The sequence below is a fragment of the Saccostrea echinata genome, unplaced genomic scaffold, assembly GCF_033153115.1.
Source record: "Saccostrea echinata isolate AGI-Se365-2 ecotype Australia unplaced genomic scaffold, CSIRO_AGI_Sech_v1 ptg000016l, whole genome shotgun sequence".
In the NCBI taxonomy this organism is placed as follows: Eukaryota; Metazoa; Mollusca; class Bivalvia; order Ostreida; family Ostreidae; genus Saccostrea; species Saccostrea echinata.
The window spans coordinates 27,395,980-27,468,068 of NW_026889765.1; the positions used below are offsets into that span (position 1 = coordinate 27,395,980).

Genomic DNA, 72,089 nt, shown 5'->3' on the forward strand with positions numbered 1-72,089 from the left:
GTCGCCTCTGTAAGCGAAGGTTAAAATGCACTTTTCTGATCACCTGTTATCCGTTGTCAGGCTTTCCCTCTGCCTGTCCTTCTTTTAACGTTTTACCCGGCTTCTTCTCTAGAACAACTGAATTTCTTCTGAACTTGCTTAAAACATCTTTGAGTGAAAGGAATTTTAGTTTGTTTAAATACAGGACCATGCTCTCTAGAAAGAAGAGATAATCGAGAAAAGGAAATAAAGGTTGCAGTCTTCTTTTCAAGAACCACTAGACCAGAGAAGATGATGTTATATGGGAATATACAGGGATTTTTTTAAAAGAGTTAAAAGAGTAGAAGGGCCACTTCAAATCATATTGGTATGCAATGACCCCGAGGGTAAGATTGGGATACAATTGGGAATCAAAGTTTTACAATTGAATTGGTACATGTAGGAACCATTCGTCGCCCGCGTGGCGCAGTGGTTCGAGCGTTTGCGCTCGAGAGTCGCGGAATAAAGAGTTGATCCTTACGTCGCGGGTTCGAATCCCACTGTGGGACGTGGAGACCGGTCCTTCGGATAAGACCGTATAAACCGAGGTACCGTGTCGAAATAGATGCTGACACGAAAAAGATTCCTCACAGTTCAATGGCCCTAAGTGTCGATTTTAGGTCAAAATTTGCAGCTCTCCATCGGCAAGTGGTGGCGTCTCCATATGAGTGAAAAAATCTCGAGAGACGTTAAACAACAAACAAAAAAACAAGGAACCGTTATTTTCAAGGATAGCAGGGTACACCCATTCATATTCATCTGTAAACATGCTCAATTTTTGTAAATTCATTTTGTAATGTTTATATTACATAATTCATGTCTACAGAAAATTTTTCTTTGACAAATCTTCCTCCCCGGAAAAGCAGGGCTATAAAAGACATTTTAATAATAAAGAGTCGAGTATTTGGACTATGTTTGGGCTTCAACTATGGTCATATGTTTTTATAGGAAAAAATAAGAACCGAGGTAACATCATTAACCGACATGATTATGTGCTTAAGAACATTATTCAATTACATAATTATCCTTAAGCTATTTTAACTTCGTAGGTATAACTTTTAGTAAAATTGATATCAGTAAAAGTGCTTGTCAATAAATGACCTTGCTGCAATCGCGTATAGTTCCCAGTATTATTTTTTTTTTGGTGAACTTGTATCTTTCAACAGGTTTGCATAAATCGATTGCATGTTAATGATTTTTAAGGTTCCAATAACATTACCACCGTAAAATATACTGATTATTTAGTCATTTCGTCGAAATGTTTACCTAGGTTATGCTTTATTTATTCTTCAGGGCAACATTACGTACCAAGAAAGCTAAAAGCCAAAAATGTACCAACTGATGTATTTGTAAAGTTCAGAAAAATTTTGATTGAACGTTTGGACCCTCAAGAAATCATTGCGCATCTGCATGTGCGAAATGTGCTAAACTTTGTAGATGTAGAAAACATAATGGCAAAACAAGAATCACAGGGTAGATCATATGCTACAATTCTTCTTCTGGATCGCGTCCGATACCACAATCGGAATTGGTACGAAGAATTCCTAGATGTGTTATGCACGGCGGGCTTTTCATATATCGTTCAAGAAATGGATATCGAGTTTTATGAGGGTAAATGTATATTTTACTTATTTATATGAAGACACTTGGAGGGGTTATACGGAAATAACCCAATATGCATATTATCAGGACCTATTGACACACGTATTTCCATTACTCCTCCAAGTATCTTAATTTACTGGCATCGTACATAAAGATTATGTTGTGTTATATTAATAAAATATTGAACTTTGGACATCTTTAGTTCTCAATATTAAAATATTTTTAGAATGGCGACCTGTAGAAGAACCATTGAAGAGTCCAGATATTTTGCGTGAATCTACAGCGTTGAATCTGAAGAATGTTGTTTCCTATGTTACAACCCAAAGTTCCAAAACCAGTCATGACAGATCATTTTCTTCTGTTGCTGACTTGAAATCAAGTATGTATAAAATAAACAATACGTGATTCTTGTATTAGAGGAAAGTCATTTTATTAATGTATTACTTTTTTTAATACATTATACTGTATATTTTGTCTTAAAAAGTCAATTTCAATCTTTCTTCTGTTAATTTGAAGCCTTGAGAATCTTTAGCCATGATCTGGGTTAAAGGCCCCTCATTCATACCTAACCAGATAATGAGTTGTGGTTGAGATAATTAACCATGTCAAGAGTAAAAAGATCTTTTGATATTTGACAAATATATACATGAACATGTATTTAAAACTTCTCATAAAGTTTGTTAATTGATGTCAAATCGTGGTCTGGAGACATACTTCAGCTTAGGAATTTCAATGATTTTTAAAGAGAGGACCTTTTTGTATCCTTTCAGCAACTTCATTACAATATTTGATGTACTAGAAGAGAACTTAATTTGGTTAAAGTACAAGGATTGTCCTTAAACAATCCGTAGACTTAGCTTATATATTTCAAGAAATTTACATATTTTTTATAAGGGTCTCTGGATGTATGTTGTTGGTTGATAAATAACGAGGTTTTAACATGAATACTTGAAAAATATTCGAGGTAATAAGAACTTTAGTGTTACCTTTCCCTACCACACGAAGCAATATCCGACGTCAAAAAGATAAACGTCACCGGTTCATACAAAATCTTATTCTTAAATTCGTCAACTAATTTAGAACAAAATAGATACATGTATCATGTATCCAAGAATAAAAAAATCTAAAACCTAAACTTCTGAGCTTTTTGGGGAGGGGGGGGGGTCTGTTTTTCTGTTGCACTGTCACTTAAACAACAATTTTCTTTAAGTCGGTATCTTTTTAGCGTCACATGCACATCTCTTTACATAAATATTTCAACAAGTCCGATGTGCATAAAAACGTGATAAAATTAATATAAATAAAAACATCTACGAAAAAATTGGTGGAAAGGTATTAAATTGATGTTAAGGTAATATTAGGATTTTTTTTATTCATATTCTAATTAGAAAATATTTTTTAAAAATTTTAGATATATATCGATTTTTGAAATTAAATTCCTTGTACTGCGCCGCCTTTGTACAAAATCAATGAAATATGTATCATTTAAATAGTGTTCATCCGTATAATTACTCATCATAAGTCAATAAATTTATTAGTAATTATTGGATTAATTAAATTCTAAAGTTTCATTAATTCATGACACCTTGTTCCCAGAGAACTATGTTTGTCTATGAAATTTGGGGACAACTCTTGTTTAGTGTTAATTTGACATATTTCCCATATTTTGTAGAGCGTCATAATTCAGTAAAAACACAGAAAGGCCAGGAAATACCGAGGAACATATTTTTCGAATATACAGTGTTTGGAAATTGATGGAAAATGATGACAAAATGAGTATTAGTACCGGCGTATTGCTTTGACATACCGGTATTCATGTATACTCACTCTTTTCTCGATGTCATCTATGTACAGTTATGAACAATGTAATACGTATACTTTTTAAGTTCTTTACGTCATAAGAAGTGACCTTTTTGTCACATGAACAAACATCGAAATAAATCCTGAATATTGTTCCCAAAAATTAACTTCTTCATCTCCTGTGTATTCTTGAAAGTCCTTCAATAGAATTTCAAAGCGAACAGGCAGCCAGAAAAATAAATGTCAAAGCTAAAACAATTAACAAACAAAATAAGGAAGGTTCTTCTTGTCAATAAAAAACAAAAGTTTGGGCAACCAGCCAAACACATTTTTAATTATATATTTTTAATCGTCAATTTATGAGCCTTAGCATGGTTGCGTACATATTTTCTATCACTTAATCAATTATTGAATCAAGATTAAAACGAAGGGGATTTATTATATCTAAAGGTAGAGGTACAAATGTCAATCAAGATTTTAATTCTTTGTTTCACAACTTCTATTAGATCACGTTTTTTACAAGTAATACCTTCGTTAAGTGTTGAGTACAACATGCAGCAGGCAACAATAGTCCCTACAATTTACTCTTGACTTTTAGAAAAAAAGTCGGGAAAGCATTCTGCGTATTAGTCAACGTATAATTTATTAATGTTTCGTATGCAGCACAGAAGCGTGCGTTACAGTTTGCCGGAAAAATGAGCCTACGTTAATACATTCCTATAAATATTACATAAACATATACCATGTTTACCTTAAATTGCTTCATACGTATTTTAGGACATAGATGTACATAAAATACTGGTAAATAAAATATTGGTTTCGAATTTTCGTCTATACCCTGTTACACGAATCTATAGGTCAGTAAATCTAATCAGTTTTACGTTGCACTCTTTTCGGGAATAAACAGTGTCTTCTGTTATAAATAAATCTGCTTAGCCTTGGGTCACTGGTCCTTAGGATTTCGAGTTTTTGTCAAGTCAATTTCTGGAAATAGTATACTCCATGCTGTGATAATATTTAACATTGTTTAAAAAAAAAACAAACATCTGAGAGTATTGCATTAGCAATACTAGTCCCCTACCAGCAAGTGTAATCTTGTTCCCGTTAAGAAATGAAAATGCCATAATTCCGTCAAAAATCAATGAACGAAATGCAAAATTGATCTATAACTCATCAAGGTAAAGACACATACCAAAAATCAGCTCAATATCTGCAAGCGTTTAGAAAAAAAATTGCGGAAAACCCTGAAAAATTGAAGGTCGTAATTCCGTCAAAAATTATTTCTTTTCAAGTAAACAGGGTTCATGTGGATATCAGATTGTTGTCATTGAAGAATTCTAAAATTTGAATTCCATTTCCATATTAAATGCTATTTTGTATGTGTTTTTGTCTCTCTTTGAACAATAAGATTTGTTAAACAGTGTATCAGAGCTACCAGTAAACAGTGGTAAGAATTCTAAAAAAAAAAATTCTCTATTGCCGTTATTAAGTCAAATATATATATAAATATAATGATACCAGCTACTCTAATTAAAATTTCAAAAGTAAACAAATATTTCATTGTTATTATTTAGACCGTGAATTAATAATTGTTACAGACATAGGATATCATATCCAACAGTATTACTTCATAATTGTGATTTTTCATTTAGGTTCATGGTAGGCAATAAAACATACCATCGTACAAATGAAGGGGTGTAAACACCTTTTTTTTCCAAAAAAAAAAATATATTGAAACTTGAGGCAAGAATAAGTTATATGTCAATTTACGAGTTTTATCGATACAGAAGAAGTAGGTAATTGGACTCTGTATAATTTCAACACTACATCGTGTACCACGTCTAACAACAAAGAGAGATACAGTGACGTGATGATATATATGTATATACATGTAAATATGCATGTATCTATGTGTCAAGAAAAATAAAAATGGCTTACAGCAACGAACCTAATTGTCATGTATAGAAAAATTAAGTTTAAAAAAACATAGGGCTAAGACACAAATTTCATATTAAAACTCAATCGATGTTTGAGAATAAATAATTAATTCATCCATAATTCACTTTGCAAAATTTTGATCGACATTTCAAGTTCCAATGACTGTTTTACTATTAATGTGCATTCGAAGTCATGTTTATTAAACATATTTAGCATCAATTTTTCAGAACAGCACTGAACACTAACATAAAATATTTGAACAGTTTGGACCGACTGGCCTAGATATACTATTGGTAAATAATTTATTTAGATTATATTGATGATGAGAGAAATACAGTTCTTGGCCTTTCATTAACATTTCTCAATAATTAATACATTTATCAAAAATAGTATAAAATTATATTTAAGAAAACAACATCAGGTTAGGAATTTACTTAATTGATCCTCTTCAGGCATTACTGCACAGAATACTCCTGTGACAGGTTTCTCTGGTCTGGTGTTGGTGTTCCAGCCGTCGTCTATCTTTTTCACTTTTGGTCCTCATCCATGTTCATTTTGAATTTCCAGGTTTTCTCTTTCAAGTTGATGTCCATTTCATAGCTCTTCTCGTTATGCTGTCACCACCTTCTAAGAACATGATCCAAAAATTCTCAGTATCACTTTGTGATTTCTAAATTAAAATCCATTACACCTGTGATTTCTGCCATTTCCTTGTTACTAATCCCATATATCCATTAAATATTTTCATTATCCACCATAAGCATCAGTCAACAAATATGCGAAGATTTCTACCTCTCTAAAATCAGGATCTCAGCAGCATATAAAAAGAACAGATTTTACACAGATTAATCTTAGTTCTTCTTGAATTTTTCTTGATTTTCAGATGTTTTTGGAATAATGCTTTACTTTGATTATTCAGAGTTTTCTTTGAATGTCTGACAATAAAGTGGAACTTGCCTAATATAAAATACAATGAAAAAAAATTGTCTCCTGAAAAAAAAAAATAGAAAAATGTAAATCGTTCTTTGTGAAAAGAAATTTGCAGAATAAAACTGTAAATTTAAAAGTTGTCGATGAATTTATAATTACTTACTTTAAATGTCATCATGTTTTATGTGTATTCCGTTCAGAATCACTTATGTAAGAGTGTGATCAATATTTCTCACGTATATTAGAAGCACTCCAAAGGTCAGAAGGAGCTTGTTGAACATATAGGAGATAATATAAAAATAAATTAATGAAAAAAAGTCATACAATGAATAAATGGTTTTAGGGAGAGTTTCGGATGAAAAGTAACCAAGTAAAAAAATTTTTTCTCCTCACGATTTAGAAAGTTTAATTCATTTTAAGTATGGAAAGTGTCATGTATACATTTTCTTACTTAATCAGTGCAATTTTTCCATCAATTTCCAACATGACTGTTGTCCAACTAAATCAATATTATTTGACAGCGTTTTGATTAACGAAAGACGTGCTTATGAACCTAAGGGTCACACAAGATACAAACACTGTATTACACAGCAGATCAATTTGCATTAAACCGATTAAAATATACATTTGATGTTTAATCACACATTTATAATGGCTTCTTCTTTAGGACATTCAAACTGAACGTTATACTTGAAATACAGAGTTCTTGCTAGGATTTTGACAAAGTGGGTTATTGATGTTATTGAAGCTGATTTTGCTAGTATTGAAGAGACACAGTAACATATCATATAAATCGTGCCTCTGAATTAAATATTTATTATACATATATTGAGATCATTTAAAGCTTTTACACGACTCCATACTTAATGCGATTAATATACAACCATAATAATACCGTTTTGAGTGAGAGTGTGTGTGTGAAGGGGGATAATAGTTTTGTACCTAATATGTACATGATCTTCTAAAATCTATTCATTTAACAAAGATAAACAAGGGGGATCTTCTCCCATTTTCTGATAATATCAAGTAAAATTCTAAATAGAATGATTCCGCATGATTGTCGAAAGCTAAAAGTACATCTTTTAATAACTGTATTCAAATTACAATCCTAAAGCATCTCTTTTGTGCAAGATTTATATATCTAAAAAATTAGAGGAAAAAGACTAAAAAAAATCCTCGACGTCTACAAAATAATAAGTCCGTAGTCATTAGACAATTTTTCATTATCAAAGAATCTATAAGTGTCACATTCCATAACGATGTATAAAGCAGAAATAAATAAATAAATACACTGTCGATAAATACACTACATGAAAAAATAAATACCCGGAAGAAAGAAACTGATATGCAGAGTTTGATTTTTTAAAATAGTTTTTATGTACATGAAAAGATCGGTACAAGAATTCATAAATATTTTTCCCGAGATGAAATATGATGGTATTTAGCGGAAATAAAATCGACTTTCGATCTAATCACTCATTCCATAAATAAAAATGTATGTAAGCGAAATTGATATTATGCAGTACTGTCGTCCTCATGTTCATTTACATCACACATACTAGTATAACGCATATGTGAGAGTCCGTTGTAAAGATTTTGAAATTTTAGTGAAAGGCAAACCGAATGAAAAATTTCTTTCAAATGGGATGGTTTTCTTGAGATTATCATGTTAGATAACCAATCTTTTGTTGAGATATTCACACAAAGCGGAGATACTGTCAAAAGTGAAGACAATGAACAATGATCAGTCTCAAAAATCCAATAGACAATAAAACGGAGGAGAGGGTAAAAACAGGAACCCCTAAGAACTAGAGGTTGGATAATGTAATCAGGAGGAAAAAACATCTCCTCTATACCCAATCTGAGCCCTCTGTATCAAACAGGTACTATCACGTTGTAAATTTTGCATTTACCTCCCCCTAGTAAATTTCAAATTTACAAAGTAATTTAGGCATCGTCAAAATCTTATTATACTATAAAACATTTTTGTTATTTGTCCTCACAAGCATTGTTAAAACTTAATTCTCAACCAAAAGACTGTTACTATTCTCTGCAGAAAAATCTAAAAATAATCTAAGTTCCTGGAACAGCGCCAATTTTGTGCACTTGAAGATTTTACAACATGTATTGGGAGGTGATCGAGAGTGTAGATATTTTTTGTTCTTTCTCTTTTCTTTTACCTATAAAATATCTAACAATAGTAATGAACAAGAGTGTAGAAATTACTTGGATCTCACATATGTGAATAAACCTAAACAGAAAACAGAAGAAGATGTGCCGGGTATTTCCTTTCAACTCATAACGAAGAAACCGCTATTTGCAGAGAGGCATCAACAAGGTAAAATAGTACTTAGAAACAACCTGGGGTTATTTATCCCGTGTGTACAGCATTTTACTTTTAAATAAATGCTTAAAATGAAAAGGGTGAAGATAAAAAAAAAATTGATCAATTTCAAAATAATTTTTAAACAATACAATCTGTGAAGATGGTATAAACACTGAACCCTGAAAAATCCAGAAGTGGGACTTAATTGCACAAAGAACAATATTCAAAGCTATACAGCACTTTTTTGTTTGAATAAGTCTGTTCTCAAGTAAACTTGCTAAAATGTTACATATCTCAAACATGATGTTTATACATTTATTGTCTTTATGAGGGTTGAATGTAATCTATAAACCAATCTTTATATACAGAATGGATCATATCCCCCGTCTATCAGAGGTCCTGTATGTTGGTCTGTGTCGGAAGATAGGGACACCGACAGAAGTGGCCATCAGGAGGGACGTCAAGGACATGGAGGAGATGATAATGAAACCTTTTTATAATAATAAAGGCTGTGTTGTAATGGATAGTGGTAGTTATAGAGAGGGATTTAGATTTACATCATCTGATAGGGATACAATGTTCTGGTGGTGTAAATATAAATTAATAGCTGCCATCTCTCAAGCTGAAGTTTACAGTTCATCAAAACATGATATCATATTAATCGAAGATTCAGACACACCACCAGGATTTGTCAGACTGCAGCTTCTGACATCCCCACGGAACGATTTCGTGATATTGTGTCTTGCTTCCTTTAATGGCGGAGCTTATATATCTAGTTCTTTGTGGACAGAAAGACATTTTCAGGTCTTTTCGAATGTCAAACGTAACCAAAGACAGAATTTTACCATTCATGGTCCTTGCACCAGCGGTTTCTATGGTCCTATTGAATTCGATCATGCTATTTGTTTTTCCACTTTATTCTGGCCAAATACATTCAATGTTTGGATTGACAGATGTCTGAGATATATTTGGCCGTCTGCACCTGTGATGGAAACAATTCTAAGAAATGGATGTCACTGTGTGCCGATTGGAAGTAAAATTGAATCGACTTCTAACGAATTAGAATGGAGATTATCGTTTTCTCAAGCCGAACAACAATTAGTGTGTACCATGAATCATACACAATTTTTATGTTATGGACTTCTGAAAATATTTTCAAAGGAAGTTATCAATGACAGGAGGGAACCATTACTGTGCTCATATTACATGAAGACCACGATGTTCTGGATGATGCAACTTGGACATTTAAGATGGTGCCCGAATAATTTATTGGATTGCTTCTGGAAGTGTTTTAAATATCTTATTCTCTGCGTTTATCGTGGAATGTTTTCTAATTTTTTTATTCCACAGAACAATATGTTCATAAACAAAGTAGTTGACGCACGAGAATCTCTTTTACAACAGTTTTATCAGTATTACAGAATGGGTGTATCCTGTCTTCTGCTTAGTCCGACGCTTAGGTCAATTCTGGAACTAGCTCTCAGTAGCCCGATATTTGTATTATCCTCTGATGTGGGAGAAATGATAGATATTGCAACGATAGATATGTGTTGCAAGTTTGAACTATCTGAAATAACGTATCCTATTGAACATATATCGCATTCCTATCTCTTCTTGAAATCAGTTGATACCTTATCACGGCTGTCACTCTCGCAAAATCAATCATTTACCTTACATTATTGTGCTGCTGACATTCTCGTTCGATCAGCTTTCACAATTGCAAACAGTTCTTCATGTTCCAAACATAAAAGTATTTACATTTTAGATAGAATGGTTTGTAACATATTGAAACTTGCATCAAGGTAAGGGCCTGTGTCTTGTTTACTGTATCTTGCATTGTATTACTACAGATTAGGGAGATATGATAAGGCACTATATATCACTGTTCTCACTAAACAAAGAATGTCACAGTCCGTTAATATGTATAGAGATACTATTGACAGGCAGAGATACAATGAAACTTTAAGTCATTTATCAAAAACAAGAAGGATGAAGATGGCTTGGGTGAATAATGTGCTTTTATTTGAAAATATTCCCTGTATTACAGAATTATGTTTAGAACAAAAAGCAAGCCAACACAATGGAGAGTCATATTTATATTTATCACCTTTTGTTACAGTAGAGATGTTGTCAGTATTATCTCACTATAGACTACGTAATAAATATCAGTGTTTACAGTCACTGACAGACCTACACACACTGCTGCTCTATGATGATGGGACATATGTTTCCTTACATTTCCGAGACATATCCTGGCAGATACTAGGAATCTGTCAGCACATGGTGGGAGACTTACACGGGGCTTTACAGTCTTATGAAGAATCGCTTAGACAGGAGCCATTTCACAGAATACAGGAAGCTACAAATATTAGAATACGAAGTGTTAAACAATATTTACATGAACACAGAAATTTAAACATGTGAGCAAAGTATATAAATTTAGGGCACCGTGTAATTCATGGATTGGAGTTATGGAGTGGAGTTTGGAGTCAAATTTTGGAGTCTGATTTTTTTAGCTTGAGTTTTGCTATCAAGTACCAGCTAGTGCAGTGTTCAATGTGAACTCCTGTGGCTAAATCTACGCACGCAATCTTGTTGAATCACCTTTAAATCTGCTCAAAAACAGACAAATAAATCTATACTTATAAAAGAGATTGTATCAGCAGGGCTCTAATTGGCGACTAATTTAGTCGCCATGGCGCTAAAAAATTTTGATTTGCGCCTAATTGTTTTCTGTAAGTCTGGAAATTGGCGACCATTTCAAATTGATTTGGGGATCGTCAAATTCCGGAACTATAAATATTTTTCTATATTTTTTTCTAAAGAGGAGAAAAGAAGTCTTAAAGTTATGTAAGGGTATATTGACTAATGTCAGTTTTCGAATTGGCGCCTTAGAAAAATTTGCCTGGTGACAAAAAATTTGCATTGGCGACTAAATTGTTTTGATTAGGAGCTAGATGGCGCCTAAATTTTAGAGGTCACTTAGAGGCCTGATAGGTCATATTTGAAATATTTGATATTATGGTCCAGGAGTTGAGATAAAATAAATATTCATTTAAAATGTTGATTGTTTGCAATTGAACAAGTCATGTGAAGATCACATTATTTATTAATTAATTCTCAGGATTGATATTATACATTTTTTTGACATGTTAATCTTCTGGTCAAATTCTTCAAGTTACTCTTTTTCCTAAAAAATGGATTACCCATAATTATTGTACTTTAATAACATGCTGATGTGAATAAATGCGTCTGTTCTAATCACAAAACACTGCCTGCATGCTCTTGTATGAATAAATCTTGATAGATTCTGATAAACTGAGTATGTTGGACATAGTGGCTGCATCAAACTTCCGCAAATTCTTTCAAATTGGGTCACGGGTATTGGTCAATTAGTGTATTTTCTAAAACAGTGACAGTTTATTCCATGTTTTAATCAAATTTGACTGTTACATAAATAATGGCCACCATTGCTTTCAACACATAATTAGAAGGTGATAAAACTCCCTGAACTAGATTTTATCTTTTTGTGACATCTTTGATACGTCTGCTAAAACTTTTATAGGTTTTTGACCACACAGTGGAACAATATACGTTAATAAATTGTTACAAGGTTGTTTGATTTTTAACATTTGTTCATAGTTACTTCCATGGTGTATATGTAGTTCCATGTAATCCATGTTAGAATAAGATTATTCAACGACTTTTCTCTCTATGTAATTATTACAAATAACTTCAGATTTGCAACCTTCAACTGAATTTTCTTAAAATGTGACTTTTAAAAAGATTATCAATAATTCACATACATTTACTTAAATAATTAAATATTTTGATACTGTGAAATGCATACACTTTATTGATGACTCACAATTGTATCAATTAAGAAGTTAATGGAAAGAATGGAAACGAATGCACTGTGATGGCAGTTATGGGATGATAATATTTATATAAACTCCTTAAGCATGCAATGATCTTAATACATGCATGCTGTTCTGTGGAGAATTAAGTTAATTCAACACTAGGTCACATAAACCAAAATTAAATGGTCCTCATTCACAGTTTAATCTGCATCTCTGAAACTGGGTGTGAGGATTCTGGCTATTCTCTATGAACCAATGTAATCTTACAGAGCTTTTCCTAACAGTTAGAAAAATAACAGTTTATTCAATATTTAATAAAGATAAACTGCTATAAAAACAATTAACAGTCTGCTTTCCTTTGAAGTGTGACAGTCTAAGTGCTCATTTTGTTGTTTCTGAGGGTGAGGGAGCGACGAACAAAGGAAAAAAAAACAGAGAGATTAGTAGGGCAATCGTTATGTTTCTTTTAATGCAAGGATGTAAGGGAGTGAATGTACCTATTAGCACACCATATAATAGTGGTATAAAGTGTGTAATTTTAAAACTAATTATCATTTTTAGCTAACCTCAACGTCGGCGTTGGTGTCGATGTCCCAAGTTAAAGTTTTTGGAGCAGATTTTTTTTCCAAGTACTTCTATGCCCTACATTAATCAGAGATGCATTGAAGATGCTTTTAGTATGTTACATTGTAACAGTCAAGGTTTCAGATGCTGCAATTTCAGCTAAAGAATTGCCAAGTTAATGTTTTTGGAGTAGGTTAAGATTTTTGGAGCAGGTAAAAGTTTTTGGAGCAGGTCTCATTTCAAAATAACTATACAGCTTATATTGATGTAATTTGAATGTATGATACATCTAAGGATGTACACTACCAGGCTTGCTTTGAATGCTGGATCTGACCTACCTTTTCCAGAAAAGTTTTCAGGTTAAAGTTTTTGAAACAGGTCCATTCCCAAGCAACTATTAGACCTACCTGGACCAATATTGCATGGATAATGCATCTGGGGATGAACACAATCAGACTTGCTTCAGATTCTGGATCTGACCTACATTTTCCTAATGTATGACCAGAATAATTTGTTTAGAGCAGGTCCTATCCAAGTAGCTTTAAGACCTAACTGAACCAAACTTCCATGTATGATGCATCTAGGGATGCACACTACTAGATTATTAGTTTAGTGTGGGACTTTGATTTACTTAAAGACAACATTCGTTGAGGTGAGTTCTGTAATCTCTGATTACCTATGTTTTTTAAATAAGTTCACATCAGAAATGCGTGATCACACGTACATATGCTAGCAAACTTGTATCAACTCCGGAAATTGTAAATATCCATTAAGTGTATAAAAGTATTTTACGAATGAAGTCAAGAGGTATTCGCTCTCATTAGATAGGATTTTGATTTTTTGATAATAAAAAACAAGAGGCCCAAGGGCCTTAACGGTCTCCTGAGGATAATCCCTTGAAGTATGAAGTACAACAAACTGATAGATGGAATGATGTTGCCCAAAAACAAAACAAATATTATGATCAGGGATCAACCAAAAAAAAAAAAAGTATAGTACTCTGTAATAAATCTTAAATTAGATCTATTTACTTAACTATACCTGCCCCAATTTGTCACTATTATTTTGAGCACTATTGGTAAACCCATCTAATTCCCTCTTACATTGGCCTCTTTTGGTCTATGAAGAACATTTAATAAAGAAAAATAAAAGATAGTTTTGTCTCATTTTAATTTGTCTATAATTAAAAAGTCTAACCATTAAGAATAATGAAAGTACTTTTTATATTATGTATTAGAAAATTCCTTGTATAAATCTCTTATTAAATTTGACCTCTCAAATTACATTATTCACAATGATTAATTATCACAGGTAAATAATAAAGGGGAATAACTGCTAGAATATAAATTAACAGAGCCTTGCCCAGCATCAGTACACTTGGAATAGTGGTCTACTTGACCCCTGACTCCATGGCAACCAATTGCAAAATTTAGGAGGAGGCACCCTTGCTCACCATAATTATGCAGTTAGTTTATCTGCTAAATATTCAGGAGCAGAAGAAACGAATTTCAAAGAATTTATGCATTGTCACCAGATAATTAACAGAGCCCCTCGCCTCTCAATACCAAATCTTCTGACCCAGGGGTCACAAAATTCACAATTTTAAAAGAGTCACCTTCCTCATTATAACCATATACTTAATTTTTTCTACTAAGTATCCAGGAGAAGAGAAGAAGATATTCAGAGAATTTTTTTTTACATTTTTTTGTATAAAGAAATAGAGTCCGAAGACTAAAACCAATGACCAGAGGCCAAGAAATTAAAAAAATGGAAGAGGTACCCTTGCTCATTATAAAACTCTATTCCAAAGAATGAAACTAGGAACACTAGGCTTATATCATCTGTGGATACTGCATTAAACAGCTTTTACAATAGGCATGTATTGTGAATGGGGATACCATCTGAACATCATTTATCATATTTTAAAAAAAAATAACCAAAAAATTCATCCATGTTTTGACATATAATTGTGTCATCAAGATTTTTACTTAAAAATTCTTTTTTATTTCCTTCAGATGAGTCTATCTTCTACGCGATAATTTATTTCGAGATATTTCGTCGAAGTTATATTACAATTTAATCATTTTAATCTATTTTGTTCGTGTCTAATCTTGAAAACAAACAATGTAGGTTGATATCAAATGTCAATCTATTACTTGAAAATTATTTGACATATGAATATAAAAATGTATTTTCTTTTATTAATGTATCAATCCATACAATTTTAAGGTAGGATGTAAGGATATGAATTTTATTTCATTTATTTTTTTAATTTCAAGATGTTGACATCTTTTTGGAGAGAAGTGAGTCAATGTGTAGGAAAATATGAATTTGTCATAGATCAGTACATTGTAGAGCAATATTCCTTTTTAATGATCAGTACACTGTAGACAATTTATATCATAAGTATTTTTTTCATGGATGGAGTTTTATATATTCCTGGTTTTTTTAATTCTCACGACACAAGGAGACACACACACCGGAAGTTGTAAGGACATGTTACAGGGCTACCTTACAGGACAACTCTCGTCTGCTCTAGGAACATATCAGGTAGAAACTTTAAGGCGGGAATTCAAAAGCTTCACTGATGTCATTGAGAAATCAATGAAAAACCTCAAAGAGCAGGTGAATGCTAGCATGCAGGAAGATGGTATGAGAAAAAACATATCTAATATGTGATTTTTTGTAATTCTTAACAATAAAATATAATTATTTATTGTAACTTCGAAAAATGAAATGTTTTTGATAGGGATAGGAAGCAGTAGCATTGTACACACAAGATGGGGAAAGAAGGCTTGTCCATCAAACGCAGATTTAGTTTATTCTGGTAATTTATTTCTACATTAAAAAAAGTGTATTAAATAGTATTTTTATTTTATCCATTTGACGTAAGGTTTTAAGGTAATATTTTCTTCAGAGCTTGAGTGTTGTTGACATGGAAGGTTATGTCCTATGTACATGTTTGCCACAGATAGCTAACATTGCAAATTGTCTGAAATAAGTTATTGTTAATTTCCATATCTAAACAACAAACTAAATTATGTAGGATTCGTTGGAGGATCGTATCATTCTCATAAAGAGGAGCTGTAGATCCTCTTTGCTTACCAAAGGATCCAGAATGGGGGGTCTACAAAGATGGAAATGATGACGAAAGGGCTTTCGTATACGGAGCAGAATATGAAACGAATACATTCACGGGTTACTTTAATTCTTTACATGATAATGATGTACCGTGTGCAGTTTGCCTTCTTCAAAATAGATCCGTTGTCAAAATATTTCCTGGTGAGTACATGTGCTTTTGTTGTTCATTCAAATATATATAATTTGAATCTCAGATATAAAAAAAAATCTTATTGTACTTAAAATGTAATATTCTGTTTAGCAAGAAAAACCTGTTATAAAGGCTGGAACCTCGAGTACCAGGGTTACTTAATGGCTGGAAAATATATTCATGCAGCTGGAACAAAATACACGTGTGTAGACAAAAGTCCAGATACCTTGCATGGCGGCCATGCTGGTAAAGATGGCTTCCTATTTTATTTTGTAGAAGGTCGTTGTGGTTCATTGGAATGTCCACCATATATTCAAGGAAGAGAACTAGTTTGTGCTGTCTGTTCGAAAAAGTGAAGAATAAACTCTTTTCAATGGAAATTGTTATTTCCTTTTACTTGTAATTATATCACTTGACACTCATTTATTGAGTTAAGTATCAGGGAATTAGTGAACTTTATATTTGTATGTCTTTGCAGAAAGAATTCAATTAATATTCCTTTATTATGCAGTATATATTGCGCTGTGTTCAATATACGACAATTTTATATAAAAGGGTTTCTCTTTAAGCGTAAATCTTTACGTTCACTTGTAAATTACTGTAATTTTACACACTATAATGACACCATTACTATTGTTGCGAATTTCTCCGATTATTATGTACAATTTTTTTAATAGATAATAATATTATAAAAACTGGTTTTAAAACTTTACTTTGGTCCGATTTATAGAAAAAAACATCTAACTCAAAACATTATCTTTTGGTCCAGCAAGTTTCCTTTTAACTAATTTGGGTATGCTGAGTATGCTAACCTTCATCAAAATTGTGTTAGAGAAGTCAAAATGGCGATTCAAAATGGCGGATGTTTAAGTTTTCTTCTTATCTCTTAATGTCGGTCAATTAGGAAAAAGAATATGTGGATATCTTACTGAGAGTGTAACTATAATATCGGCAATAGAACAAAATCACTTTAATTCATAGAATCTAGCCGTTTAAACATTTACCTTAAATTTTCTTTGATTTTTTTCCAACTTTTTTAACGTTCTCCTTTTTCAGAGTTTTACATTTGCAAACATTCGTACACTGCAGATTTGTATGCTTTCCTCCACATCTCACTATTTTACAACTGATGGTGCATCTGCAACTTATAAAATTTAGGTAAAATCTCTGCAATATGGCCCAGCCATAAGTTTGCAGGAAACAACTACGTACATTCATCCTATCTCATCAGAGTGACTTAGGTACGTGGGCCTACCACTATTTGTCTTTATACTACTGCTTGGCATTGTCCTCGCTTTTTATGCATATGAAAGGAATTGGAGGCATTATTCCTAAATATTTTTCGAAGCATGCTAGTGGACACCGTGTCTTTGTTACACAACTTAAAGACTCAAGCTTTTTAAAGCTCATGGTTGTGTCTGTGCACCTTCATGGAAGATTTCATTTATATGTACTACATCAAGTCAAGTGAAGTGTATTAAATAAATGTTTCCGAAGCTGTGGAAAAGACAATTTATCGCCAAAACAATATAAACAGGAATACCTGCAGGCTCTAGAAAGGTTCCAGCCGCCATCTACAGCGCAGCACAGTTAAGGCTGCAGTAAGGAGGCGGGGCCTTATTTATACGGGAAATGCTTACTATGACATCACACAAAAAATATAAGTTCTTCAAATTCCCACAAAATGAAATGATTTGCTATTTTAAACTGTTGAATAGCTTTAAACTACATCAATTCTAATTAGTGCATGCATTATTGTCGTTGATTTAATCACACACAGTAATATATAAACAATTCACTGATCGCAATGCACTTGTCAATGTGACGTCATATTGTAAAATTTGACGCAGTTTTTATGCAGTGAGAGGCGGATCAAGTTATATTTATACAATGAAAAATGTATTTTGTAATTAAATAAAATATAAATTGTAGATATATAAGAGGCCATTAACTTGGATGCGTTGTCTGTTTTATGATTTTATTCATATACTTCCCGTACATTCCCTAGACAAGCGATACTGCCGTATATTTGTATGCAGATTCATTGAAGTGTAATAGAAAGGTCGTAATAAATCGATATATTGCAAGGGCATACCGTTAATGAATTATGACAAGCTTTTACACATAAACTCAAGAAGTATGAAGATATTTGAAAAGTGCTGCGAACCTGTTGAAATCTTGCAAATGAGTTAATTATATCTATATTTAATGTACTTGACCAGCAAAATATTCAACATACGGTCTAACAAATGTAATTTTAGCAATTAGATAGTAGAATCTATAGAGGTTCGCAGCACTTTTCACAAACTACAAAGAGTGTTGAAAATAATCAAATGTTAAACTTAGATTTTTAACTTCGTTATGCCCTTGCAATATTAGAATTTATAGATGACCTCAATACTTCAGGTATATTTGCTAAAATCACGTGACTGCCACATCACGTGACAAGTCTAAACAAGAAATCTAATCGTCCTCAGCTAAAGTTTTCATCCAATTTCAATTTGTCCGATAATAGTAAAGTCCTAAAAAGAAATTCCGATCCTTGTAAACAATGTATTTTCTATCTAAAAAATTTGCCGATATTTCCATTTGGCACCTTAACTGTACTGCGAGGTGTTTATTTCTGGAAAGAATGAGCAAATAGATATCGATATACGATATGCTTGTATGGCAACAGCTAGATTTTCAAGCGGATACTTAAGAAAAAATATTCTGCTTGAATAATAGAATCTGCTTCTTCACTTGTCCCCTTTAATACACTACCTTCCATAAATAAGTATCCACCAACCAAAAACAGTTTTTATTGATTTATTTTTCTACACCAGGCTCATATTTGAAGTAAATTTAAGTAATTTTCATATATTTTAATATTATATGAATAAAATATGATTAAATATCAATAAAAACGTAAGATTTTTTCACTTTTTAAAAATAAATTTACTTAAAGGAATTTCATTGCATAAATAACATATCAATTTATCATTTCAAATTAGGAATATCAGTACTTTGTGTATCCCCCTCTAGCGCGTATGACAGCCTTTATTCGATTGGGCATGCTTCGAATAAGTTGCTGACATCTTCTTACTGGAATACGACTCCATTCAATACCTAGGGCTTGTTCCAAATCCCTGAGATTATGGCATCTTTGGCCTCTCAACAAATTTTCTACTGGGTTGAGGTCTGGGCTTTGTGGTGGTCATTCAAGGCAACGCATGTTTTGCTCAGCTTTCCATTTCTTTACTGCATTTGCCCTGTGACATGGAGCGCCGTCATCTTGGAAAAAAATAATTATCACCATATCCAAGAAGATGTGCAGAAGGGATTGCCGAGTTACTGAGGATGTCCAAATATCCATCTTTGTTGAGGTTACCTCTGAGAGGAGTTAAGAATCCAGTTTCCCTGTAGGACATGGCTTCTTAGACAGTAACACCACCCCCCACCAAACTTTACTGTTGGTAAAATACAGTTGTTTCTGTATGCCTCATGAGACCTCCTTCTGACGAACACACGGCCATCATTTTGAAAAAGGGTAAATCTTGATTCATCAGTCCAAAGTACTGCTGACCAGTCAACCCAAGTCAAATTCACATGAGCCAGTGCAAATTGCAACCTATTCCTGCGATGAACAGCTGTGAGAAGAAGTTTTTTTAAAGCCACATGCGCTAAAAGACCAGCTTCCTTCAGTCTCCGTCATACTGTGGTGTTGGACGCCTTGACTCCATTCTGCAACCACTCAGTCCTTAGCTGTGGAACAGTTTCTCTTCTGTTCTGCAGAGATTGTCTCACAAGGATTCTGTCTTCTCAGACTGTTTATACCCGGGGTCGCCCTGGTCGTGCAGCATCTGCATTGGATCCAGTTGTTTGTCGTCTCTCGATTGTTTTCCGAATCGTCTTTCTGTGAAAGGAAAGGAAATTAACTAAGTTTATTTTTATCTTTTAAGCAATATGTTGAAGAAAAAAATTCAAATTCAAACAAAACTGATCACTTACCTTGTAGTTCCAAGTCTTCTGGCAATCTCCGATATCGTGTTTCCTTGTTCATGCAGCAGGTTGCAGAGAATCCTTTCTTCTAACGTTAGCCGCCCCATCTCAATTTTTATTTTTTTGTACCAATCATATGTAATTTTTCATGTCTTAAAATGTTGCTGGTTATAAAAATTCTTTATTTTTATGTTTATTTTTCTTTTAAATACTCAAAATAGGCAAGTAAAATATCCTGGCAGATACTAGGAATTTGTCAGCATGTTGTTGGAGACTTACACGGGGCTTTACAGTCTTATCAGGAGTCTCTTACACAGGAACCACACAACAAAATAAAAGAAGCTACAGTTTTTAGAATAGGATGTGTTAAACAACAATTACGGAGAAATGTAAACATGTAAATATATGTTTCACAATGTTTCCATGGTAATTCAAACAATTATAGACCAGGAGGGGCACTTATTTGGCATCTGTAATGGGCACAGGATGAAACTCTATTGCCTTGTTAATTTTACCTGCAAAGTAACAACTGTATTACTCTTTTTAATTTCAAAATCTTAATAAAGTTGTAAGTTAACTTGATGTCATAATACGCCTTTAAATTAAAGTAGACTGGATATCTTTATATGTGCTTATATTTTGAGAACAAATTTTAGGTATACGTCTTTGAAAAGCTAGAAACTTGTAAAGCAATATATACTATATCTACATCCAGTGAATTTTTTCATTTTTTCATGAAAACCACTTCCTTTAATAATTCCGTTAATGCTGAACTAATTAGAACCCGTTTTTTATGAACGATTTCTTAAGCAATGGGCTCTTCCAACAATGTACCATGACTTAAGAGATCAATAATACAGCATGTTACGTGCTTAAATTTAACCTACTTTGTATGATTAATTGTACAGACATAAATATTAAAAAAAGAATGTCTTTCTTTGTTTTAATGTGAGATTAAACTACTGAGGGAGAATTTTTTTCTTTTGCAAAAATGGATATGTGTGGCATGACGGAAATATTCGGGCTCCCTTTTTCTTTTGAACAGCTATGGAATTGTTGCCTCATCTTGAAGTCTATTGAAAACCTTTCAACTTATCCCTCTCACCATGCCAATCCTTAACACTTCAGTATAGTACAGCTGAATCTTTTGTTTGTCTAGCCTTCACATTAGCTCATGTTGCACACATAAAAAATATCTACAGATTAGATAGAATGTTTTGTAATATGCTGAAATTAGCAGGAAGATTAGGCTCTGTGTCTTATTTACTTGATCTAGCATTATACTATTACAGAACGGGGCGATATGATAAAACAATACATGTCACAAATCTCACTAAACGAAGACTGTGGCAGGCCTCAAATATGTACATAACTGTTGATAGGCAGAGGTACAATGAAACTGTAGGTAATCTCTGTTTGTCTAGCAGGATGAAAATCGCCTGTGTAAGCCATGTACGTTTATTTGATATTCCATGTATTGAGGAAGTATGTTTGGAACAAAATGTGAGTCAACAAAATGGAGTTCCAATTTTATATTTATCACCGTTTCTTATGGTAGAAATGTTATTATTGTTATCTCACTATAGACTAAGTTATAGATCGCAGTATTTAGAGTCACTGACAGATCTACATTCACTGCTGCTTGATGATAATGGGACATATGTTTCCTTAGATTCCAGAAACATATCCTGGCAGATACTAGAAATCTGTCAGCAAGTTGTTGGAGACTTACACGGGGCTTTACAGTCTTATCAGGAGTCACTCAGACAGGAACAATATTACAATATACAAGAAGCTACACACATTAGAATAGGATTTGTTAAACAACAATTACGAAGAAATATGCAAACATAGCCATATAAATTTTATAATGCATTTAACATTGTGCTCTGAAGATTTCAACAGTGAAAAGTATGAATACTTAATGGTCTGTTGTTAAAAATTCGAAATGAATCTACAAGACGAAAAACGTTAAACAACAATTACACAGAATAATATAGGCAGAGTCATAACTTAAATGTTAGATAAAGATATTAAAATTTGTGTAGACCAGGAAGTGGCTCTGAATTGACAATTTCTTTGCAAGGGAGACGTGCTGATGTGTGGAGACAATATTGATAAAAGATATTTTACCGGTCCGTCCATAAAACATTTACTTTCAGTCTCGCACTTTATGTAGGATTGAGAATTATTGTGCCGCTGATGAACGTTAAAATACTTTGGGAAAAAAATCGTATTTTAATTTTTTTTTCATGGAGTTCAATAAAATCCAACGCAGAACATGATGTTAGTATATCTTTTATGTATTTATACTTCATCATGTTACGATTATCGTTTCAATTACATACTTAGCAATATATACAGATATTTTGCATAAGTGATATGCCTGATGTTACAAAAGCTTCCAGGGCTGATACGGATCCAGCAGGGCTGATATGGATCATCTGTAGGGCTGATATGGATTTACAGGACTGATACATAGAGAATATTACATACTAAAATCCATATCATAGGTCATATCAGCCCGAGGACCGAAGGCCCGAGGGCTGATATGGGGCCAGAGGGCTGATATGACATATGATGGATTTCAGTAAGAATTATTCTATTTATCATATATTTAAAATACTTAATATGCGAGTTCACATAAAATCATTGAAGAATGTTTCGTGCATGTTTATGACCTTTTTCTTTAAAATCTAATAAAGCAAATTTTAGGTCTTTGAAAACAAATTAAGTCCACAGACGTTAGTAAAGAATAATTTTAAATGTATATTTAAGTTAATTAACTTTTAAAACTTTAAACAAACGTTACTTCCGGTTTTATATGGATTTTTGCCCGCCGGTCCGATACGTGATATGGATTTTCGGACCGGTCCTTGATATGGGGTATTGTGACGTCACCCGTATCGCACAGTGCAGAATCGATGTATTTACTACTAAGTACATGTATATGATAAAGACTTATATCAAACCCTTTGAAGATAAAATAGTAATTGTAAAAATACAACTACTTTTGGGGGTCAGATTTTTCTTAATTTTAAATTAATATTATTTGGTATACTAAAGCTAGTCAATGATTATTTATTTAATTGTATTTGCTGAAGTAGATGTGTGCTGAATTTTATAACTAAGTTTGTAATAAACACAAAAATATCTTTTTCCTTATAACATCTTGTACCAGCCGACGAACAACTTAGACCCTATGGCTGATATTGATGTCTCGGGCTGATACAGGATGTGATATGAATAAGGGTATGTATTATTCTCTATATACAAGATACTGATAGTATCATTAAATCCGCTATATTTATCTTTTTGTGTTATGTGTGACGTCACTTGTGATCTTCGTTGAAGGATGTGGTGTCGCATAAAGGAGGAAGAACAAGAGAGAGAGAGAGAGAGAGAGAGAGAGAGAGAGAGAGAGAGAGAGCTCCAGGGGCTCGTTTTACAAAAAGTCGTAAATCGTAAGTCCTAAGTCTTAAATTTTCCGATCGTACGACATATCGTAGGACCGTTTTACGAAACGTGTCGTAATCGCATGTCGTAACTCCTAAATCGTAACTTTCCTCGCAAGTCATAACGGAACTCTCTAGCGTGTAAAGGTATGAAAATACCTTGGATACCGCGCGAACCAAGACGCGATGACGCGCAGACGATTTATTTCCCAAATGGCTAGAAAAGAAAATTGGCGACAAGAAGAGATCTCTGCCCTTGTTGATTGCGTGGCAGATCGCATTGATATAATAAAAGGAAAATTTTCCCCATTTCTGACGACAGACAAAAAGGCTAAAGCCTGGGATGAAGTGTTGGAGAGGTATATGTTATATTATTTGGAATTGATGTTAAAGAGATACTATAGTTGATCTCATGCCCAAATAGATCAAAAGAACTTTGTATTGTTCTATCAGAAATTAAAAGAAAAAAAATTGCCCCCCTCCCCATGTAATTATTTATATATATATATATATATATATTAAAAATAAATCCTTCTTTTTAACGTTATATGTTATAAGTGTAATGTCATGGTAGTCTTTACCAAAATTGAACTTGATAATTGTACGAATAGACATATTGAAATTTGTTATGATTTGAAATATTTTATTTATATCATTTTTAAAAAATATTCTTGAATATTTTAATTTGGGGAGGGGGGGGGGGCTTAAGAAAAGATATACATATTTGCATTAAATAACATCATACTGACCTATGAATATTTCCTCGAGATATTAAACATGACAGTAAATAAAATTCACTCTGTAAGTGTTTCAATAATGATTTTTTTAAAAGATACTTTTTGGTTTTCGGCTGTATAGCCGTCGGCATTATTTTGGAATTTATAATATTACGATAAATATATCGACCAATAGAATCGGGGAATCTCCCTTCACACAAAATGGTGGTTTGCATCAAATTGGGATCGGGTCGCGCTTTTGAAGATAAGAATACGATATATTTATAGAAGTCTTGTAAAACTGAAATTGGTCTGAAATGCGTGCAATTTTTTGCATCTATGATATAGCGATTTATGATGCCCCCGAAGATTTAGATCTTTTTTGGATCGCTGGATGAATTATCGAATCATGCAAATAGACACCTGACAGGTCTGGTACAATCACTAGATTTAGCTACGTAGCTTGAATTACCTACATAGCTTTATTTACCTACCTGAAGTAGCTTTATTTAGCTACTAATTCAAACTTATTTCTTAAAATTAGCATTTTTCCCAGAAAGTGCAGAAAATTGCACTTAGATGCAGTGATATTTAAATTTTCAACTTTGAACTCATTTGAAAACAATTCATGAAAAATCACTCTTGGAGATGTGTCTTTTTCTGCGCAATTGCAATCAAAGTTCTAAAAGTTTTGGGGCTATATACAACAGTTAATTTGTGATCTAACAGTTACTTCTTGAGTGACATAAAGAAAACCAGTTTTGGTTAACATTAACACAATGTGAAGTAATCATACTTATCCACGCCTCATCGCACACAAGGTTGTGCAGTTACTCAAACAATGGAAATACATTATCTTCCTTAAAAGTGTTCAAACGCAGCAATGTTAAAACTATCCCTGCTTTAGATTGCTTTTTAAATAATACCTAGAATAAATATTAGTAGACAGTTACTTGCGACTTTTTGTCTTTAAAAATAAAAAGCAAAATTGGGAAAAGTTGCCTTGAAATAGCTAAATAAAGCTACCCGAGGTAAGTAAATAAAGCTATGGTAGGTAATTTTAGCTACGTAGGTAAATGTACTGATTGTACTGGACCTGGCTGATAGAGGCAAGTGTTTAGCGTGGTATCATTGATCATATTTAAAGCGTGCTCTTTGTTACTCTCTTTCAGTGTAAATGCCTGCAGCTTTACGCAGCGAGATGTGAAAAGCATTAAAAAGAAGTGGATAGACATTCAAAGCAAAACCAGAAAAAGAGAGGCAGAGAGGAGAAGAGACCAGAAGAAAACTGGGGGAGGTCCACCACCAGCAGACTTAAAACCATGGGAAGATAAGGTATAAATTGTAATGGGGACATACCCCCCTGACAACCAGCTGAATCATCTGTATCCATACAATCCTCTCATTTCCAGTTCTCGGGTTCATGGAAAATTCCAGATTTAATAGATGTACCAAACAATAATTCTATCTTACCACATGTAAACAAACAACAAGGCTGCTAGGCCTATGTATCAGTTTTTATTTCCCCTCACTTCCGGTACTTCCGTTACTACGGTTGTATTATTGAGCCGCAAATTTGAACTAATAAAAAGCAACAAAATTTTACACCCATAGTTAATTAATGATTTTAAAATTAAATTATAAGGAATGACTCTAATTCTTGGCCAAATTATTCAAGTATAACCTGGTTTGGGTCAGTTTACGCTGTTTTATAATCCGCTTTGCGGATTAAAAAGCGTAAACTGACCCAAACCAGGTTATACTTGAATAATTTGGCCAAGAATTAGAGTCATTCCTAAAATAATTTTTGCCAATCAAATTAGTAAACTGTTTAACTTTAGATGAAATTCAGATAATAAATCAAAAAGTTCCTCTCTTTAGTGAATTTGCTACATTAAATTAGAAACTGCTTTATATTTTTGATTTGAATTTAGTGTACAATTTTTACATATTCTTTCTGTTCTAGATATAACATGTAAGTATTGTTTGAATTAACAAAGGTGTACATGAAACCTGTCACTGCTCATTAGCCTTTTTGTAGATAATTTCTGTCCTGGATGATAGCATGGTGGTTGGGATAGAAGGTGGTTTTGACACTAGTGAATGTGGAAATAATGAATTTCCTAGAGCCACATCTCATGGTAAACTGTGGTTTCATGATTTTCTTTAAAATGAATTGAACAAACAAATGCATTAATACACATTACTTAAAGCTGAACACCATTTGTAAAAGGAACTTGTCTGCCATATTCAATTGTTAACTTGCTATATCTGAGGGCCCCCATTTTACATTTTAAAACACATTTTAATTTGAAAATTTATAAAGGAATAATATACCTTTATGTCATTAAGAGTTATCTCTCTTATCAGAGTATCTATGAACCTTAACTTAATAATAAAAAATTATTTGTTCAAATTCTGATAATGCTTTGGGTTTATACTGGAACTTTTCCCAAAGCATTTCAAACTAGCTCCTTTACATTGTACAAATTATAAATGGATTTGTCACATCAATGATTAAGAGTTGATAAGCTTGATATGATGTCTAAAATGTTTGTAGATGTCTCCAACTACATATCTGCACATGCCTCCAAAACCAAGGAACTAGTTCCAGAGACTATTCCTCCCTCATTTGCTGGAGGTAAGCCAACTAAAGATTTTAGATACTGTTATTATACCTCTATTGTTATTATTCTGTATAAAATTAATACCATAAAACTGTCTATTTCCCTGAGAAGATACAATTTCCCTCATCTGAGGACTACTCCCTGAAAAATCGGAGCTACTCCCTGGGACTACTCCCTCATGAATATTTATTAATTATTTTAACCAATTAAAATGAACAGTGGGCAGAGCGTTCAAGGAATCTCGAGTCTGTGACATAATGTTGTTAGCAATGTAACTATGACGTCAAAACTTTTCGACATGCGATGTCATGTATTTGTGATTATTTAAATGCCTCTTTGTTGTTTTAAAAATGTTTGAGTCTCTAGTTTAATAAATCTCCCATGATTGTTTCGGTATGATAAAACAGTTATGGAATGGGTACTCGGGAAATAGCAAATTTATGGTTCACCTCGGCAGGAAACTATTTCCTTCGGCGGCTTCGCCGCCTCGAGAAATAGTTTCCTCCCTTGGGGAACCATAAATTTGCTTTTTCCCGAGTACCCATTCCATAACTGTATATTATTCCATTCTGTGTGTGTATCATAACTATTCACATGTAATTTAACCAACTGCTCAGGCTGTGATCAAAACAGCACTGTGATATTCAATAGGTAACAAACATGAAAAACAAACAATATATATAAAAGTTTAAAAATATTTCTTTGATGGTTTATTGATTGAAGAAGAGCATATCTGTCCATCTGCAAATGAAACTAGTCCCTGGAATAGGTATCAAAATGACCTTGTAAAATGGTGTAGTCCTGAAAAAAACAGAATAATATTTATCATATTGATATGTGAAATATTCAATCAGTACAAAAATTATAAATTTAAACCATTTATTTCTTAAAGATACTAGTATGCCTCCTGACTGCTCCACAAAGTCAAGAAAAAGGAAGATCACTATGGAGACAGCAGGTACATACATATACATCAGGTGACACATTTTTAGCTCTTCTGAGCCAAAGGCTGAAAAAGCTAATGCTATGGCCATTTTGTGTGGTGTGTGTAAACCTTTTAGATTTTGAACCATATCTCAAGAACCCTTTGGCCAATTTCTATCAAATTTGTCACAGAGAATCCTTAGCCCAAGGGCTCTCGTTATACCAAAACTAGGGATATGACCTTTAATCAAGGGGAGATAATTAGAAAAATAAAAACAAAGTACTGGTTTGCTAAAAATCTTCTTCTCAAGAACTGCTGGGCAGATTATCACCAAACTTACACAAAAGGATGAGGATATGTTGTAGATTAAAAATTGTTCAAATAATAAAAGACTTGAAATCACCGAACTTTGTCAGTAGAGGCATTTTGGGGTCTCAGAGTATGTTTTCCAAAAAGTAGGTCACTGTGACCTACTCTTGAAATCTCATGGCTATATCTGAATATTTAAGATGATAAGTGGCTTTGAATCATCACACTTTGTCAGTTGATTCATCTTGTGTTCTCAGAGTCTTTTAACCAAAATATAGGTCATGATGATCTACTTTTGGAAATTTACGGCTTTATCTAAATATATAGGATACTTAGAAGTTCAAATAGAAGGTTGTATAATTTATCTGAAGAGCGAGTCAAGGCCCTTTGGCCTCTTGTTCCGTCAATCCATAAGTAGATCAATTAATTATTTGGGAATTTAAAATGTAACTGTTCATTTTTAAGTTTGAAATTGAATAACTTTTCTTCACAAAAGTTTGGAATTATACAACAGAAATTGAAATGCTCCAGATGTATAATGTAATATAGATTAAAGAATTAAACTATTATACAAATTAAATGGGAACATTTGTAATTTTATTTCTTAGATAACCCCAAGGCAGATAATTTGCTTAAGATTCAGAAAGAGAAACTGGAGCTGAAGAAAGAGCTACTTGAGATAGAAAAGAAGAAGTTAGATGTGCTGAAGGAGATTTGTTTTGAATTAAAAAGAAAAAAACTGTTGCTGCTCATATTCTTTTCAAACTCTTGATCCCTTAGTTGAGCTGGAACCAGTATCTTGTTCAGTGTCACCTACTATCAAAGGTCTTGTTGTTTAAGACATTTAATTAAATGAAATGGGCATAAATCCTTTGTGAAAATTTGTTTATTTATTATCATATCCTATAATTATTTTTACATTTCTTTCAATAGTTATCATGGGCCTGTTTTACAAAAGAACTTGCGACTAAGACCAAAATTTATTTCTGTGTATAACTTCCTAATTTACATTGTATTGAATATGGTTTTAATCTTTTTAAAGGGAATGTAGTAAGATAATTTTACGTCAGCAATTTTAAACAGAATCATTAATTTTGCAAATTTTTACAATGAACTAAAGTTTTTAGCTCACCTGAGCTGAAAGCTCAAGTGAGCTTTTCTGATCACCCGTTGTCCGTCGTCCGTCTGTCCGTCCATCTGTCCGTCTATAAACTTTTCACATTTTCAACTTCTTCTCAAGAACCACTGGTCCAATTTTAACCAAACTTGGTACAAAGTATCCTTGGGCAAAGGGGTGTTTAAATTGTTAAAATAAAGGGCGAAGTCCCCTTACAAGGGGAGATAATCAACAAAAGACAAAAATAGGGTGGGGTCATTAAAAAATCTTCTTCTCAAGAACCACTGGACCAAAAAAGCTGAAACTTATGTGGAAGCATCCCGGGGTAGTGTAGATTTTAAATTGTTCAAATCATGACCCCCGGGGGAAGGGCGGGGCCACAAAAGGTATTACAAGAGGGAGAAATCTGGTAAAAAAGAGCATGGCCAAAGTTACTCAGGTGAGCGATGTGGCCCATGGGCCTCTAGTTGGTAGTTTTTTTGTAAAATGGGCCTGATATGTTTAACAGACAAAATAAAATGGCATGATTACAATTATATTTGAAACCTTTATAAACCTTGACTTGCAAGTTCATTAAACTTACTATGTTAAAAGCATTGAACCAGCCTCTTTCTGATCTGTTGAGCAGCACCGTTTGCTTGGATATTGTTGATCTCCTCCTCACCTTGGGCCCGAATATCAAAGTCCACCTCTGGCATTGGCAGTCTGTCCTTGATGCACTTGTTGTGCAGCTTAAAGCATGCTACAACAGTCTTTATAGCCTTTTGAGTGGAAAAAGGTAATACACCTCCAGTTGGATGTAAGCATCTGAAAGAAATAAAGGATTTAATATAAGCATTATTTCTTTACAGTATTAAAGAAGATGTTTAATGACATCAGAGAAATGAATTTCAGGAACATTGTCGTTTCACTTCAACTCACCGAAATCTTGACTTGAGCACACCAAATGCCCTCTCCACCACAACACGAGTTCTGCAGTGAGTGCTGTTGTAGTTCACTTCCTTTTGATTACTAGGGATATTTATTGGTGTCATCAAATAAGACTTCAGGGGATAGCCTAGAATGCAGTTACATGTATGTAGTGATTTACTGATAAGTTCATGTGTAGAATGCTCAGTATATTTATATTGCATTTAATTTTACCCAATTCATACCTGAATCACCTAGAAGCCATCCGTTGCACCCTTGACCCAAGATGTAGTTTAAGTTTGAATTTTCAAACACAAAGCTGTCATGAACAGCACCAGGCCACTTGCAAACCAAATCTGTGAATCTTAAAGAAGATGGACCAGTAAGAAGGAGAAAATACCCATTGGTTTAATCATAATATAAAATTTCAAATTCATTTTTTTCTTTTTGAATCTTTTTCAAATGTTTTTCAGCTTGTACTATGGAAAATAATATGGGTCATTGTTCTTTTGATTTAGTTTATTGAAATCATACCTAAGGGAGGCATCAGAAACAGCCTGGACATTTAGAGCATGGAATCCTTTCCTACAGATGTAGCTTGGTTCATTTTCGGTAGGAGCCTGAATTTTGATCTAAGTGCCATCTACTGTGCCTAGCACGTTTGGGAATCTGGCCTTTGAAAAAAAATTTGTCTTTGTTCTTCGTACATCTTCATCAGATGAAGGAAATGAGATATTCTGCATGCGGTGGCAGAGGGACGTCAAAACTCTGTCCATGGAAACACATACACTCGATTTAGAAATTCCATGCAGGTCCCCACACTCTGAATAGAATATTCCCTTTGTGAGGCATCTTATTGTAGCTAGAACCTGTCAATAAAATAGCAAATTGTTGACCTCCATAACTTGTCATTCATTACTGACATTACTTAACACAAATTCTATATTATTAATTTTTTCCCCATTTTAGCGAAAGTGATGGGACATTAAATCTCATTCAGCAGTCTGTCAGTCATAAAAACTTTAACCTTGGTCATAACTTTTGAATGAGAAGAGATAGGGCTATCATACTTCGCATGTACATTACCTGTGACAAGACCTTATTTTATTCAACGCAGAAGTCACTATGTAAAAAGTATAAATGTAAAATTAATGTGGTGTATATATAGGATCTCCCATGATTTGTAGTTGGATATGATTTTTATCCAACGAGTTGTGTGTTTTTTTATCCCCGAGCCTTGGTGAGGGGATAAAAACACACAACGAGTTAGATAAAAGTCATATCCAACTACAAATCATGGGAGATTCTTTTTATCCCATGTTTAATACTTCACAAACAATGTTTTACACTGTTTTATATAGGAACTCCACTTTATTTTACTTCATCACGCTAATGCAAATACCATTGTGACGTCACAACTGCACTTAACTGTGGGATATGAAAAAAATATTCAATGAGTCATATCCACGGGATAAAGGGGTAAACATGGGATAAAAGTTATATATATAGTTACATGTATTATGATAATCTTGGATCACATGTAAATTGTTGGGTGATGCACAAAATAGATTGTTCAGTGGAATAACAAACATTAAGAAGAAAGAGTTCATGTATTTTCTAAACGAGTATTCAAAATTACAAACATCTCTGAAACATATTTTACTTGATCTACAAAAACTAATACCTATGAAAGTTTATGAAAACAAAGAAAGTTTTGTATAGTATTTCAGTACACTGATTTTAATGCACATTTTGGAGCTAAGAAATGGCTCAACATCCAGGGGTAATTCTTGTAAGGAAACTCTCTCTCTCTTTCTCTCTGTATATCTTGGTTTAACACTGCCTATAGTAAATTCATTTGATTTTAATTTTGAATTGTGAAGACTATGATTTCTCCAAGATTTTTGATTATTTCTTCTTTTAGGATATTTTAAACATCTCAACAGTCAGAGGGGTTTTTGGTTTGCTGTACTCCCCACAAAGAAGCAGACCAAACCCCACAATGCAAAGATGGAATCCACTATTATGAAATTCTCACACTTTTACCTAAACGCATGTATGTGAAGGGCAGTTTTAGGCTAAATCTGTTGTCCACTCCGTGAAGTATACATGTATTTAAAATAATTATAGAGACATAAAATTATAAGATCTTTTCTTTAAAATTTTTATATGAAGATCAGCAATCATACAATATTTTCCTCAGTTTGCTTGTTTAAAAATTGATACTTTTCTTAATTCATGTACTAACAAGGCATACTCAGGTGAGCTATGTAGAAAATGAGCCTCTTGTTTTGATAGATATTTACAGTTGTTTAAAATTTTGCGATGATGGAGTGAAAAGATAATTTTAGGCGACATTGAGGACATTAATATACTTATAGATAAGTCTGTAAGTATAAAAGAAAAAAAATATTTTCAGGTTGGTTCTTATTATAATTTTATTGGATATTATTTACAACAGAATGTATCAAATCGTGACCGTGTGTACCTTTTTTTTTAAATGTATTAAAACTGGTAACCAGTGGTAAATATTAAGAAAAGTCTCGGAGTGTAATTTGACACGCACCTGCCACTTGTAAATTGTTTGATCCGTGCCTTTGTGGCATTCACACAAAATTATGACGAAATAACCAGGAAGTGACGCACGTTCTGTGTAGTGTAATGAATGAATGGACAATAAAATGCAGACAGTAAATAAGGTACGTACTTGTATTTCTGCGGGAACAGCATGACTTCTTCTTGTTGGTCTTTCTACATCACCCCGCACTAAATCTGTGATTTCATAGAGGTATTGCCTCGGCAATCTGTACCGCTCCATTAACTCGGCATCGGACAAATAGTCCATGGGGTTGTTTCTGTCTCTAAACACCCTCAAACCTCTCTTTTTGTGCATTTTGTTAATAACATCAAGAACAAGAAAGGCAGCCATGATGAATATTTTTATTTACCATAGTAACAACGACTTACAGAACAACTTTGAGACGAAACTTAGGACTTGCGACAACCTCTTGGTGGTCGTAGACTTACGACCGAATTTCGTCGTAACTCGCAAGTCTCAAATCTTTGTAAAACGGTCGTATGTCGTAAGGTCGGTCGTACGACCAAATCTATGACTTACGACCTTTTGTAAAACGGGCCCCAGATGCGCTTTCTAATTCGGCCATGATTCTATGGAAGTGCCTGAAGACCTATTTATTCCACTATATGTGAGCTAAGAGTTCGCTGATTAATCCGCGATTCCTCTGACATTTAACCTCCCTTTTATATTGTGACGTGCGCTAATGTCACAACATAAAAGGGGAGGGGTAAGTCGGGGGAAATTTCTATTTTTAGTAACCATGGCAACACCGTTCATCGAAATCAAAAACAGATACACAGAATCATGTATCTTAGTGTAGTCTACTTGTGTGCAAAGTTATATTGAATTCGGACCAAAACTGTAGGAGGAGTAGCATTTTGAAAAATTGTTTACAGACAGACAGACGGACAACTAATTATCGCATAAGCTTTTCTGGTCTCTGACCAGTAGAGCTAAAAAGAGATATAAACAATAAGAAACCGAACCAACTAATGCAAGAAACTATATCTGCAAATAGAAAAAGTCTTCTCATAAAACCAAAGGAAAATGATATAAACACTGTTCCTAATGTATCTAAAGACGATTACATACAGTAAAATACGTGATCGGATTTTAAGATCAAAATTAAACCCAAAGGAAATTTAAATATAAAAAGATTGATTGATGAGTGCATAAGGTGGACATCTGATAAGATTGGCCTTACAACGTATCCAGGAGGCGAATCCAGAAATTTTGGATGGGGGCGGGGAGTTGAAAAATATTTTCTGAGGCTGGGGTCTAGAGGCTGCCTTGAGGTCTCTAATATGTCTAGGTGCTGTCCAGGGGGAGAAGCCCCAGGAAACTCCTCAATTTTAGAGAAATAAGAGTAATGTGTTGTCTAATAATAAGCCCCCATTGCAAATATGTTCAGGAAATTTTAGCAGGAAAAAATAAAGTGTATTTTTAATTCGATCTTAGCGATCAAAAATTACCATTTTTACCTATAAATAAAACCATTCTTCTTCATTTCCGAGATTAATGAGATTTTTTCTTTAAAAAAAAAAGAGCCATGTTAAGTATCTTTATATGTCCAAAAAATTTTTGCTATCAAGTAGTCAATAATAAATTTGTAATGTGGATGTCGCCGACTGGGAAAACAATTTCTTTCATAATAATGATGGTTGAAATTAAGTGTAAGCCACTTCACGATGATAACCAAGGGTATCAAAGCTGATATTTTTTGAATTTATCTATTTCAACGTCTTTTGATGGGCACATTTTAAATATAATTATATTTTCTCCTTAATTCTTTCCTTTTATTTATGAATAATTATATCTTAGTGCACATGTAACCTAATCTTTGGAAGTTTAGGGGGCTGCTAACTCCTCCAGTGGTTACTACCAAAATACTACACACTAATAATACCTCCAAAACACTCTTAGTAATTATTAGTTGTGATATGTAAGCAATTGATCAAGTGTTGGGTTATTATAAGTTTAAGACTTATCTCTTTGTTAGGATGCCGTTGTTTTACACTACGTTCTTTTTTTCATTTTGTAGTTTTCGGACGTTTTCACCTTTGAATTAACTGTCACATGCATCTTCCGGTAAAGTTAATAATTTTGTGATTTATTGTTTGCTGGGTATCCAAAAGCAAGTGCTTTTTTTAAATTTTAATTGTAAGATTTTGTATGTACAATTATTACAGTGACAGTTGTTTAATATGCTGCTATGAATTTTATTTTCTGTACATGTTCAGCACTTATGAATTTTACATGACATGCGTTTTATTTTTTTCGCGAAAGGATCACATATTTTTTACTTGTATAAATTAAAAGAAATATCCCTGTATAAGAAGTAAAATTGAAGGCCATATATTTTTATTCAAGAGGCTGATATCGGACATCGCAGATTAGCCGAAGATCTGTGACAAGTTATATAAAGACTTTGAATTGAGTGCAGATCTATTTGTATTGTGTACTTTGTACTTAAATAATAAAATAATAAAAAAATTGAAACAATTAAATCTTTTTGACTAGTATTATTTTTAGTAAGTCTTCAGGGAGCTAAAAATTGATTATGTGTATTCGGCACAGGTTACAATCATTCTTAAAAATACCTATTAACGAGATTTTTTTAGCGGGGTCCTTGCTTTTGCTTATTTTAGCGGTTTGGTAGTAACCCGCTAGAATTTTAATCGCTTAATTTGTAACCTAAAAGTACTGAACACAAGAAGGATAACTTTGGTCAGTCTGTTATCAATATATCTTTCCTCTGGTTTTAATCAATGTCTTGCATATATCGGAACTGAAATGTACAAACATACAAGTGCTAAAAACTCAACTGGAAGATAAATGTCCTCGCTTCTACATGGAACATTGTGTCCGCCAAACGTATTTCCACAAAAATTATTGGCATGCCTTTGAGAAAGCTAAAATTGGCAAATTTTACAACTGCTAAAGAAATCCTGTATACGGTATCAGGGATGTTTTGTTAATTTTCCTCTTGGTGATATTCTAGTTATTTTTTATTTCAAAATTTTTAGCATTGTGAAGTTGTTAGTATAAATGTCTTCAGATTACCCTATGAAATATAAAGGTACATGTACGCGTATTTGGCGATTTTATTCGGATGATGTTCATTGTTAATATATTTGAAAGCTGCAATATTTGGCTTTTTTAAATATATATCAGTTGCAAATCCAAAGGGGGAGGGGGGCAAAGACTCCTGCACCATAAAATCAAATAGTCGAGTTAAAACTTAAGCTAGTAAACTTGTAAATATTGCAACCATGCATTGTAAGTTGTCTTTAAGAGATTCGATCTTGAGCTTTTGAGCAGGTTTTCGTTTAGCGATATAATTATTAGATCATATTTACCATTATAATAATACACTGCTAAGTTGAACCCCTGATGAATCGGGCCTTAGATCAAGTACCCATTATAAAGCCACCGAAACACTCTTCACTTTTTCACTCTATCAAGAATTATGTATCAATATGGAAAAAAATGTCACAAAGTCTGATTTAGAGTGTCAGGTCCCTATAGATTTCATGGACGAGTTTTGCTGTTTGATGTCCTTTTCTTCGCACCTAAATTTGGAATTCAACCTGTTAAAAATTATTTTTCTGTCAAAATAAAGCACATCTTACCAAAAGAGATTATGCTCGTAAGATCATATAAAAGATGTATCAATAATAACCAGGAATATATGGATTTGCTTTATCTGACTACGTAATTATACAGTTTTATTACTAATTTAAATCACATGACATGGTATAGTATTTTTGTTTGAAACTGGGTCTTCTGAAAACTTTTATTGTTAATATTTATCGTTTTTATGTGAAGAAATTATTCATAAATAAAATTGAAATTATTAAAACACTCAGTGTTATCCGATTGAGCTGCATGGTTCTTTGGTCAAAAAGTATTGTAGGGCATCCAGTCTTTTGTGGTATGTAGTAGAAAATAGCTTTGAAATACATCATGATTTGTGCATAATAAAATGTCGATTTTCTGATGACCTTCTCACTTGTGTTGTTTTATGTTTTGAATAAATTAAAATAATCAGTTAATAGCCCATGAGGTACATTAGAACTACAGTTGCGGGAGTATATGTAAAAAAGGGAAAAAAGGTTGGGTTGGAAAAAAACTGGAAATAATAGGTCAATCACATTTTCTCGGGTCGTTCCGGGAAGCTCGGAAAAACACCTCGAATGTATTTACATCACCGGATGTAAAATTTTTATACAAAATGGAGTCGCTTCCAGTCATAGAGTATTGGATAGACAGGATTGATTGTCCATTCTGAACTATATTTGAGGTGGTATCATTTAATGTAATGAAGTTTAGCGCCAGACATTAATGTGTCCCTACATTTTTTTAAAATGTTTATGATAAGAGAGGTTGTTATGGGCGCCTACGTTACATATTCGAGGTTGTTTTTCTGAACTTGTCGTAAAAGGCTAAGAAGTTGCGATTGACAATAGGTAACATTAAAACAAGGGTCTCTGGGGGTTGAATTAAATGTAGCTAACATAGATTAAGTTCCAATGCATTTTAAAGAAAAATGTGTCACTAAGAGCGTGATTATTTATTTTGAAAAATAGCTCTTTCTCAAGATTGTTTAATTCTAAATAAAACTGAAATAAATTCCTCATGTAAAAGAAAGGAAAAAGGTTCTCCACAAGGGGTTTTTCCATGGCGGCCCGCAATGGTTAAATTTATGTGCGTCATGGTTAAACGAGTGGCGCCATTGTCAAAATCAGCGGCCGCAACGATTCAATTTTTATTGCAATTCAGTATTGATACCTACTTTTAAATGACTTGATTAGTTAATTGAGTTTATACTACGACTGGCATGTACCTCCCTATTGGGAGAAAGCGGACTGTGCTAAACAAACACGACGGCCGTTGATCAGCGAATATAATAAGCGTGACAATTGAGAGTCAATCAGCTGATGATCATTATCATGAGTGTTAATTTTCGTGTACACATATAATTTGGGTGAATTCCAACGTGTTCACTATAAAAGAAAAGATTTACAAAAAAAGACAAAGCTGTCAGTAATGATGCCCAACGTAATAATCGACAAGCATCTGAATCAAGCTACTGTGGTCAGAAAGAATTCAAAGTTACCACCCGTTTTTATGAAATGTCGCGTGGCGCTATTTTTAGTACTGGGGTACGGGGAGCAGTCCGCGAAAAATGCAGTAGGAAAAAAGTTTAAAGTTTAGTAAAATTTTGTAAAAGTAAAAACTACAAGGTCAAGTTCAAAGTTCAAATATGTGAATACACAAAGAAAAATCTTTTCATAAGAAATGCACTTGTGAAATTAAAAGAAGCCCTAGCACCACATTTCGAAAGTTATGTCCAATGTTTAAGTTTTTCAAACGTCTGTCAAATTCATAGGTCAATTTCAGAAAGGTCATGTCACAAGGAGTTCACATATGAAATATAGCTTCCAGTTATTACGAAAGTATGACCATGGTTAAAGTTTGGTAACATTTTGCCAAAAGTAGGTCAAATTCAAGGTAAAGATTAAAAAATGTTGCCCCCAAAAAGGTCTTGTCATTGGGAATACAAATACGTGAAATTTAGAAAGCCTTAGTGGCAACCATTCAAAGTTAAGGTTGGCAGAGAAACAGATGCTGGTGAAAAATAACAGACAACAGACAAACAGACGAACGAACAGACGAAAGAGACTGAAGAATACCAAATTTTCGAGACATCTTATTTTCGCGAGATAGGTGCATGTTTGGTATATATACGAGGGTTGTCCCAAAATTCCGTAAACTGAGTTCATATCTATTGCAGAAATCAACGTATCTTAGTATAATTTTGTGGGTGTATAAAGTGTGTTTATAGCTGATAAATTACGAAGTTTTAACATCATTACTTGAAAAACGTACGTTTAATTAGAATTTTAATGTTACCTTGCCCTACCACCCGGCGCAGTCTTCGACGTCAAAAAATACGTAAACGTCACGCGGGTACCTTAAAGCAGTACACAGATCATATTTCGGCGAATTTAGACTTTTTTCGTAAAATTTAACATTGATAAATCGGAAAAGCCATAGATAAAACATTTACTATTATTATCCATTGTATAGAAGTCATTGAGTCTTAGGCTAAAAGAAGCACCCCACTACGACGTCATCACGTGATGTCTATAAATAGAAAAAATTGCCTTAATGAAAAAGTGAAAAGTTCAACACTACCCCGGGAATAATTCATTTCTTTTTGTGAAAATGATTATGTAAAAACATCACTGGACCATGAAAAGTGCTGCTAGAATCCTACTCTCCAAACACAGAAAAAAATATTCCAAAGTTTCGCATGAAACCTTACCAGAATTATACATTTTATACATACGATCAAGGAATTGTCATCAATTTATGTTAACCACACGATTCTAGCAGCACTTTCCAAGTACTATAGAATATAAGCTTTCGATACATACGAAAATTATGTTTCACAGTATGCGGCGTAGTGTTGAACTTTTGCATCTTTGTTGTTATAGAGTGTCTAAGCAGTGCAAATAAACGTTATAAAATTCTTATTAATGAAGGCATATGTGTTAAAACTGGAATAAAGATAGTTAATTATATCATTTGAGAAACTATCATTTTTATCCCAGAAAATTTTGACAAGAAATTTCTTTTTTGCGAGATTTTACATGTTATATACCGATTTTTATAGCAAATTTTGAGATTGCGCCGCCTCTTTACATCAAACATTGAATTATTTCATTTAATTAGGATAAATCTTTGTAATTACGCAATGTTTTACATTAAAAATATTAGTTGTTAGTAGTTTTAGTTATTTTGAAAGTTTCTTTAATGTATGACACTGGGTTACTACAAAACGACGCTGGGACAACCCTCGTAAGTGAGACAAAATTTTCACAACTCTAGGTCACTGTTTTATGTAATCTTTACTCCTAAAAATATGCGCGAGAATGAATATTTCGCGAGTATACCGCCTTGCGTAATTAAGCGAAAATAAAATAGTCGCGAATAAAAAGTGATTTAAAAAGTGATTTAAATTTTATGGTCCATGAATCTTCGATTACAGTAGCATAAAATGGGAAGTGAGAAATTATGAAAGGTGGCTAATATATGCCTGGAAGATAAAGAAAGCTGGTTGGCTTTATCACATAAATCGTAAGAACATTGATTTTGATTTTAATTTTTTACAATATTTATATTTACTGGTCCCAGGTGACAGAGCAGGTAACAACATAATTTTTGTTTGTAAGGTTAATTTTTTCAATTGCATTTTAGAAGTACTTGGATTTAGTTCTACAAGTGGTAATCCAAATTATATCAACAGGTCCCTTTAGTTAGCTTTCTAAGGACAAGTTTCTTCATAATCATACATCAGTTTTAAATATCTTTAATATTCTAAAAATTCCATTTATTATACCTATACTTGATTCCATAACTCCACAATAATCCTTCCAAGCAAAAATACATAGCATATTCTAGTGAATGTTCTAGCAAGTGTCTTTCTTTGCTCCTCATGAAAATATAGCAGCAACAGCAGTGAAGGAGAAACTCCAGGAGTTCTGTTCAACAACATATTCGAGAAATGGTATAAATCATGATCAAATGTTTATACTCAAAAAGTCCAAGGAAATTTTACAATCTATAAAATCACAAAATCCAATTCACTCCCCATTCACAGCCACTGAATACTCTCGATCATCGTCCGACAGTTTATTAAGTCGGTATTTGGTCGGTGGACATTTAGGATTTTGCAAAATGTCGGCCGATGGTCAAAATCAAACAAAATTCAAATATTTAAACTTTTTAAGTCATCGGTGATCCTAGGAAATGATGTGAATGCTCCGAGTCGCCCGATAACAATTTAGCCCGATCATGTTTTTTTTTCAGCCGAAGATACCAGAAAAGTTTTATCGCACGACCATCGGCTAAAATGTGACTCAGGTATAAATTTTACCTACTAGTAAATTAATAAAATCAAAAGTACGACTTTTCAATTCTTACGCAGCTATGTTAAGGCTTCCCGAAGCTTTAAAATGCGCTCAAAACATAATATGTCATTGCGAGGTCGGTTTTGGTTTTAATTTATAAGTATTGAATTTCCAATTTATATAGAGGGTTTCCTCGGCTATATATTAACATATTTGTTATGATATCACTTGACTTTGTTGATCACGTGACGGTCATTTATAATTTTTTGAAGTGTTTCATATAAATCGCTTCGGCGCAGCTGATTAACACAATAATTATTAACATTTTGTTATATAAATTAACTCATCGTATCCTTGTGTATCAGAAATGTGTTTGGGAAAAGTCATAGTATTGCTTAGATACAAAATATTGCCTGAGAAATTCAACTTACCTACAAATTCGAGGGTGTTTTCCACACAATATCGTAATCTGTATCAAAACAAAGCCAACACACATTTGTCCCAAGCAAGATTCAGTTAGAGAACAACCTCTTACAGATTTCCACAAAAATTCTCAGATTAATCCTCATTAATCACCTGCGCCAGACTCTTTTATACACACAAAATAAATTCTACCTCCAACCACTGGTATAAAACAGAGTACATTTCAAAAGTATATTTTTCATAAGCATTTTGAACATGCTGAATTTCAATCAAGGGTAGGTAGGCGGTGTATTTTTAAAACATTCGGACATATAAGACTTAAAAAAACCTTTAACGACCTGTGAATTTTGCAATAGCTATCTAACACTTTACATGTAGTTTGAAATAAAGTGTAAAGTTCATGACACTCTCCCCGTCTTAACACCTCAAGTTTGCAGTGACTTGACGTCATTTTCTATTATGACGTCATATTTTGGTAGTTCAGAGATGTGAAGGCACAGAGTGCACTTTGATATTCTACGGGAAGCCTTAACCTACCTGCATAATTCCAATCACTACGATAAATGAAAGACCAGACTTTTTGATATCAAAGACAACTGTTTCTCAATAAAAATGGGCCCCATAAATTTATTCACCGTTACATTGGTCATCTTTAAACTATTTTTGTTTAAAACTTATTCTGACTCTAAACACATGTACTCCAAGGTTGATATTAAAAAGATGCCTGGGTTTATCATTGACATTATCTATATAGTTTTTGGAGACCAGGTCTTCCAACAATTTGTTGGAATTCCCATGTTTTAATTGTCCCCCTTTATAAGCAGACCTGTTTTATATACATACTGTATACCGAGAAATTTTCACCCTCTTTTTATTTTCGCCCTTTTCGCCCTACTCATAAGCGGGCGAAATTAAAACGGGGCTAATTCAAAGAACATAGTATAATTTCTTAAACAGAACTGTTACTGGACAAATTTAAAACGGGGCAAATTGTTTGCAAGTGTAAAAGGGTGAAAATAACGGGGGGGGGGATAACCCTGTAAATAGTATGAATTAGGATTTATTCAAATCCTCTTGCTGTGGCCTTCAATTCGACATTTAGATATATCGAATACGTTCTATCACTTAGTAACCTTGATTCGATATATCTTATTGAACTCGAAATTAAAGACACCATAGTGACTGATAAGTCTGTTTCATATTTGGATGTTTAATAAGAGAAATACAATGATGGCAAACTGACAACTAAACATTTTTATCGCCTACTACCTTTATTTATGCAGCAATATACTATTATCATCTGCATATTGAGTTTATGTCTCCCATTTGATTTTGTACGCAAGATCATGTTCTACGTTTAAACAATTTGTACGAGGCCTAAAATGGGGAGAGATTTACAAATATGTTGATGATAAATCAATATCATGAGTCTCGATCAAAATCAATTTTGGTAAATTATATGATCGATAGAATGATCTTGTAAGCAGATACAATCTATCGTCAAGTCGAACGTTGACTGATTTTTTCATCCAAATCATTATATAAGAATATCAACAGTCTCGTTTAAAGTCAACATTTTCGCAAATTCTATGGTTGATACAATAACCTTGTCAGCAAATACAATCTACATGTATCATTAAATCAAATGATGACTGACTTTTTCATACAAATTGTTAAGCCATTCTTTTCATCATGAATTGTCCGCAGATTTTCTACCCAATCATGAACAAAGAGCACACGGCTGGTGTGACCAGTCAACAGGGGATGCTTACTCCTTCATGGCACCTGATCCTATCTCTGATGTTTCAGATCCCTGATTATGATTACGATACACTACACGTACGTTTGTTTCAGAGTGCCAATGGAATTTTATTGGCGTTGTTATCTATAGTAACGCTTAGTAATATTGAATAATATTAAATATTTCATTTGTAATTCTCAAGAAGTGTGAACTCGACTTAACGAATAAATCAAAACAAACTTCAATATCAACAATGATAAAATATGGAGAAAACGAACAGAAATCAAGCTCAATAGTCCATTGAAGCAATACAAATCGGGAGCAGAACAAATACGGACCTCTATAAACATCAGAGGCGGGATCCGGTTCCATGAAGGAGTAAGCATCCCCTGTCAAAAGGTCACATCTGCCGTGTGCTCATTGTCATGATCGGGCAAACGAAAAAATCTGTAGACAATTCAGTGTTTAAATAATGGCCTTACAATTAGTATGAAAAACGTCAGTCAGCATTCTAGTTAATGAGGGATTGTATTTGCTCAAAAGGTCATTGTATCGACCATAGAACTTGCGAAATGATGAACTTAAACAAAAATGTTGATATTCTTGTTTCATCAACTTGATTGTCAATAGCTTGCCTCGTTTAAGAAATTGTTCGTACGTGGAGCATGCTTTTGCGTATCGAATCAACTGGAAGATATAAACCCCATATGCAGGCGATAAAGGTATATTGTACATAAGTAAGGGAAGTTGACGATAGAAAAGTTGAAGTCATCACGTTTATCATAAAGTTTTGTTGTTAGGTTACCATTAAGGCCTTTTCTAGTAAAATATCTAAATATGAAACAGATATGCCAGACTCTGTGGTATCTTTTATTGCAAGCTCACAGGGATATATCGAGTCGACAAATGAATGGAAGTAACTATTGATAATTGATAATAAGTGGTCGATATATCTAAATGTCGAGTTGAAGGTCACAGTAAATGTTTTTTCTTCTTATGTACAAGTTTTGAATAAATACATATATATTATTATAACACTCGTTGACAGGCGCGGATCATCAAATCAAACTCGACGCTTCGCGTCTCGTTTGATCTGATGATCTGCGACTGTCAACTTGACGTGATACGACTCTTCGGATCAAGTTACTGTTATAATGATAAATTTATTATATACCCCTCTACAACTAGCAAAATATAATAAAAGGAAACTTTTTGGATCGATTACATAACTTTTATCCATTAAACAAACCATTTTGTCAAAGAACTTTTTGATGCACGAGAATAAAAACGTCATTTATCTGTGTACTACGTCATCAGTTTCAGAGAGGGATGATATGGATTCAGAAAACCACAGTGTGGTGATCCGGAACGTCAGATCACACCGTCACGTGATTGCATAAATTTAGCAGTAAAACTGAATGACAAACAGTTGGGTATATAATAAAAATGGATACAATAGAAAAATAGGTATGATTATAACGGGGCGCAATTAATGATTTTAATCATGTACTCTCTAAAAAGGATCCATATTTTTAAAAAGTATACATTATACACAAGGGTCATTAAAGACATGCATCATAGTAATCAAATATATCGATGATGCTGATTTGTTCTTTCCAATGTTCATGCTAATGTTTATTTCAAGGTTCATTAAGGTAATACATTTTTGGTGAAAAGTCGCTTTCGCAAACCCTTCGGGTGATAGTGCATTTAAGAGGCAGTCCACCAAAAAACCATTCAATGAGCTGCACAACGCATGTCATGGTTTTTAATTATTATACCCGCATTTTCTAAAGAAAGTTCTGGTATATTGTTGTTATCCTGGTCCGTCCGTCCGTCTGTCACACTTTCTTCTTAATCTAACTTCTCTTTCATTTTAAGCAGAATTCAATTAATCTTTTAGAATATGATAGGTGGTGTCCTATAGATGTGCAATAATTTTTGGAATTTTCAATTTAACCCTGGGGGAAAACGGAGGGTCAAAAGCCTGGTTACCAGAACTCCCCTTACCTTTTATGCAGTAGCCTAATCATCATAGTTGTCTTTCAGAAAATGGCAGTCTGTATGTAAAAATTTTAAAGGAAATACGGAATTTATCTTCTTTCGTTTTATGTTTTTCCTTTTATGATAAGGTGTAACCAGTGTCGAAATACAGTACCTGTAATAGACTTGGAATATGCATATGGTCTCAGGTCCGTACAGAAAGATAAGTTATTGATTGATTGAATTTTGCTGTTCGATCTTGTATACATGCATAATTTTGTCTAAGTTCTAATTTTAAAATATTTACTGAACATTACCATAGGAACACGGGGAACGGGCCCCCTCCCCCATTTTTCCAGATATCTAGTATAATATCAGATTGTTAACGTTCTCATAGAACGGGGGTGAAGCTATGCCATAAGCGAAAATGTTCAGACTATAAAAATACATATGTATTTTTATTTTTGTCCAGCAATTTGTATTGAAACTTTACATTGTTACTTAAGCATTTTGTCTTTAAAAGCACTAATATAATCTACAAACCAATCTTAATATATACAGAATGGATCACATTCCCCTTCTCTCAGAAATAAATAAATCTTTTTTAAAAGAATTTTAATAAGGCTGGCTAATATTCCCCCTTTTCTTTAAATATTCTATGAATTGATTTTAGATACACTATATTAGCTATTATTTTATAAATAGACGCCTGAGTGTAAACCAAATATGTGTGTTGATATAATAGCATTAAAACAAGTTGATTCAACCTAAGCAAGTCTATATGTGTTGGTTTTGTTTAATTTATGTCTTGTCTTTTAAAACACTTTTACATTCCTTTCAAAAACAGCACTGAAGGAAACCTCCAATTTTCAGTTGAAGCCAAATTGAATGTTCGAGATTGATAGATAAAAAAATTAAAATATAGATCAATTAGAGAGCCGACTTCACGACTTTTAAGTTCCCTTCCTCTAATAAGAAGGAAATGATTGAAAGAAGGAAATTTGATATTTTTTTAGATTAAAGGAAAAATGTATTTTTTTAAAAATTAAAAACACAATAATGAATTATCAATTCAATTATTTTTTTTTGAATTAATTTTTCATAACCAATTAAAAACGAAAATTACATGATTGTTTTATTTGAGCCTTTAATTAACTACAACTTGCGTATGAACTACACAATTCTTTATTCAAAATAAGGTAATAGTCTATATTAAAAAATATATACAACTGAGTGCATGTTTGGTAGAAAAAAAATTGAATGAAAAGCTGTGAAGATCACTGAAGAAGATAATCATTTTTCTGATATATTGATTAAAACAAGTACGAGACCCAAGGGCCATAATGCTTACCTGAATTACCTTTGCCCTGGTTTCCATCATAGGATTTTTTCCCTCTACGATGCCATGTAAATTTTGATCCCATATTGTGGTCCTACCCTAAGGGATCAAGACTTGAATCCAAAAACACTAGAAATCTGATTACAAATATAATAACTGTGGCCTTGCTGCTTCAAAGGCGATTTTAAAAAAAGATTTTCCCCTACACACACTCAAAAAGTTAGTCTAGATAGAGTCTAAAATTTGCACAAACGTGAATCCGAACAATCTAGGAATATATGTAAATGATCATGATTTAGTGTTGCGCTTCTATTCTTGATTAAAAAAATTTTTGAAAATATTTTTAATTTATGATATTATATACCTATATTATTCCATCCTGGCCCCAGGTACCTGATTATAACAAATTTAAATCTGCATTATATTTAAATACTTGATTAATAAGATTAACATAATTAAAAAAGTTTTATCTTCATTATCTGAGGATGCATGTGTATAAAAAAAAAACTAATCAAGGCCCTGTGTTCTTGAGAAAGAATTTTCTTTTATTTTCGATGTAAATCTTTCATCAGTATATAATTATTTCAAATTACTTTCATGTGTTTTGCCCATTGTCTTGCTCATTGGTTCCTAAGAAGATTTTGAAATCTTCCACCCCATTTTTGCTTTTTCTATTTTTTTTTTTGCCCCTTTCAATGATGTAGTGCCCTTCATTTGAAAGACTCAGATTCCTTTTCCCTAGAATACTCTGTCCCAAGTTTGGTCAGTTATATCTCTGTTTTTGTATTCTCTATCCTTTGACACACATGTCTCATAAAAGTAATAAAGGAAGAACTGGAATTTGATGTGCTTTAAAGCTAAACGAAAAACTGATATAAATTGCCAAATGGAATTTCCCGTTTAATTTATTATGTACAAGCCGCCATTTGCATAAAGACATTAATCAGGTATTCTGTACGTCATAATTACTTATGTGTGTTCAGCATTTTTTTGAAAACTTTATTTTACAAATTATTTAAATATTAAAGTAGGATAATCCTTTAAATTCACCAGCACTAAGTTTATCCTAAGCAAGCATATAAACCTCTTAAGGATGGATTCTTCTCATATTTCTTATAATGGCAGAATCTTGATTTTCTGAATACTCAATACTCAGACTGTTTACACTATTTTAACATCCAAAAACTTTGGTGTCATCGGCCTTGATTTTCAGTCAAGGTCATTTGAAAGTCAGTCCTAAAAACAGTATTTATACACAGAGAAGTTTTGAAATTTATGCATATGAATAAATTTTGCTGACTGAAAAAATATCTTTCACCATAAAATTAAAGTTGTTACTTATTTTTAATGACTAATTCATATGAAATGAGCTGGTGAAAAGATAACATGAAATCCTTTATATTCAATAAATACATTTCATCCGAATTTCCTCGATATTTTTTTTTCAAAATTCTCAGTTTTCATGAATTTACATGAAATTTCATCTCAATTTTTACAATTGACCATATAATGTCAAATATTTAGATTTTTGTGTAATGAATATTCCAAGGTTCAAGATTAATTTACAAGGTAAAAAAGATACAGTAATCAGGCAAATTACGGGGAAAAATTAGCCCGAATTTTCTCTACACATGTATACTTTCCGAAATTGTCAATTAACATAGTGTTTTTAATGTCTATAAGAAAGATTTTTAATCCCCAAAAATATATCAGTTTGGTGTAATTGTGACATAAATACATTCATTTCTACCAGTTACATGTTTACATTCTATTTTTATGGTATTTTACACTAATGATATTCAAAATATTCATTTCGAATTTCCTCTGTCATTTTATTCTTATGAATAAGTTATGTTTGACAATTTTATAAAATACATCAATTTTCTAGTGGCAATTACAGAAAAATTATCACATACATTCTTCACATGAACAGGACTAATTCAAAGCAACTTAACCATCAATATAGCCAGGAATAATTAATAAACCTTCCAAAAAAAATATGATAAAAATCATACAAAAAAATTTCATAGACTAGAAAAGATTTCAATACATTATTTATGATATAAACATGAAATCAATATACATGTATAGTGAACATGCCATATGAATCTAGACATTCAATGCTTAATATATGAATATCAGAGGGACTAATATACATGCCTATACATGTATATGTAGTTATATACATAAAGGTCCCTGGTATTATGTTATTATTGGATATTTCACATTTGTCGACTGAGTTTTGAAAACGACATGCAAATTCAAAGAATTGTGGTCCCCCACTTGTCTTAGTGGATGGGATGCCATTATTTATGGCATATTGTAACTGTCTTGTTTGTTTGTCCTGTCTTGTCTGTGCATCATACAAAAAAGACATAAATTATTGAATTAATAACAGTTATGGCAAAGACTATAGCTTCTCAAAATTACATCAAACTTCAAGATCAAGGTCATGAGGTGAAACATCACAATAAAATCCAAAAGATCTTCCCACAAGTGATGCACGTGTAAAAAAAAAAATATCAGAAACCAGAGTATACAATCGGAAAGGTCTTGAAACAGGTAATGCACATGTCAAATGGAAATACCATATCTTCTCTCAATCAAACGTTATTAGCAATGCAATAACTTTTTAAACATTAGGTCAAACTTCAAGGTCAAGGTCATGGGATTAAAAATCATAGTACATTCGGAAATGCTTGTCACAGGTAATGTACTTGTCAAATATGAATGCCCTATCTTTGCTCCTTCAAAAGTTAGCAAACTGAGGAAATGTTTGAAAATTAGGTCAAACTGGAAGGTCAAGGTCACAGAGTCAAATATCATAGCATATTCAGAAACACCCTATCATATGTCATTCAAAAGTAATCACCGAAGTTAAAATTTTTGAAATTTAGGTCAAACATGAAGGTCAAGGTAAAGGGGTAAAAAATTACAGCATGCTCCGAAACACCTTGTCACTACTAATGCATATGTCAACTATGAAAGCCCTAACTATTCTCAATCAAAAGTTATCAGCAAAGATAAAAATTTTGAAAAGTAGGTCAAACTTCAAGGTCAAGGTCATGGGGTCAAAAGTCATAGTACATTTTGAAAGGTATTTTTACAGGTAATGTACATATTTAATATGAAAGCCCTATCTTTTCTCGTTTAAATTTAATGACCAATTTAAAGAGATGTTAATTTTTCTAAAAGTATGTCAAACTTCAAGGTCAAGGTCATGGGGTCAAAAGTCATAGTATATTTTCGAAAGGTCTTGTCACAGGTAATGAGCAGGTATAATAAGAGAGTCCTATCTTTTCTCATTCAAAAGTTATGACCAATTTAAGGTAATGTTAATTTTTTTTTAAAAGTAGGTCAAGCTTCAAGGCCAAGGTCACAGGGTCAAAATTCACAGTATATTTGGAAAGGTCTTGTTACAGGTAATGTACATGTGAAGTACAAAAGCCCAATCTCTTCTCACTCAAAAGTTATGGCCAAGATTAAAGTTTTTGTGTCAAACAGATGGACAGACGAATGAGATTTAATGTCCCCTCGTTTTCACAAAAGCGAGGGACAATAAATACCTACACACATTTATAAGTATATAGTTTGTTCAGCACCAATAAATATTACTCCTCAATGTGATCATATATTGCATAAAATTTTCTGGAGTTTTAAGATAACAAAAAAGCCATCTATGACAATCAAATGCCCTTTGACATCTTTGCCTGAAAATGACATCCTTTGAACTTTGTAACAATAATATGCATGCAGCTATCAAACTTAATTTCACATTTAGATGCAAAATACTTATTCAAGGATGAAATTTCTTTTTGAGAATTTGTAACACAAACATTTATTTATCAGTGTCAATAACTTGTACTGAAATTGAATAAAAAATTACCTCTTAAGGGTTTCTACTGCAAGTACATGTATATGTAGTTCATTTGTAAAAATCTAAATTTTAACCCGGCCACTACCAGTAATTTTGTTCAGCATGCTCTTGCTAAAAATTACCCTTTAACTAAATGATCTAAGGCAGGCACATTTTTATGCTTTTCAGAAGTGTATTTTAAGATTTTAACTGTATTTGAAACTGTAAAGCAACTGAATACATAGAGCTAGGTGTATATCATTTACAAGTTGTTGTAATGCCAGTACATGTAAATCTTCACACTGTAATCTAATGAAAGATAATGCTTCAAAAATTCACTCTGGGAGTAAGATTTCAAATTTGAATCAAAGATTTTGTAAAGTAATCATATTCTACAAAGCGTGCACTGTATCGGGTACTTGGGAATCAAATAATTAAACATTATATGATTATAAATAAAACTGCTTTTGACGGAAAGTTTCTGAAAAAAAATCAAGAATGGAATCATGCAACAAGCAGCAGTGACTTTGATAACATGCATTGACTTCCATATTGCTACAAAAAATTTCTTTGATCAGATAAATATGTAGTTCCTGCTTCTGACGTGATGTATTCTGAGAAAATCTCTTTTCCACAGACAGCCATCATTCATTTGATGTGAGAATTTCTTGCTGAACATGTGTCCACCTGGTGAAAGTCCAAATTTTTTGTTGACCTATAATTTAAAAAAAAAAAAACTAATATATTTTACATTGCAGCACAGATGCTGCATTACATGACAGTTAGATAAAGTTGTGTCCATATTTCTTATACATGTACCTCAATAGTCCATCTGCCAGCACCCCTTGCTCAATCATCCTGCATTCTGACCTCCAGTCTTTTTTTCTAGTCTAAGAATTAAACATGAACATCCCTTAGACTATTTTTTTAAATTAATGGAAATTGATTATAAGATTAAACAACTAATCTCATCTGTATTTCATTTATTGATTTAAATGAATGAAGATATTTTAATAGATTCTACCACATGTATAATATAATGTCTCATATTATAGTGTATTAGATATAAATAAATAAATATTTTTTATCCTAAAAGTACAGAAAAGTAAAAAACAATAATATAAATAGTTTTTTAACAATAATGTTTCATTTTGCTTTATTCATTAGACAATTGTGTGTTTCAATATTATTGATATTTCCACATACAATATCAAGTCATTTTTCCGTTTGATTTGTACCCAAGCGGAACACCTTACTTTTCTAATAACTTGATGATTGTTGTCTTAAACAAAGTAGGCTAGTTAAAAATATATAATTTGTTGTAATCATATACAAGAAATGCTATTTTTGTGAATTATTATTCATAAACCTGACGAACACACGAAATATATCCTCTTCAAATGTTGACAAGTCGCGGGAATAAGCAGACGAAATATTGATAACAGATCTATAATTTCCGTGCGAATTCCAATAAATCAATACAAACCAGCATGTAATTTAATTTCATAATTATAAAAATCTTCAGACATATATATCTAACTTACATGCTCACTGCACGCGACATAACATCAGACGAGGCAACGTGGATCTGCAATCTTGCACGTGTTTGTGACCTTCAAGTTCAAGCTTCCCTTTGGCTGATCGGAATGCCTCGGGCATAAATAACTAATATGATTACTGTCCCTGGGCTTCTGCAATGCTTCGATAATGTTCACAGTTTGTAGATTTTACAAAACGACCCTCGCAGGGTTTTCTACGGGAAATGATTTGGACATGTTGACATTCGCTACTGAACTGCGAATATTATGGCAATTGTCGCAAATTAAAGAAAATATTACGAAAAATTTATTTATTTCAAAAGAAATAGATTCAACATTACTTAAGGACATAAGCAACGTAGTTTGAACATTATTGTCTTTTTCCCTGGAGTTGAAGAGTTCCAATACTTAAAGGAACTGTGTGCTACATTTTAATGTCTATATATGCTATTGTACACTTCTTCTAAAACAAGTTTGGATAAACAAAACATCTAGAATATATGTTCAGTTATTTTTGTATATTTTTGTTTGAATTATACAAGAATTTTCATCAATTGATATCTTTTCAAAAGCCCTGGTATTGCATGCTGATTTTTTGTCTACGAACATCTGATGGCACTATAATCTTAAATTAAAAATATCTCGAAAAATTATCAGTAGGTAAGGTACGTTGCGTATGTCCTTAAACTGACAAATTAACTAATAGTTTTCCTTCAGTATAATCAAATATGAATTTTGCATTTTACGACTTGCATAATATATGGAGACCCATTGACGACGTAAAATGCTGACAAGAATCCATCCTTAATCAATTGGTGTAATCTCAAATTATATGTATTGTTCTGAAACGCTGCTTTTCTAAAACATATAATCTAGTTTTCTAAGAAAGGATTCATTATTTATTTCAATAATTTTATATTCAGAATGGACCACATTCCTCGTGTATCAGAAGTTCTTTATGCTGGACTGTGTGGTGAGATCGGCACACCGTCAGAAGTGGTCGTCAGAAGGGACGTAAGGGACATATTTGAGATGATCAGGGAACCTTTTTATGAGTATAGAAATTTGGGATTAATGGAGAGCGGTAGTTGTAGAGAGTGTTTTAGATTTACATCATCTGACAAGGATACAATGTATTGGTTTTGTAATTATAAACTTATAACTGACATCTCTCAGTATTATGTTTACAATAAATCAACACATGATATTATACTAATGGAAGATTCTGACATACCACCAGGATTTACCAAACTAAGCCTTCTAACATCCCCGAGTCACTTTTTTACGATACCATGTCTTTGTCCATTTAATGGCGGAGCTTATATATCTAGTTATCTATAGAGAGCAAAAAATCTTTTCAGTTATTTGCGGATAGTAGACAATTCCGAGGAACGAATATGGTCATTCATGGTCCTTTTGCGAGGGGTTACATAGGGCCTATTGAATTCGACCATGCTCTTTGTTTTGCCACATTATGTTGGCCTAAGTTATTAAGAGGTTGGATAGACAGATGCCGAAGCCATACATGGCCACCTGTACTGCTGTTGGAAAAAATTCTAAGAAATAACTGTCACTGTGTGCCTATTGGAAGTAAAACTGAATCGACTTCTAACGAACTGGAATGGAGATTATCGTTTTCTCAAGCCGAAAAACACCTCGTGTTTACCATGAATCATACACAATTTCTGTATTACGGACTTCTGAAAATATTTTTGAAAGAAGTTATCAATCACAGAAAGGAAACAGTACTGTATTCATATTTCATAAAGACCACAGTTTTCTGGATATACAATTAGGAAACTTAAAATGGTGCCAAAACAATTTACTAGATTGTTTCTGGAAGTGTTTTAAATATCTCATTCATTGTGTTCATCGAGGAGTGTTTCCAATTTTTTTTTTATTTCACTTAATAACATGTTCATAAACAAAGTAGTCGGTGCTGTACGTGAATCCCTTTTACAACAGCTTTATCGGTATTACAGAATGGGTGTGTCCTGTCTACTGCTTAGTCCAACTCTCAGATCAATCCTAGAACCAGCCCTCAGTAGCCCCTCCTTTGAAATGTCATCTGCTGAGGGAGAATCTATGGCTATTGCCGATAAAGATATTTCGGGAATGCTCGAAATATTTCAGATTCTTATCAGATTCTTATCTCTTCTTGAAATGCATTGAAAAGGTATCACATTTATGGCTCTCACCTGACCAATTATTAACAGTACAGTTTTGTACAGCTGAAACTCTCGTTAATTTAACCCGCGCAATGGAACACAGTGCTTCATATTTCACACATAAAGATGTGTACAACTTAGACAGAATGATTTGTAATATGCTGAAACTGGCATAACGATTAGGTCCCGTGTCTAATTTACTTTTTCTAGCATTGTATTACTAAAGAACCGGGAGATATGATAGTACATTACAAATCACGTATCTCACTAAACAAAGACTATCTCAGCCCTATGCCATCTATGAAAAACCGATAGATAAAAGGTTTTACAGTGAATCTCTGCGTAATCTCTCTTTGTTTAAAAAGATGAATATAGCCTGGGTAAATACTGTACATTTAGAAAATGACGAATTCTATATTGAAGAATTAAGTTTAGAACAGAATGTGAGTCAACAAAATGGAGAGCCACTTTTAAATGTATCGCCGTATCTTATAGTATATATGCTGTTAGTGTTATCACACTATAGACTAGGTCATAGATCTCAGTATTTACAGTTACTGACAGAACTACAGCTGCTGTATGATGATTGGAGACATTTTCCTGTACTATTCAGAGACATATCCTGTCAGATACTAGGGATCTGTCAGCATACTGTGGAAGACTTACACTGGGCTTTACGGTCTTATCAAGCTTTAAGAGTCGCTTAAGCATGAAGCATTCCACAAAATAAAAGAGGCTACAGATATAAGAATAAGACATGTGAAACAACAATTATACAGAAATACAGAAGCATAGTTATACTGTGGAATCATCATTGTTCGTGGGGGATCAATGTTCGTGGATTTCGTATGTCACCCTTACCCACGAATATACATCCCCACGAACAATTTTTTTGTCAACGTACTGATTAATTAAATCTACAAAATAAACGAGCTGCCTACGAAATTACATCCCCACGAACCAATAAAATTTTGCTTGCCCACGAACTTTAACCCCCACGAATTTAAATGATTCCACAGTATATGTTTTAACAAGTTTCTTTCATAAGGCCATCATTAAAAATATCTTTGTTTCCCCTAACCTGACCCCAAAATCTCAAGTTGGGTGGGTAGGTAAATTATTTGTTTTCTGCCAGCAGTTATGAAAAATACATTCTGAAAAATTGAATAATATCTTTATAAAAACGAAAAAAAAAACCCAAAAGAAACCGATTTTTAAACAAAATATCATACAAATGAAATTCAAAAGTAACATGTATGGCAAGTTATTCACAAATAATATTCATTTGAACTTGTAAAATATCTCAGGCCAGTGTAGATTTATTGAAATCGAATATTTCGAATAGGTCTTCCAACAATCTATTGAAATTCCCATGGGTACCCATTGCGCCCCGTTATTAGCAGACCTTTTTTTGTATTCATATGAAGCAGAATTTGTCCAAAATCTTGTACGTGAAAAGAAGAAAACACTTTCTGTGGCCTTCAACTCGACATTTAGATATATCGACGATGTATTGCCAATTAACAATGGCTATTTCCATTCTTCGCAGTACAGTTAAGGCTACACATGAAGATAATATGGTAATGAGGTCATAATGAGGTTTGACGTCATGACAGTTGCTCCGCCCTGATAGATCTATATAAGGAAATAGAGCTCAAAAAAGTCATTTAACGATGATTGCGAGAAATTGTAATGAATGTCTGTATTTTCATGTTTAAATAAATAAACATTAGTGATTTTCTTTTATATAAAACCAAAACGTCTTCGAAATAATTCTCTTTTTTTGTGTCGTTTGGCTGCATTCGGCTTCATCCAAGCGCTTGCACTCGGTGACACGGAATGTTGTTTACATCTAAAAACGTGGCAACAGCAGCTGAGATATGCAGTGGATAAATGCAACAAGCAGGCAATCTTTAAAGAGAATATGGATAAAATAAGAGACCTAAGCCTTATTTATCTCTTTGATAAGAAGATGGTGACGTTATTTCGGGAAATCAAGGAAAATCGGGACGATCTGCACCACCTCCCTAAGTCCCTTTCTGCTCATTTATGTAGGTGTGTATGCGCATATGTATCAACTTGTAGACATACTATTGTTTATATCAATGTAAAATAACCGTGTACATGTACAATAAAATGTATTATTACAGTCCATCACAAACTGTAATGCAGTGCCTTGTGTGTATGACATCCCATCCCCCTCCCACGCACATTCAATCTAACTAAAATTAGATGTTAGATCCGCTACACTATAGTCTGTCCCACCAAGCTATTGTCATCACTTTTTGCAACATATCTCAAAATATATAAATACCGTGGCCTTCAACTTAGGTCCGATCGATAGATCATTTTTTTTTCCAATTTTCCTGCATTTATCCAAACCCTCGAGTTCAACCGGTGTATTGACACGGCGGCAAATTCAAAGTCTACGGGGATTTAACATTGCCAAAATGGCCGTCATTTCGGAAGGGGATCCATCATTATTCGTGAATTTCCGTACTTTACCGTCATTGACGTAATGACGTAATACGCTTTCGGAAATGCTCTGTACTTACGGACGTGCGGAAAAGCATACTGCCCGAGACTTACCAAGCACCTAATACACATGTGTATTTTAAAATTAGTGATAAGATACGGAGTTTTCAGCATACATTGCATATCAATTGACAGATGAGGATTAAAGGAGCTAAACACTGCGACCCATTGAATTCATATACTCAAGGATTCGTAAGTTTGAATGTTAAAAACATTGGAGGCTGCAAAATATCAACCAAGCAAGAGTGCCATGACTGCTTTGCCAAAACATGTAAGCGAATACGTTCTATAGTGTAAATGTAAACAAAATCTACAACTTTACCTTGCATTGAGTAAATCCCAAACACAATATTTATATATATAGTTCAATGTAAACACGATTAAACATCTTGTCACTTCTATACATGTCCCGTGAATGCACTTCCTGGATTCGTTTTACTTATAACACTTATCACACCATATATCCCCCTTTGTTAATACTTTTTGAATCTTTGTACAAAACAAGACTTGTAGTCTGCATCAAACTACGTCACCAGTGGATTTTGACCTTGCCCTTCGAAAACTTCCTGTATCGGCATTGGGTAAATTCGGGCCCTGAGATTTTAAACATTTTATATCAAGTCTTTCCATTAATAAATGCCAGAATACCACACTCAAACATGTACTCATGGAATACATTTTATATATTTTTTATTATGTCTGTAGATTTTGCAGGAATATGAACTTTTAAAATGTAACCAGGGACCTATATACTAACTATTAAAGTATATAGGTCCCTGATATATAACACACACTTTTTTTTTCTTTTTTTTTTAAAATGTATATATGCAGGAAATATAAATTCTTGTCAAATCCCTCTCATATTATTTTTTCCAAACATTAAGTAAAAAAAAAATAATTAAAAACTATAGACAAAATTAAATAAGCATAAATAATACAAAGCATTTTAAAGCTGTTTTATTTGGAAACAAGAATTTAATTGTAGGATACAGAATAGCTAGCTGATGAAGACATCAGACAGACCAGCACAAGCAAAGATGATTAAACCACCCAAAGTACCTGCAGATACCGGTACATGTATATGGCCTTCTATATTTTTTTGAAAATTGAAAAACTGTGGAATCATTTTATTGGGGGGGGGGGGGGGCATTAGTCAGCTGTTAGTGGGCAGGCATTTAATTCAGCTGGTTTGTGGACACATAATTCATAAGGTTAACTTTGAAATACATTAAGTTAAAGATTCAATGAATTGACAAGTTGAAAAAATAAGTATTTGTGTTTGACCCACCTATATCCTCCCCCAAGAACAATGATGATTCCACAGTAAATGCTGCCAATTACTTTTTTTTTTAAAATACCAAATATAAATTGAGTTATGTGTCTGAAACCGACAAAGTAAATACTTGTTGAAGTTATGATAATTTACATCTTCTGTGCAAAGTAAATTCAATATGTAATAATTAAGGAATAACTGTCTAATATTTTGGATTCTTGATGTGATCAATCGAGTGGCTTGCGTGATAATTTGCATAAACGCCGAAGGCGTTTATGCATAAAATTATCACGCAAGCCAATCGATTGAACATCGTCATGAATCCAAAAAATCTGACAGTTATTCCTTATATTTACATGCTCCTGATTCTGCAAATTCCCCTGCTAATAGCCCCGCTTCTGTCTCTATTTGTCCCGCCCCGCACGTGATTTTTTTTTTACCGCGCCTATCGATGAACCAGTAGATTTATGTAGAAAGTAGAAATAAAGTATTTTTACAATTTGTAATTTTATCTCGGACAAAGACATTGGAAATGTAAATATTTAAGGATATAACATACAAATTCAGAAGTAGAAATGAAAGTCAACTGCTCTGTGGTGCTGTTGTTTATGGTTTGAAAGTCCTTTCAGCCTTGGTACAATAGAAAAGTCTTGACTCGTATTCGACACAATGAAACCAAGAATGAAGCTATGAATGAGTTGGAGAGTGGGTATCTTGTTTGTTTTTTTTTTATTTACACTCTTAACAGTTCTGTTGAAAATGGTTTCTGGCTTTTCCAGTGTCCATATCACTAAGTTAGACTACCAGTTAATATTTCTTTCAGCCATCACTTTGGTCTGAAATAGATGATAAAACACATATGTTAAATGTTATAAAAATTCTTGAGAATGAAAATTTATGGTTAAGTAATTAAAGTGAAATTAAGGAATGAATTTCAATTCTACATTTACCAAGATAGTATGAATTATGGAAAATACATTTTTTATTTTCAGATTCCAGCCTTTAATTTAGACAGAGTAAAGACATTTTAATATTTTATATATACATGTATAACTTACTAGTTCAGAAGATTCCTGAAACTCTGTGATTCACCTAATTACATGAATGCCTTCGAGTCTGGTCATCATAACAATGTACTCCAATTTTTTTAACCTTCAAAATAAAAAAAAAATATGTAAATAAATAAAGGCATAATCAAGTGTACTTTACTTCTTTATTACAATGTGCTCATACACTGTATAAAATATGCATGATCTCAGTTTTCTGGCCTTTTATTTAGTACATGTATGCTAGAATACTGTACATAACTTTAATTTTACAAATGAATGTTTTGCAAATTTTTCTTTTGGACATAAAGAATGGAGGCGTACAAGACGAGGACAATCCCCCACTCTGAGAAAAGACAATTCTTAATTCTTAAGTTCGTGATGTTATATTTCACAAAAATTGTATTGTCAGTATATCATCTTTTACACATTTGCTTCTTTTATTTAATTGAATAACTTATTGATAAGTATTTTTTATTTTCAATTATGAAGGTATGTGAAAAAAAAGCCGAAGGCTCAAGTGAGCTTTTCTGATCAGGTGTCCCTATTCTGCCATCTATAAACTTTTTCGACTTCTTCTCAAGAACTGCTGGGCCAATTTAAAACAAACTTGGAAATGTGACAAAGCATCCTTGGGTGAAGGGGATTAAAGTTTGTTCTTTATTGTTTGAACAAAATGGGTTAACTATGGAGTAGATGTAAGTCAATGAATTTCAAATTATGAACTTTAAAAAAATATCCCCCCCCCCCCAAAAAAAAAAATATAGATTTTTTTTACAATACTGGTGAAAGAAAAAAGAAATATCAAGGGTTGTATATCAGGGAAACTTGCAGCATTACCATATTATGAATTCCAACTTAACAAAAAATTGTTAGTGAAAAGGGGGGGGGGGGCTGAGGAACAATAAAAAAAAAATCACACTGAAGGGATGAAATGTAACTGCAACGGTAGTACTGGAAGTGAATATTTCAAAATGGGAGTATTTGGGGCATGCCCCCTCCCCTGGAAATTTTAGGATTAATGTAATAATTTGCATTCTGAGAGCTAATATAAGTTCATTTATTTTTATTATAATAAAATACAGCATGCTTATTTTATCCTCAACTTAATGTATATTTAATCAGGAAATTTTCTGTAACTAAAAGGGGAAATTTGACATTTTATTCAGAAGGTGAAAGGATTGTTTACAGTTATAATAAATTCTGTGGGCCAACTGTTGCATTTTAGATATGTTCCCTGTGACTGAACAGCTGAAAGAGAAAGTAGACCTATATCATATACAATATTAAAAATCTTAAGCTTCTTACAAAAATAAAAGTCATTACCATTATAGAGCTACTGAAAGTTTTTGTTTTTAAAACTCTTTCGCTATATTTTTGAAATTGGTTCATAATAATACACATATCCGTTTTCCCACTACTGCGCAGATATGCACTGGACGCTTTCGCCGAATAATGCTTGATTTTGACAAATCATTAGCACTTGAAAACACTTCTTTTGTGGGTGTACTTTCAGAAGAAGAAAAAAAAAAAAAAAAAAAAAAACAACAAAAAACAACTTACGTTTTCATCGAAGGAAGCTGTAAATTACACATCATGTCAACATCCCGTTTCTAGAGCAGTGCGTTATCCACAACTTGTACTGCATTGAATTTGGATTATTCTCTCTCAGTTTATGAGAAAACTCGTCAAAATATATTTGAATGCAAAACAATACTTATATTTTTTACCAAAACACACTGAATTACTTTCGTTGAATTTTTAGGATTTTTTGTAATTTTAATTTGGAAAGAACGACTACTCCCTCGATAAACTGGTTTCCTGCCCCGTGATCTTGACGCTAATGGACGAGTTTACCATGTTAAATCCCCGTAGACTTTGAATTTGCCGCCGTGTCAATACACCGGTTGAACTCGAGGGTTCGGATAAATGCAGGAAAATTGGAAAAAAAATGATCTATCGATCGGACCTAAGTTGAAGGCCAAGGTATTTATATATTTTGAGATATGTTGCAAAAAGTGGTTACAATAGCTTGGTGGGACAGACTATAACAGTTAGTGTAGCGAGTATGCGAGCGAATCTAACATTTAATTTTAATTAGATTGACACACATTAGGCCCTATAAAAGTTGCACATTTTTAACAATATAATTTGCGAATATACAGAATTCTTGTCATTTGGCTTATTTTTGAAACAATATGTGTAGCAATGGAAATCTGCAATGATACAAAAGTTATTTAATGCCTTAACAATTTAATTCATTTATAATTACTATATTACTGTGGAATACTTTAATAATTCATTTCTTACATGTACAGTTTCAATCATTGATTCATTTAACATACAATGATGTTGTCTTTCGGCATATAAAATGTTACATAATATAAAATGCACAGCATGACATGATATCAAATAATAATTTAGATGCAGTCACACTTGGAGTGTATATGTGAAGTCAAACTGCTACATAGTGCACAATGTATGTCACTCTAAATACAAGAGTAAAAGAGCCTATTAATTTTAATTAATACCTCTGGGAATCAAAAATACCTGTCCAATCAAAAATAAATGAAATTTAAGATTTCAGGTTTTTACCAGTGCTTCATATTTACTATGTATTTTTTCAACTTTTATCTATCTGTATCACTAGGCAGTAAATTTATAGAATTTCTATATTAATGAAGATAGAATATTTGAATTTTCATTCGTCTGACTGCACGTAATTATGTAAATACATGTATTTATAAACTGTTTATATGTACATTTTTTATCATTGTAGCTGCCAGGTGTTGTAGGCTGACAGAATAAATAAAACTGGCATTTACAAAATCCAGAATTATCAAATTCTCCACTGGGTATGAACATTACTAATTATAAAAAGCATTTCACATTAATTTTATAATATGCCAGTTTAATTTTTTTTTTTTCAATTTTATATAGGTGAAAGAATTAAATGTTACCTCTAGAATATTGTTTTTTTTACTTTAACCATAGCTACCAATCTGCTCTTGCCAATGTTATAGTTTTCAATTTCCTAGAAAATTTATGTATAAAAGTTTGTTTCCATTTATTTTATGAATTTCAGAAAATATAGTATATCATCATGGCTTGTTTTGCACAATACAATGTCATTTCATTCTACAATATATATCATAATGTATTTCACTCATTACATACAAATGTATATATTGTGTTGTAACTACTCCCAAACAATTTAAACAATTCATTCATTCAAGCAGCACATGTATTCACCAATCAAGTAAAAAGGTATGCTCCTCATGGCCGTAGGAACCTGGGGGTGCCTCCCAATAATTTCGACGACATATAGAATACTATAAAAAGCATAGCTTCAATATGCTTGTGCACCCTCAATAATAAAACGCTGATGACCTTTTCTTTTTAATTTCTTTTTATTTATTTATTTATTTTACTTGTCTAGGAATTTTTGGTAGTTGATAGTGCCCCCCCCCCCCCAACTAAATATGTATGAACATATTATACATATTCCAGGCAAGATTATTGAAATATTTTGATAATAAAAACAGTAGAATTAAAATATATACATGTAATATGCTTTCTATGTTTCTCAACACCAATGAACTTTCCATAATGGTATTTCATTTTGTTTTCAAAATTGATTTCATCCAAAGGAACATGAACGGAAATATTTTGCACCTGCTCAGAATTCCTTTTACAACCTGCCTTTGAATTTGAAGAGCTGTATTTATTAAATATATTTTCTAGAAAAATAATACTTTAACTTTTTAACTATACAGTGGTGGAATGTTTGAAGGCTGTTAAAATGTGCATTTAATTTTGTTGTTTGTGTTGTTTGGTTTATCAAAAAGATCTATATTTCAGAAGGTATATTGTGTTCACTTGTGTTTTAACAAAGTATCTGTTTCTTGATTACAAAGTTTTTCATATGATTATCTTGTGTGTGCATGGATTGATAGAAACTCAAAAAAGGAGACTACCCCCCCCTCCCCCCACCCCAATGTGATTTGTTTTAAAGTACTCAAAGAAGTAAAATCTGATGTAAACAGGGTATAATAATCTATTCTTAACAGTCAAGTACGGTTTATGGTATGAAAGGAGCCAGAAGCAAACTGGTGGTGGTTGGGAGGTGGGGGTGTGTGGTGGGGGGTGGGTTAGATCTATAGAAAGGAAAATAGGTTATTAATTACAGAAGTAGGTCTGTAAGCACTCCTATCCCTTCTTCCCAGTTCAACAAAACTTTTAACCTAGTAAAGAATCCCTGAACGGTAGAAGGTTCATCTTTGATAGCTACTACGAGAATCACATAGATTGTATGTGAAAAAATTAATTCTTTTGGAGATTTTTTTTATTTGTGTGTGTGTACGGGGAGGGGGGGTGGGGTGGTGTTATAAATATTCAAATAATTGATAGGGGGTTGTCTATTGTTTATTTGAAATGAATGAATCTTTCCATATTTTTAACCATGGGCATACATGATGGATGTTGCGTCAAATTTTAGACCTATTGTGAACCAGGCCTCTGAATTTCTCTCAATAAGCCGTTATATGATATATATATATATATATATATATATATATATATATATATATATATATATATATATATATATATACCCCCTCTATACGTGTTTTTTTTTTAATCAAAAAGTGCAAGGGCAAGGCGATAATCCAAGAGGTAGGATTTTATTTTATATTCTTTATTTTACTGTATAGTTTTTGAAAAGTGATGCTCATTTCTTTGTAATTCATTAGGTAATTTATAATTTCCGATGAAATTATGAAAATACCCTATTTTTTGAATACTGGTGTTTGTTTTCAAATAATAACTAAAATTTCTCAGAAATCTAACTGAATGAGCATCAGTTTTGAGATAGGATAGATATAAAGGGACACACTGAAACATTGTGCAGTTTATTTTTTGTTTGCCTTGCCCTTGCACTTTTTGGTTAAATTTGACATTTCATATTTTGACCCAAAATCGGATCCTACGTGACTGTATAGGATCACATGATGACAAAAAAATACCGATATGAAAAGCGATGAACATACTCTTCGAAATGCCATTAAGATATTTCAAATAGAGTTTCATGCTAAAAAATAAGACGGTTGAACTTTAAGTGTCTCGATTTTGGTGCCTTTTGATAGAAAACGTTGCCTTAACTGTACAGCGTTATGTCGATACGATATATCCTGGTGAGCTTGAAATAAAAGATACCACAGAGTCTGACACATCTGTTTCATATTTGGATATTTTACTTGAAAAAGACGTTAATGGTAATCTAACAACCAAGCTTTATGATAAACGTGATGACTTTAACTTTTCAATCAACTTCCCTTACTTATGCAGCAATATACCTTCATCACCTGCATACGGAGTATATATCTCTCAGTTGATTCGATACGCAAGAACATGCTCTACGTATGTACAATTTCTAAAACGAGGTAAATTATTGACAAACAAGTTGATGACACAAGAATATCAGCTGTCTCGTTTAAAGTCATCATTTCGTAAGTTCTATGGTCGATACAATGACCTTGTCAGCAAATACAATTCATCATTGAGTCAATTGCTGACTGACGTTTTTCATACTAATTGTTAGTCCATTATTTACATACTGAATTGTCGACGGATTTTTCCGTTATTTCCCGATCATGACAAGGAGCACACGGCGGGTGTGACCGGTCGGCACGGGATGCTCACTCCTCCATGGCACCTGATCCCACCTCTTATGTTTAGAGGTCCGTGTTTGCTCTGCTCCTATTTTGTATCGTTTAATGGACTTTTGAGCTTGAATACTGTTCGTTATCTACGAAAGCCCAGAAGGCTCATTCGAGATTCGAGTTTCGAAATACGAGATTCGAAATTCGAGTTTCGAGATTCAAGATCCAAACTAACCAATCAAAAGGCGGTTTAAGATTCAATTACTCCCCTTTGCTAAGTTTTGACCTTCTTGAAATCGTTGAATATATCCAAGCCGAAGAGGTCATTTGATTATATTACAATGCAAGAAGAGTGTTATATATATCAGAACGAAATTAGAAAAAAAATATTGGGTTTTGGGTCTGCAAAATATGCTTAAATTTGTCATAACTTCTTAAATATTATAATAGATTTATATCAAGAATATCTATACAGTATTATCCACTTTGTTTACAAGTTTGATGTCAAAATAATAAATATTGTTAATCGGATTCAAAGAGCAAAGGGGGGGGGGGGGCGTATTGTAGTCGATCGGAATTATTCATTTGTGTGCAATAAAATAAGTGACTAGCGATTATTAAATAATAAATAGTAATACGGGTTTCAAAGTGGATATAGTTTGTGACAAGGTAATAGAAAGTGACCAGTGACTAATACGGGTTTCAAAGTTAAGTGTGCAATAAAACAAGTGACTAGCGATTAATAATAATTAGTAAATATGGGTTTCAAAGTGGATATAGTTTGTGACAAGGTATAAGAAAGTGACCAGTGACCAATACATGTTTCAAAGTGGATCTAGTTTGTGACAAGGTATTAGAAAGTGACCAGTGACCAAGTTTGTGAAACCAAGAGACAGTCCCTTAAGTAGGGATGGCTGAAATATACATGCTTAATAAAAATAATGATTTCTCTTTGTTCAGGCCCGTAGGAAATAATTTCAATAAATCACTGTAAAGCCCCCCCCCCACCCCCTCCCCCTCCAAAAAAAGCAACAGGGGGTTATCACGGTTATTAGACGTTATTTTTGAGAGGACACAAGCATAAAGTTGCTATGTTTTCTATAGTATATTATATCGGTAAACAACATAAGGGGAATGTTTGTGTGTGTGTGGGGGGGGGGGGGGGGGGAGTAGAGACACGTGCCCGGGGTCCTATGGCTATGTTGTTTATTTTATTACAACGGTAGACAAATGTTCGGTTATCAACATTCAGTGTCAATCTTGCAATGCATGGGTAAAATAATTATATATTCGATAATTATTTATAAGGAAACCCTCGGGTCTCGCAAGATACATAACCAATCAATACACAAGTTTCAATACATGATGTAATGGGCATAGGAAAAAAAAGATATAAAAGTATTTGATAATGATAAAAAAATCATAATTATTTTAACAAAACAATTATAAAAAAACCTAAGGCCTAAAGCAGATCGTATCAAAATTACTTAAGTTCATGTATGCCTTTTAGTGTACACAGGAAATCTTAAAGACATCGTAGTAGTGATAAAGAAAAATCGCCTTCCCAGTGGAGTATATTCCATATAAGCGAAAAGGCTGTAGCCTTTACATCATTTTCTTGATGTAAAAAAAAAAAATATTTATTTATACATGTATTTGGTTGAAAAATGGGGTAAAGTTGATAATAAAAATTATTTATTTACCAGTTACTAGAATATTTTTTATCAAATGCAATAAAAGTATTTTTAGCAATCCACACTTTTACGCCTATCCAAGTTTTACAGTATACACAACTTTTGATTTTTATAGCTGGTTAAATCTAAAATTGAAATGTTACCTTGAAGTTGATATCAGACTATTAAAAAATGATAGCAGCAGGAGTCTAAGATTAGGACAGGGAATAGAAATTAAGAAAAATATGTTTGGGTTAGTAGGAAGGCAAACATATATTTAGATTATTCAGTAAAGAAGTTTCTATAATTTCCAGGTACTGTGTAAGGATTTTAAAACTTATCAATTTTATTAAGAGAGGTCATGAAGATTCTAATTTCTGTATCATAAAAATATGTTTAATTAAATGATTTATAATTATATTCACTTCAAAAATGACAATGGTAGATGTCTCCAAGATCACAGAAAGTGGTCCTCCGACCCCCCCCCCCCCATTGAGAGGAGGCGACTCCCTCCTTGCCTATCCGCAACTCGGCAATGATGCGCTTTAGGTGAAATCTGTGACTTCACATTAGCCTACACATTAGCAGAAAGGAATATACACCACTGTTTCCCAATAGGAGAAATACATAAAAAAATTAAAGTTTTCAATTAATTATCTTGGTCTAAGCTTTTGAATACTTGAATTAATTAAAAATTATATGTACAATACAGACTGGAATTTATTTTATTCCATATCAAATAGTAGATCAGTCTAATTGCACAAATATACCCTTAAAAGTAATGATATCCTTAATTAAATTACTGTGCAGTGTAAAGACGATCCTTAGTATTTCATATCAATAATAATTTTCTCCCTCATCCATGTGCTAGTTACATAATTTCGCAATTCAACTATAAGACCATATGATATTCTATAGATGTATCTTTTGTTTTGTTTAATGAGGAAAATAAGATTTTATATACATTTTTCAAAACGTGACCCAAAATTCATTTTTATATTGTTTTGATACATATAACATTTTTTCTTGCATTTTATTTAAGCAAATGACCAATTTGTTATAAATATATTCAGTGATTTTTTGATTATAAAAACTTAATATAGGGAAGTAATCAAATATTGAATCCGCCTTTTGATTGGTTAGTTTGGATCTTGAATCTCGAAACTCGAATTTCGAATCTCGTATTTCGAAACTCGAATCTTGAATGAGCCTTCTGGGCTTTCGTAGTTATCTCTATATATTTCATATTTACAAAAAAAAAACAAAACAAATATTCAACCATCGGACATCCGAGTATATATTTTCAAACCTACTTTAATTTCATCTTCAAGTGCTTACACAGGCAAAATGTCAAGGGGTTTGCGTGACGCAGTGATTATAGAGTGTTTCGTTTTAGAGTAAGGGCGTAATTTAGGTGCTTATTCTAAGTCACAGGTCCCGATGTGTGTCATGGAGACCGGTCAGTTGAATGAGACTGTAAAAACGTCCAGTGTTGCAGTATAGATGTTGGCATCAAAAAGATCCCTTACTGATGCTTAATGATCAATGGCCATAAGTGCCGAGAAAAAGTCTAAATGTGGAGCCCTCCACCAGGTAGATGCTCAAATGTTGTTGGCCAAACAATTTTGAAAGGAATTTTAAAGCAAAGAAACAACCTATTTTCAAGGGCCTAGCTAAAGAAAAATGTGTTGGACCTCTCAGGAGGATGTACCATAAGCCAAATTTAAAGATTTCTACACGATTTGGAAAAAGTGTACATGTAAATACAATATTTAATTCAACCAAATCATATCTAAAAATGATTAAAATGTCATATGTCTAATGTTAAACGTTTCTAAGTTTAACCCATGAATAAAAGGAATGAAGAAACGACATCTGAATTATATTTATCAAGATGAAATAATTATACAAAGACATATCTACAACTCCTATGGTTCAATATAGTAAAACTAGGATCATACATGAACTGTTTTATTAGATCGAAACGAATGAAATCCAGTGAAATTTATTGATATGTATACATAAGGTGAGTTCCTCAACTGCTCATGAGGCAGGCTTTGCCATGCTTGTACGTACATGAACGTTAATTTTAGAAGACACATTTGTAAATAACATCGAAACACTCTGTAGTCATGGTGTATTCAATTCACGAAATGTTTCAAGAGTGTAGGATTCTAATAAGTTAAAGATATATTTAAGGGATCACTGTCTAGTTAGTGGACTATGCCAGGGCATCAACGATAGTTGGAAACGTGGGATAATTTGCATAACGGGCGAATTCCTTATATTTCCATTGTATTGTGAAATAAAATTGTAAAGAGGGTGTTGCAGAAACTCGTGACTATTCCCTAAATCGAGAAGGACATTTAAATACCCACGACACACAAAGAGTTATCTCTAAATATAGATAATGCTACGTAGATGACTATTTATACGGCTGGTAGTCCAGCTTGTTATTACAAAACATTTCACATTTAATGTTTATTTCATGCATAGTTTTTTTTCTCCTAACATAGACTGACGACCTGTAAGTAAACTTTTTTCACATCTATGGTCACTGTCGCCATATTGCAGGAGAAGAACGATAGAAAGCACAATTAATGGCAAGTGCACATAGCACATCATTTTGAAAGATGTACTATAGACAGCGTGCGTTAATATTTTTTCAATATATATATAAAAATGTGTCCAATAATCACGCTGTTGATGCAATATCCAAGAAATTCCATTGAGTCATTTCAGTTTAGTTGTTTCAAGTCAAATCTGAGCCACTAATTCAAGAACAATGATGTAACGAAATGTGTATGAAAAAATGAATTATTTAAGATGATAGTACTTTATTTTTTAAGACATCGCCACTAAATGATAACATTATATATATGTCTTATTAGTTTTAGATCACAATATCAAGGAAAACAATTTACTTCTGCATGTATCTAAAATATTACCCATTATTTAATTAATATTACCCATCTGACATTCTCTTCCTTTCTCTTTCTTTCTCAAGAGAGATGTTACATTGTACTTCCATTATATAAAAAAAATATGTATACCAGTATATATACCAGCCATTCCAGGATTCAAACCCATTCTCAGGTAAAAGAACCTTTGAATCGAGACCACACGCTTTACCACTAGGCCATCTCCGACACTGAACTATCATCTGCTACCTTAAGTGCACATTTTGCAGTTCGGATGGATAATAATTTTTACTCGATTTTTGTGATTTTCAAAAATATGCCTCTTTGAAACAAAACTCGGAAATGGCACTTTTGAAGAAAAAAAACGTCTCTTTATTTGTATATCAAATTCATTCTGTTTCAAGGACGCAATTTTCAGAACAATGGGGATTCCCTATTTGAAAAACAGAAAACTTGACTTATTTTGCTATATGACTAATTTACACTTCATTTAATGGCAAATTGGAGGTCGATATGCAGTTTCTAAATATTGCTCTACATTGTGCTGTATATACTGTTGTATCTGAAAAAATTGAGGACCATTTTCTATTAATTAATTTTTTTCTTTTAAACTGCTACAACTTTAGGGAAAACAACAAAAGAATTGCAACACCCTCTTTAGATTTTAAAAATGTACAGACTAATAGATTTAAATTACACGAGGTCTCCCATGTCCATTTAAGAGTTCCCGCCCAGTGACGTCAAACACAAAGCCGCACGAGATTTACATGTATATTAGGCCTCCTTAACTCCTGGCCTATCGCTAGGCGAAATTTGCATTCCGGTAGAATGATCAAGATATCAAGTCAACTAACTTTCAAATAGTTATCACAGAGAAAACAAATAGAAATGGAAATATAATAAGATTCATACGTCGCCGTTATTTTATATAACGAACTAACCATTTGTGTCCACATGTTGTGGGCGCCAAATCAGAGTAGAAAAAAAGCCGCCGTTCTGATAAATACGAATTTTGATGAAATTGTATTTTATAAAGTTGATAAACAATGAAAAAAATATCTGAATAATCTTATTGAAAAAAAAACAAAACATTTCAGTCGGTGCGATTTAAGTGGGTCGGTCGCGTTAGGGGAAACAAAGGTATTTTTTTACTTTGGCCTAAGGCACTCAAGAAGTTTAGAACTGTAGACCAGGTATTTAAACTTTATATCACCAGGAACTAGCATTTTATGACTATCCTGAACGAAATTCTAGAGGAAATTACAAGTGAAACTTAAAAATTTCCATTTTGCGTACAGCAAAACTGATTGAATGAGTAATTTGGAGTATTTATTGTTGTTTTAAGTCCCTTTTTTTCACTCATATGAGAATTTAACTGTTACCGATACTGAAAATAAATGTAAAAATGAATTATATTTTCAAAAAGTTCGTCAAAAATGTCCTTTACTTTATGTTGTTTACATCCACTGACTATTATCTCCTTTATTTCTGGTCGTTTGTCAGTGCTTAAACACCGCTTGGCAAGCCACCTGTATAGATTCTCAGATTCTCTTTCATCAATGAAACATACAAAGTTTTTCATAATAACTGTCCCCATTACAAATTTGTATAAAAATACATCAGGATTTAATGAATTCAACATTCCTTTTCTAGTATAATGCATTCATAATTTTCTTTCATGAATCGTTTGATTTAGCCATCTTAAAAAGTTTTATTTAACATTATGTATGCTATATGACGTCCATTTTGTTATAAAAAGAGTTAAACCTCATGCCTAAAATTCTGATCATGGCAGCAAACCGTTTATTGCTGTGTTTTAAAATTTTCAAAATCAGAAATGTGTCATTTGAATAGTTCTGATAGATAACATCATACAACATATTCTATTCCACTCCATTCCATTTTTGTAATGTATATATCCATGGTCCATTGATACCCGCACCTTCCATATTTGGCAATTATGTAAATTCATTTTGGCAGATTGACGATGGAAATTAAAATTATATAAAGTCAGAGAGGTCTTGAGACTGTTTTGTAAGTACTGTATATGTATTTTTTTTTTTTTACTTTTTTTCCATGCCAAAGCAACTCTTAGCACTGTGTCCCAATGTTATCAATACAGGAAGGTAGGCATCATACATATCTAGATTCACAAAGGTAAGTGAAAGGTTTGACCAATATACAAAATCATTGTCTTTCTTCAGTTTGATAGACAACTTAAAGTGACACGTCAAAGGAATTCCAAAACTTAAAGTATTGGCTGACTAACTACTTTATTTACGAATCTGGCCAATCACAACAGAAGTTGGCCTATCATTACCCAGTGAGGAACTCTTATTTTCATTTCAGGTATACAGGGTTTATGTAGATACAGATTATTATCATTGAGTTGGCTTGCACAGTACCAACCAGACCCAACCTGACACCAAAGCAGTCCCAGAAAGCAGTCCCCGGGACTGCTTTGGGACCGCTCTGGGACTGCTGTGGGACTGCTCTGGGACTGCTATGGGACTGCTCTGGGACTGCTGTGGGACTGCTCTAGAAAGCAGACCCAGCAGTCCCAGCAGTCCCTGGGACTGCTTTCTGGGACTGCTTTGTTCACTCATGCGTGAAAAAGGTTCTGAGTGACATGATAGCTCCGTCCCTTGTGTATTCTGAATTTCCAGCTCCTCGTTGTTGTTTTGTTTACTTTCTGCAGAGAGGTGTTTAAGATAGAAACAAATATTAAAAAAACAAGTATTAATTTCTTACAAAAATCAAATAAATAGAGATAGTTATACATGTAATTACTAAATGTCTTAAGAGGGCTGTAAATTTACACAATTGTAGTCTAGAATTAATTTTAAGAAAATAAAAATAGTTAAAAAGGGAAGTCAGGGGATGATTTTTATCCCTTAAATAAAACTTCAATACAGGTGTTTGAAAAAAAAATTATCTAGGCCTATTTAATAAATTAATGCTTTCAAATTATATATGTACTCAAAGTTTGCATTAGCACTATTTAAAAACAAACAAACTTGCCATTTCAGTAAGATACATGTATTCAGAGGAACGTACTGTACTGGATTTTTTTTTCTTAATTGAAAAA

General features: G+C 32.9%; 1 protein-coding gene and 2 pseudogenes across 1 annotated transcript; 2 read left to right on the forward strand and 1 right to left on the reverse strand.

Annotated features, from left to right (window-relative positions):
• The first annotated feature begins 15,459 nt into the window (after positions 1-15,459).
• Positions 15,460-16,665, forward strand: LOC133189075 (short-chain collagen C4-like; annotated as a pseudogene).
• A 7,266-nt stretch (positions 16,666-23,931) lies between these two features.
• On the forward strand, positions 23,932-29,094 carry LOC133188270 (nuclear apoptosis-inducing factor 1-like). The gene is made up of 6 exons (XM_061323643.1): positions 23,932-24,104; positions 25,634-25,796; positions 26,503-26,602; positions 27,022-27,102; positions 27,981-28,046; positions 28,931-29,094. Exons 1-6 carry the CDS (start codon positions 23,932-23,934, stop codon positions 29,092-29,094), a joined length of 747 nt encoding a protein of 248 aa, XP_061179627.1.
• A 932-nt stretch (positions 29,095-30,026) lies between these two features.
• LOC133188271 (putative nuclease HARBI1) lies at positions 30,027-33,277 on the reverse strand (annotated as a pseudogene).
• Between the last annotated feature and the right edge of the window lie 38,812 nt (positions 33,278-72,089).

Coding starts and splice junctions, on each gene's coding strand:
- LOC133188270 (XM_061323643.1), top strand. CDS start 23,932: ATGACGCGCAGACGATTTATTTCCCAAATGGCTAGAAAAGAAAATTGG. Junction 25,797..26,502: donor TAAAACCATGGGAAGATAAG/GTATAAATTGTA, acceptor GCCTTTTTGTAG/ATAATTTCTGTCCTGGATGA. Junction 26,603..27,021: donor TCCTAGAGCCACATCTCATG/GTAAACTGTGGT, acceptor AAATGTTTGTAG/ATGTCTCCAACTACATATCT.